Raw genomic sequence first — 70,295 nt, 5'->3', positions numbered from 1 at the left:
GTACAGTCGATTACAACTATAAATACAAGTTCAGAAAGAGGCCTATAGAGGGACTCCAGGCGTCACTGATAGAATCAGACTGACCCTATCAGTAACATCTTTAGTCGATGTATCATTTGCTGTCTGGGCCGGGTATATTCAAATAAGAAATAGAACGATAGATTGTTGAAGAAGTCACCTGGTTCCCATAGAAATGTCTACTGGGAAATGGAGAAGCATTGTAACTATGACTTTAAGAGCTAACCCAAAAAATTAACCTTGGGCCATCCTGGACAAATGAAATAATTCAAATATATACAAGGCACATCCATTATGTCTTCAAGCTGAAGCAAGCCATTTAGATTTTTTTGCAGCCAGTAGGCAATTTAAGCTCACCTTTCGTTTGACTCGGAACGGTAGAGCGCATTTTGGATTTTAAAGCTAGATTTATTATTTTTATGTTTTATATATATATGTTAAAAATTTTATCAACTTTGTACTATTAAAATTTTTTTATCATTAAATAGATAAGTGAAAGTTCACTTACCTTCTAAATAGGGCTGCCCTGAACTGCCTTCCGTTCAACTGACTGCTTTTAGTCTCTTTCGCCAGAGGGCGTCCGTGGAAGTAAAGTTTTAAGGCAATTCATAGTGAATTTCATTTAGATTAAAAGAAACCATCTGCGCGTCGAGGGGGAGAAAAGCGGAATACAGAAAAAGAGCCAAAGATAAGGCCAAACAGAGAAAACAAATTTCAGCTGAGATGAAAAAGTAACTTCACGGATCGAGGGGGAGAAAAGCGGAATACAGAAAAAGAGCCAAAGATAAGGCCAAACAGAGAAAACAAATTTCAGCTGAGATGAAAAAGTAACTTCACGGAAGAAGTAAACCGTCAGACCCTGCCGAAATTCCGATTGTGCTGAGATTATAGATGGAATTAATATTTCTTGCAATTTGCACGACCAAACAGGACTGCATATGTCATCCCCAACAATCCACAAGTCAGCATTTGAAAGAAAAACCTTCCTCATCGACATCAAACGAATAGCTGGATGACATGAAACCATGATATAAAGAGCTCTTTATTTAGATGAGGGCGGGCAGCAGAAAGACGGAAAACTAAAAATTTTTGATTTGTTGGACGCATGCAATTGGCTGGTCATAGAAAAAAAAATGAGCAGTCACCAACAATCTTTCTTAAGCAGTCAATCAGTATTATTAGCCGGTAAACATCCTGTAAAACGTAAACCTCAATCCCATTGAACGCCATGGCAGACATTTGACATGTAATACAGAACATTAATAAATAATGAAAAGCTTATCTTGGTTTACATATTCTAAAAACAAGAATGCAATTTTTTGTACACCCTGCAAGATTTATCAGAAACATGGTGCCGTTACACCATACAACAGGATTCATTAATTGAAAAAAAGGTTTTAGCAAGATTAACTGAGTGCGAATCGTCTGGAATCCACAGAGGTGCATGATTAAGTGGAAAATTATTCGTGTACAACAAATGAAATCATGCCAAAGCATCGATCACGACGCTGAGCGACTCATTTATATAGAGAAAGAAAAATGGAGAAAAATTCTATATAGTCATGGATGCGATATTATATCTTTCAAACAAACTGTCGTTCTTTGCTTGGGTCTGATGAAATCCCAAGTAGCCTGTTCACAAAATGTGTTCGACCGAATGAAGGAAATTTTCTGAATTTTATCTCACCGTTTGACAAACATAATTCAACTCAGTCAAAGCACCTAACAAAGGGAAAGGAATCATATTTACCCCATATGTGTTTCATACACACACACACACACACAAAAAAAAAAAAAAAAAAAAAAAAAAAACAGGTGACTCAATACGTAAAAAAACATGTGGTGATTGTGTGAAATAAAGGAAATTTAATTGATTTCAAAGAAGTTGGTGGAAAGATAGGAGAATGTGTTTCTGAACGCATTGTAGAAAATTAGTGTCTTAATTGACATTTGATGGTTTAGATATTGGACAATGTCGGTGTCAGTCTTACGAAAATGGGCCTAATATGGCTGGCATTTCTAAAACAGTACAAGCTAGAATTACAGAAATGAACAAGCTGGAGGAATTTGTGCCATGTTTGGCTCACTCCTCGTATTTCGTTAGCATGCATTCTGCTTCTTCGTGCCGGGAAGCAGTTAATCTGTTTGGAATTACTCAGAAAATACTTCGCTTTTTGTCGGATGCACTACTCGACAGTATATTATGAAAAAAATGTACAAAATACAACTTAAAAGGAAGCAGCCAGACGAGATGGTCGGAAAAATATGTGGCTGGAAAAGTCCTTCTAATGAATTTACCGGAAAAATTCAAATATTAAAAAGAAATTAAAGATATTTCTTTTGATGCGGAATCAAAGCACGAGGTGGGACATCTGGTACATGCTGTGAAAATTTTGAATTTACCATCAATCTGAAAATTTGAGCTAATATTTTTTCAGAATTCAATCGAGTAAATATAGAAATTCAAAAGGAATTCCTCTTCCGCGTTCTGTGTAGTTAACGAAAGAACTGACCAAAACTGAAGAATTATAAAAAATGAGAGAAAACTCCTGTGGAATATTGGATACAAGAGTCTAAAACAGTAGCCGAAAAAATTGCAGTTGAGTCTATTCTGACAAATAAAGAATTTCAGAGGGTTCAGATCGAAGTTTCAGCAAGTTATACCTTAAAAAATATCTACGATCATCGGTGAGCCAAGAGCATTTATCAAGCCTCGCTATTCTCGCAACCGAAAATCAAACTGCAGATCAAATTATAACGATTCCATGCACTTATTTGCAGAACAAAAGGCTTACAGAGTAAAATTTTAATTTTCGTTACTAATTCCGTGATATTTTAATAGCGTTAAGGCAAATTAGAACTTAAAATTACTTTTTAAATAGGAAGCATGCAAAACAAGACAGGAAGCACGAATACTCTCAGTAATAACCCATATTCTGTATAATCGTTTCAGAATACTTCCTTTTGGCAATAGCCCATATTTTGTATGCAATGGTACCATTAGTGGCTGAGTAATAAAAGCCGCTGAGCACTAGTAGTTCGGTCCGAGGGTCAAGTATAGGTGAATGGGCTGGCTGTATGAGCACTTCCGTGATTTTCCTCGTGTATAACATAGATACAAGCCAATTTTCCTTACAAAGTTTTTTTTTTTCACGGGATATTCCTCCTTTTCCATGCAGAGCCTAATAGCGAAACACATAGTAAATAATCAGACAAATGTCCTCAGCAATGGCCGAGTGATTAAGACCGCTGGTATACTGGTATTTCGACCTTGCCTGTTCAAACCCAGGCGAACGGGCTGGCTACATGGTTTGTTTTCGTGGATTTCCACATATGTAACGTGAATACGAGCCAGTTTTCTTCACAGAGTTCCTCCACGAAAGCACCTCTCCTCTAAGCAGATATGAGTCAGTCTCCTTACAAAATGTTTTCATTTTCATTTACAAACTTTTCATTCCTCCCTTTCCATGCAGTGCCTAATAGCGAAACACGTAGTAAATAATCAAACAAATGCCCTGAGCAGTGGCCGAGTGATTAAGACCGCTGAATACTGGTAGTTCGACCTTGCCTGAGTTCAAACCCAAAAGAACGGGCTGGCTGCATGGTTTCTTTTCGTGGATTTCCTCATGTGTAATGTGAATGCGAGCCAGTTTCCTTTAAAAAGTTCCTCCACGAAAACCCCTCTCCTCTAAGCAGGTAGCCCTCCTGTCTTGCCATATTCATATAATCTAACCCAACCTAATTTAACCAGTAATGCAATAATACGGAATAGTGAGAAGCTTAGGGGATGCTCGTTGTCGCTAGAACGGAAAACGAATGGTGGCGAGGACTTTTGGATCTAATTTTATATATGTATGATTTAATCACATTTGTATTTCCTCTCAGAAAAAATTTGAATACACTATATTTATGATTTGCGTATATATTAAATAACAAGCTACTCTTGACGCTTAGTTCTGGATGATTACTATTTTACAACGTTTTCTGCTCTGAAAATATAAACATGTAAAACATTATGTGTATGTATGCGAAAATGTTATTTCATATTAAATTTTTATATAACTGCAATGGAAATATGCTTCTGTTATCTATTTAAGAATAACACCGGTGGATTCAGACGCAGACGAGGAAGGACGTGTGTGTGATCTCACCGAGATTATTACCAAGTATTTCGAATTGTGTGGACTTTAAGGTTTACTCTCAAGTTGTGTATCTTTCGACATGACGTGAATCTGGATAGTGATTATGAAGACGATATTGATGTCGGATATTTCGAGCTGTGATATTGGACTGCGAATAAGGAACATTAGGATCCGGTGAATTTTATAAATAACTTTTAGAGGAGTCTGCAGGACAATATGGATTATATTCGGAATGTGTGTGATGTCTTCCTAAAGAAAAACTTTCAAGATAATGCGGACCAGCATTGATCAGTCTTGGATTTCAAGTTATTGCCATGCAAAGACTGTATTAAAGTATTGTACTCTAACCCCCTTCATTTACAAACTTTTTAATTTAAGTGTTTTCGCCTAGACCAGTGCGTCACAGCGAAATCGGTATTCTCCAACTACAAAACTCTGCGTTATACTTGCACCTGGGCATCGGATCCTGGTTCCTCTATGACATGGATTACCATACTGATTATGGTTTAAAGCTTGCGCAGAAAGAGCATGTTGACAAGACGAATACCGTGAAGAAGTTTTTTGATAGAAGAATAGCTGGATTGCATCAAAAGGGATATCCGACTTCTAAAATCAAATACAGTGTGTGATTTTAATAAAGTAAATAATGTAAAGTTCCGTCGACGATACTGTTTGAATAAAGAAACGGTATACATTATTTAAAGAAACATTATTTACTTTATTAAAATCACACTTTGTATTTAAGAAGTAATATATATTACTCTTTGCTATTAGATTTTATGGGTGTTGTGGCTTTTAGTTCATTGTAGGAGATTTAACCTCTGATATCCAAAATTCAATTTACCAGGCAATTGATCAGGTAGTACGATGTATTGAGAAACTTCTTTCTCAGCGCATCGTATTCAGTATTACAAAAGATGAAAGATTGAGAGGCAAAATATATTTATAGCAATTGCTATATACTGTTATGACATCCTTTACAAAAATTTTATGTATTAGTACAGTGTAATCAGAATAAAAATCTATATATGCTAAACATTACATGCATCGCATTACACATTGCGAAAATTGGATAATGTCACTTGAATTGTCTATTGAATTTATTTGTGGTGTAAGGTTACAATTCGTGTAACTATGTATTGTATACAACATATCATTTTAGGTTCGTTATACTTGCGTGGTTGCTTAGATTTGATATGTTATTACCGATATATTGGTGAAGCAGTAAGTCTCTAATAATCTCTAGTCCCTAATAACGAACCATAAAGGGTTTATGTGGTTAAGGTAAGTCTTCCCATTTTTTTTTTTTTTGGTTATTTTACAATATGTAACAGCTTACTTATAACTTCATTTTTATTAAATTATTTCTGCACAATAACGAAATAAAATCATAGGATTTTCAATATCAATATTTATTTATATCATTGTCATTCTTACCTACAAAAATTTAAGCTACAAAATCTAGATTCATGTGATAATATTCTTAAGGATAACGTTAATTATGGTAAAAATTATACAGCCTGGTAGTTCTAAGAAAAGTTTTGATGTTGTTTTTGAAATTTCCAGTGTTGCATGTGGTAGTAAAAATGTTCATAAAAGGCGTAAAATTAAAAATGTTGCTACTTTAATAAAAATTCGAATCTAGCTATAAGTACTCAATCTGTTCGGACCTAGCTGCAAGCGCTAGTGATGTTGACTTTTATAAAATGCATCTAAATGTTGTAAAAAAATGTTTGCCTAAATAATTCGGTTAATAATGCTAAGTGCAATCCACTCCCTGGGAAAAAACATGAATCGGATAAGGACATTGGCCATTAACGCCATGGAAATAAGAGTATTTCCTACCTCCATGATTAGAGGCTATTTTTACCCACGAAAACTGCGCGCCTTTGCCAAAATTTTCAAAAATTTCTGTTTAGGAAAATGATAATGTAAAGTAGTCCTGAAATGTTACTGATGAAATTATTGTAAATAATAATGTAGAAATAGTTTCTCTGGATATTTTCAAAGGCACCAGAATTAAACCGATTATGGTGATACCACCGCTATCGAATCTGTTAAGAAACTTAAAGATGAGATTAATGTTATCCAAATGATTTCGTCTTTGTTTGCATAAATATGAATTATTGCAGTTATTAATATCCACCTGATATAATATCAACAATAATGTCAGCAATTATTCAGCGCAACGATGATTATTTCAGTGTTATTAGAATTGTGGAGCTGTTAAGGGGACTTGGTACCCCCAAATCGATGAAATTACCGATTTTTCAATTTTTTGCTGGAAAAATACCTTAATACCCTTACTACACTGAAGAGAAATTTTGAAATGATCTGACGATAATAAAGGCCATAAAAAGGCTTTAAAAAATCTTGGACAGCTTTTTAGATGCCACACCACCTCAGTGTTTACTTTTTTTTTATTTTTTAATTTTTTCAGTAACTTACTAAAAATCAGTATAAATGAAAAAGAGTGTAATTTAATATGACTCCAATTATCAACAAACTCTCAATGTGTATAAACTGATTTAAATACAAAGTGAAGTCACAGCAAATATTTTTATGTGTATTATCAGCCAACTTTGCTATGCTCATTCAAAAATTGAAATTATTTGTGATAAGACACGAACAGAAAGAGGTGGTGCAATGAAAGTGATCAAGTTCCTGGCTGTAGCATTACTGAAATAGTGCTGGAATAAACATTAAACTCTTTAATTAATCAAAATACACCTAAATTAATTTAGGGAACAAACTTTCAATGTATTTTTCCTAAGTAATGTATTCTGATTTATACTTTCAGCATAATTGCTTTGTTGCGGCGGAAAACCAGTTAGGGAACAAACTTTCAATGTATTTTTCCTAAGTAATGTATTCTGATTTATACTTTCAGCATAATTGCTTTGTTGCGGCGGAAAACCAGGTGAATACTAAAGTCATAAATGATGCAAAGTGACGGGACAAATTGCTTCCATAGCGGGTAATGAGGACGATTTAGAATTTTTTCCGAGGAGTCATTATTTCTTTCTTCACAAGAAATGAGAAACATATGTGTAAATGACATCCCTGTTAGACATTTTAACATGTGTGATTTTACTGGTTTCGTTGCTGAGGGGTATTGACTTATTGTTAGCTTAATTGACATTCGGAATGGTTTTATAACTCCATGTTATCTTAGTGCTATCATCGTTTAAGATTTTCAAAATAGGATCAGTGAATGGCTATTCAAGCTCCAGGCCGACTTTGTTATTAGACGTAAGTGGCCATTCACCAATTAGGTGTTAATCCTATTAGCAGGTGCGTGATAGTTACGAAAGGTTTTTACATTTGCTTATCTTGAACAAATTCTAAGTGAAACAAGTTGTAAATATCCTCGAATAAACTGTAAGGGAGAAGATTAGCAGTAAAAGTGGTACTATAACAAAAGAATTATGGCCTTTTTGTAGGAATAATTTTATTTATTTATTTATTTTTATTTCAGTAAGATTAAAACAAAGAATTTTACTTGACGTTGTACATGACGTCTTTTTATCGTACATTGCTTGAATGTATACAATCATTAGTTTATATTTTTCCTGTGATAGGCTTACAAATGGTGGTTGAGTAAAAGACTCTAAATATAGTTTTAATTAGCTTGTTGATATAATTTACAAATGCAGGTATGATAACTAGGTGTTTTGCTTTTAAAACTGATAAAATTCACTCTTTAAGAAGCCAAATGACAGGGACTAACCTTTCTTCCATGAAAATATAAGCGAATTCATTTGAAATAAATGCTACTGACCTGCAGGTACCTGAGCCATCTTTAAAATTTGTAAAATTTAAAGATTTTTTTAAAAAAGTCTGAAAGTTTTCAGATTTTATATTACGCCCGAAGGGGCGTTTTTCTAAGAATTTGTGTGTTACTTTCATTTATCAAATATCATGTTCTTCGTACTTAAGCCATACAATTCAACTCAACGGCAATATCCAAAATAACCGATTCACAGTCTCGTGCGCTGGAGATAATTTTTCCCCCCTTTCCTTACAGTGTTGCCACTGCTCGCTTTGAAATCGTTGAGTTTCTTAATCCAAAAACTCATAAATCCTTTACAAAATATGAAACAGATAATATAACAAATTCCAAATTCCAAATGTGGGCTTCCAGATGCCCGTATTCGAGTGGAGGATTACGTTATTTAAAAGTACAGTTGTTTTATCACAATGAGAGAAATATACGTGAATTTATGTAGATTCTTTATTATTTAATTTCTATAAATAAAATACAGGGCTCTAATATTTCAAAATTTTTAAACAATTTGAAAAGCGAAAGACCACAAAATGCCGAAACGAAATTAATAGCCCTTCTGGGCTAACGCCGTTTGGGCTAAAAAAATTTTAAGTTGCGCACATTTCTTTATTTCCCGAGAAATATAGTAAACATATTTCCGCTTTCAGAAATATAGTTTAGTAGTCTTCAGTTTAAGGGATATTTTTTAATTAGGGATATTTCTACGTCTTCATGCTGCCATCTTGTTTAATTTAACTGACTGATAAAGCTCAGTAAAACAGTACCTTCTCTTCGGCATGAGAATTTTCAATTTAGTTCTTTTTTTTGGCATATATCAGTGTCCTGTATTTATGAAAATATCAACAACAACAAAAAAAGGATATTGAGGTCTTTTATTATATATTAAGAAAATGTGTGAAGTTATTATTTTGATAAGTTTTATTCCAATTTCATTCTGTTCTTTAAATTTCATATTTCAACGGACATTCATTAATCTCTATCGAAAGAAATTAATTTTTCTTCCTTTGTTTATTTATTTATTTTTACTTAATGTAGAATAATAACTAAGATAAAGAAAATTTTAATCGCTCTAAATATGATGAAATTTCTTATGATTATGCTTAATATTTTCCTTAGTCGAACATAGAAAAACTTTAAAGCTTTGTCAGCTTGAGGAGATGAATACCATCGTGAAGAATTTTCTAAGGAAAACAAGCTCTTGTTTCTGTTACTCATAATGAAAACAATGAAAAATATTTATGAAAATCATCATTATGGAAAAGAACGTATTTAAATAAATATCCTGAACATTACTAAAGGTTACATCTTCTAAAGTGGGCACCTCTCAAGAAAACAACACCGTTAGAACTACCAATAACGGTTTTAGAGGGGTTTAACAGTATTCAATTAACATCTTTTTCATCTATTACTGCAGTACTACAATATTTGTAATTTTTCAAGTGAATTTTCAGACACTTCTGCTCAATTTTAATTGAAATTAATTTCTGTAATTATTGCAATATTTTTCCCTGTAATAGTTCGCTAGATATTTTTCTTCCCTTTTTTTTAACTCGACTATAAATGAAAATATAGGATTTGAACTTTTCACCTTGGCCTTACAAGGGAAAAAATAAAAATAAAAACTCAATGTTGTTTACTCTATAAGATTAAAATTTTAAGCTTAGCTCTAATTCAGAACGCATATATGAATTACCCAGTAAATTTAATTCCGTAGAACGTAGCTTAATCGCTTATTTCTTAAAAAATTTCCGTGTTATAGTATAATCAATTATTTTCTTTGCAGCGCATTTCAGAGCTTTATATTTTCTTTTTCATTGGGGGGATTCAGTGTTAAAAATTTCACGTCAATGGACCTCAATTTCACGTCTGGAGGCTCAAATTTGGATACTAGAATTTGTTTTATTATCTATTTCATATTTTGTACAACTTTAACTAATTTTTGATTAACAAAATGATTTAGAAGCGCGCAATGGCAATGGTGAAGAATAACAACAACAACAAAAAACTTTATCTCCAGAGCGCGAGATTGTGCATTGGAAATACTAAAGATATGCTCTTTTTAAATATCTTGTGATATTGCTGTTGAATTTAATTTTCTGGTTTAAACGCGAAAAGCATGATGTTTAATAAATAAATGTAACACAAAACGTTAATTAAAAGCGCATCTTTGAGCGTAATATAAAAGCTTTCAGATCTTTTAAAATTTTTTTAAATTTATTTTTTTACGCTGAAATTTAAATAGGCAATGTGTTATTTTAGGGAATCCAAAAATGAAAAGCCATATGTGCATTAAAATTTAAAGCAATGAATAAAATTAATCAGATTTTTCAGTTTTAATATAAAATTCGAAAATATATGGATTTTTCCTTCACAAATGCTGTACTAAGAATTATGTCTCAAAACTCTGTAAACTTTTAAGTAAGGTACCTTTTTCTTTATGTTCAATGTACCTTTTTTCTTTTTAATCTTCGGCTCTAAAATAAGTCTTTATGTGTAATACTTATAAGTGAAATCTCTAGCGACAGTCTTAAGACAATCCTAAAACGTCTATTTCTCAAAATGATCAATATTTCTGACAACATAATTAGGTATCTATATTCAACATCACTGAGATTTACGTTCTCTTAAGGAGACTGCCTCTGAAGAAGAACAAAACCGTCTAGTTCGAATCGAAATGTTAGTCTTTGGGACTTTCATAGCAATTTAAAGTAGGTAGCTAAAATTTCAATAATACGTAAATATTACAAACATGACTCATGGAATTCTTTTTATTTTTATAGTTTCCACAGTTACGTACATGCACATGCATAAAATTTTGCAATTTATAGTACAGAATGAATATTAAAAATTTTACTTAGCTACAATATTTGTGTCAAATATATTCAACTTGTTTCTTGAACATATTTCTCGTAATAGGCCTGAAAAACATTAAAAGTGTTATTTAAAATTTTTTATCAGTACAAAAATATTAATGAAAGAACCAATTTAATCACTTTCAATTTCATTTATACAAGTTTTCAATAAATAATTTGAAAAAATGTGCAAAATAATTTTTGAAACAACAAACAACAAGATAAAATAGGTCTTTCTTAATCAATACTGCTTAAATTTTGAATAAAGAATGTGATCTACTAAAGAAATATTGCAGATTTTATAGTAAATTAGGTGTTAAAATACTGATGTGGATCACTTTGCAAAAATAAATGGAACAGAAATGAAAAAATAATTAATCAAAATTTTTCATGAAACAAACTGAAAAAAACATATAGTTTTTAAAAGGTAATAAGCGTCCAATTTCAAAGGTTTGCATATGGGTTTTAAAATCTTAAGTAATTTATATAATTTAAGATTTCAAAAATATACTAATCAGGAAATTAGTATATTGTCGTTTAAATGCACGGTCTGTGATTGACTTAAGATATGCTGTAATAAATTAATAACGACGATTGATAGCTTATAATAATACTCATAAAATTTAGAGAAAGGGTTATAACACTTCGATCATTATGAGGAACATCTGCAGATAAAGCATGTTAAAAATTATATATACAGTCTTTAATTTTACAATTAGCAGCATCTGGCTTTAGTTATTAACTAGGACTTTAGTTATTAACTAGCACTGTCCCAATCATTCAGAATTCCCAATAAATCGAAGTTATTTTAAAGTTGTCAGAAAGGTCTTATAATCAACACGTTTGAATATTGTAAACAATGTTATTATAGAAAGAATGTTATAGCAATAAAATCGTAAGTAAAGCAATAATACTTGATCAAATTGTGTTCCATATTTTCTTCTTAAAAATTTTAAATATCTAGCTGCTTGTTCAAAAACGGTAGCTTTGTCAGTCTTGTCACTCAGTCCTGGAACCGTTTTACGCAATGAGGCGCATGCTTCAGAGACTCGGCTCCTGGTGGGTAAGGAAAAAATGTAAATATTGGTATTATTAAAATACTCAATGTAAACAAAAGAGGAGGTATATATACCACATTTTAAAAAAGTGTCTTTAATGCATTTATTTTTCATCATCAATACTTTGCTGGCTTTCCTTCACAAACGTACATAATTTTTTCTTGACTTTAAACTAGCGTTTTTTAAATGCTGTTAGGTTTCTATCATTTGAATGGCTCAGATGACAGTAATTTAAAACTTTTTTTTTTTTTTTTTTTTTTGCTATATTTGATTGTTTTGTGTTTGGCTTGTTAATATTGTATCTCTAGATTGCAGAGTTTTAATAAATAATCTTCATTCTGATGTATAAAATTAAAAAGTGTTTTTAATGTAATGCAAGAAAAAGAGTAAATGCTTCATTTCAAATAATCCTTTTAAATGAATTTAAAAAAATTAAAATCATCATTTAATTTATGATATAAATATTTATCATGCATTCCTTTTTTTTTTTCCTCAAACAACACGACAGAGAAAATCTTGCTATCATTCTAAATTAACCTAGTTCCACAAAAAAAGTGCAGAAGCCAATATACATTCGAGAGTAATGATTACTTTAAAGAATTAAAATAAAGTGAATATATATATATGTGTTTCTTTAAAGAATCCAATTAATCATAATGTCTGAATTGGATAGTGAAAATAATAATTCGTGCTTGTAATCGAAAATATAAAGGAAGCATTTTTCTGTTCTAGATGCTCGGAAGTAAAACTTTTAACTGATTATTCAATTAGTGGTTACATCTGGTAGAAGGCGCAAACTAAGAATCTGATGTGTTTTTGCGAAAACATAGGTCTTTAGTTAGAAACTTTAATTTGTTACATAAACCTTGAGAGCATTCTATTGATCCTATAATCATTTATTTACTGCTCAAAATAGCATTGTTAAATTTTTGATTTTATTTACTTTGCAGTGAATTTGATTATTCTTTTTGTATTTTAATCTTTAAATCGATTTTATTAAATTTATTAAATGATGATTGCATATAAAGAGTGATAATTGGTATCATGATCTTTTTGCGATTAAAATAGCAGCCACAATCTACTTCAGGGGTGGGCAAATAGCGGTTTGTTTGCTACATGTAGCCCGCTAATAGTTTTTTCTGGACCGCTAAGACAGTCAGAAAATTCCGCTTTGAAGAGATTTCGCGACTGAAGATTCGCCCTGTATTTTCCACTATAAATTATAGGACGGCCACGTCAATACGCATGCGCAGTATAGATGCGATGCCCAGTGCTTTTCCAGTTGATGTAGTTACACTTCAATTTTGTATTTGCAACAATAAATATATAAATTTTCAGCATTAGTGAAACCACGAACCCTTCGAAGAAACGTAAAATCGATGATCAGTGTCATGTGTTAATGAAGAAAGGACAAACAAATATCTCTTTAGTAATACAGAGAATAAAGCAGTGCGTTTACTGGGCCATAAAACGATAGCCATATTTAAGGAGTAAATCTTAAACAGCACCACGAAACAAAATACAGTAAGACCCCGCTTAACGCTGTTTCGTTTAGCGCTGTTTCGGTTTAGCGCCCTTTTATTTCAACCCGGGGATTCTCCGAAATTGTGCGCAGCGCTAGGTTTCCAAATAACATATCCGAAACAGTGTAGTTGTGTTTCTTGCTTTTTATCATTTGAAACATTTGTTGACATTATTGTAAGTTTAAATTTGTATAATACTATAACGATTAATACAGTGACAAATATTATAATCTTTAGTTTATATCATGGGTGATAATAAAAAACAAGAAAAGAAAGCAACCAGAAAAAGCATTTCACTGGAAACTCAAATGCAAGTGATTAGAAGATTAGATTCTGGTGAACGTCAATCTCAAATTAGTGCTGCATTGATTTTGGCAACTTCAACAATAAGGATAATTCTTAAGAATAAAGAAAAAATACTGTCATCTGCAACTACGTCAAGCTCTGCAACTAGAATTACCCGTTCTAGAAATAACATTATAGAGGAAATGGAAAAACGACTGTCTATATGGATTGACGACGAAATTGAACGCAATATGCCATTAAGCCAATCTATCATAATACCTTCTTAACAAAAAGGCAGAAAATTGGAAACCCAGAATAGACTGAATGATCTGACTGAGAATTTTATTTGTTTTTAAAAGTATATGCGTTTATATTGTTTTTATTTTTGTAAGAAATAAATGTTTGATTTTATTTTTATTAAAAAAACATTATTAAATTTAATGCCTAACCCATTTTTTATCCGTCTTCCCCTAATCCCATTATTTACATGTTAAGATAGCCTCGCTTAGCGCTGTTTCGCATTACGCTCTACTTCGATGGAACGTATCCCCCGCGTTAAGCGGGGTCTTACTGTATAACGAATTTGGCTGCAAACTTTCCAAGAAAGGTCGCAAAATAAAAGCTGTGGCGCGAGAAATCTGTAGAAGCAAACATAATTTACAAAGCAATCAACATTTCGAAGTAGCTTTACAGAAGCAAGTTTCATAGTAACTTACAACCTTGCTAAACGGATAAGCCTAGGGAACATGTCTCATTAAACTGATTCTAAAATTAAAGTTACATGAAATTAAATGAGCATAATAAATAAATTGAATAAACCTGCTGCTATTTTATTTTATTTAAGTTATATTTATAGATTTATGGTGCGATTTATATCTTTTCTGAAATGCAAAATTGATTAATGCATGCAATAGTTTTAAAAGATCTGCTTCCACAAAGTAGCCTCCGAGCCAAAACAATTGCCCACCATTCAGATTGCTGAAAATCACTGAGATTTAACAGCTGCCAAAGCATCACTCGAAACACAAGAATTAAAATTAAACTTGTCTAGGATTAAAAAAAAAAAAAAAATACTGCAATGTGTGGAATCTGCAAAAGAAAATACTAGAATACTGAGCAACTTTCCAGAGTGTGTTAATAATTGATTTATACAAAAGGCAATGAAATATTTAAAAAACATTTTGATTTATTATGTATCTTCACATACAAATATACTCATTTTATTTCTTTCCTATGCGGGAGGTCCTATGATTACTATAGCAATTAATGTTTCCAAACATTTGAATGTATTCCAGAAATAAACTATTGAAATTTATGAAGATTTTAATTTATTTTCCCATTCTTCTTCCAGCAGTGTCTCATAAGAAGAATAAACTATAAGCAAACTGAATGTATTTGAGTTTACACTTTTAATTAGATTTAATTTGAGTTCAATTAATTAGGACATAAATTATAACTCACGTATGCTTAACTCAAAATACTAGATGTTCACCTATTGAATTATCGAATTATTATCACTCTATTTGAGTTAACTTGTTTGTCTGTAGAATCGAATTGAGTGAGCATAGATTAATCATTATTCTGAACGAACAGACAAATAATACGTAATTACATTGATATTAATTTATGAACTGCAATTACGATGCACGAATTGCAGATTAAGTTACAGTTTAGTAATTTGCAAAATTCAATTTTTGATTTGATTTCAACTGAAAAGAATCAATGCACTTCGAGAAATAAATGGAAGACGTCTTTCTTCAAAAGCATTGTTCATTCAAAATTTCTGCAGTTTAAGACGATTATTGAATTTGGCCAATTACTTATATTAAGTATGAAATAAATGTAAGTCATTAATCGTAAAATAGGTGTTTGCGTGCAAAATATGTACAGAAATTACTGAAGCGCCATTAATATTAAATTCTTTCTGTTTCTTTGCTTGGCATATTCAATTGTGAAAGATAAAAAAGGTTTAACATTAACCAATCAAATTTATTTCGGTTCCTCGGTACAGATTCCAAATTAACAAACTGAATACCTTCTTTTCCTCTCCTTCTCGTTATGGCTTTCTCGTTCACTCAAAGTAGGATAATAGAAATGGAATTCTCCATTAGAATCTTTGTATCCAAATACTACTTGGCCATCAGATGTTACAAAGCGCTGCATAACTTGAGAACTTTCATTCAAGTTTGATGAACTGAAATGAAGGTAGGGAAAATCAGATTTCAAAAAACAGTTACAAAACGAAAGCTAGTGATTTAATTTATGATCATAGTTAAAGCAATTTACACAAAATTATTTAAGCGTCTCATTGCATCATTATCTATAAAATATGGTTAGTTGGATTCATACTTATAAAAAAATCTAATGATAAACTAATTTAACATTAAAATATTAAATTAATTAATTGATTTTATAAAGCTACGGCTTTATAAAAAGAAATCTGTTCTTGCACTTCATTTATTTTTATAATATTTCATGTTTCACATGTATTTTACTACCTACTCTGATATTTATATTATCTGTCCACAACAAAAAACTTGCGGGAAATCTTCAAAAGCAGTGTGACGTTTTCGGAAGAGTGGAAAGGTAAACTGTACCTTATATTGTATCATTTTACAACATGTTTCAAGAATAGTTTTAAGTAATTATTACGTAATTATTAATAATTCTAAAAGATATTACTTAATTCGATAATTATTAAACAATAACTTGTAGTAAAATTCAATAATAATAAACTTACTTGTTACTAATATTATTTCACATTTATTATAGTTTACTTAACAAACTACTCGTAAATAATAAAATGATTTATAGGTAAAACGCATTAAAAGCGGCATAACAATAAAATTTTTATTGCTTAAAATTAAAGAAATTATTCTGTGCACATTTATTAATCTCATTATTAAATATCCTTTTGAGACTCCTATTTTCAGTGCCTTATAAGGTATTTTCTCTCTCCTTCGAGCATTTCTTCGTGATGTAACGGTAGCACACTCGGCACGTATTCGAGAGGTCCAGGTTCGAGTCCCAACAAGGACGTTGCACATTTTTCACGTCTCCTGCTTGAGAATAACCCCATGACTCAATAGCCTTAACAAGTAAATTGAACAGCGCATCCATAAAAATCCTTAAGCCACCTTTATTTCTGCAACCTTAGGTTATACACAAGTACACCCAGGTAAAAAATGCATTAAATGGCAAAAATATGCATGTCATGATAATTTGAAATAAAAAATATTAAATTTTGCAAAATGTATGATGTTTAACATTTTATACGGCCTGTCGGGCCACGTAGCTACGGTAAATAGATTTTGGACTCTTTTTAAAACTTAAAACACAAAGCGTTTGGCTCCGGTAGGACAAAAATTGACCAAGATATTTAATTTCAAAATTTAGAACTTTTGTATATCTACATTTAATTTTTAGATTTCCTCCTTTAATGTCATTCAAGATTCATTCAGTGATACTATTTTGGGACTGAATGGTGCATAACATTCTTTAATTTATAATTTTGTTGTTGCATCTGGCATGCCGTAAGCCATGCGTTAAGCTTTTTCGCTTATGTAATTAAAATACACAAGTCAAATGTCAAAATTTCATTAATAATACTCACATGCTGTTTTATTACTTTATAATCACAAAGGAAAAAAATTCAGTGGACTGAAAATATTTACCATTTTTCCTTTATGCAAATAATGCTATGAGTTGGCATTCTGTCAGTAATGGAACTTGCTACTGCTTTCTAAAACACAAATTCTATAAGATTCTGAAAATATAAGATTTCCTTTTTGAAAAAATTTGTATCAAACAAAATGTTTCATCAGCCTTCACAATATTGCTCGTCTCTTAATCTAATGGCATCAGAAAACTTTTCATAAATTTATATTTCACTTTTAGCTATGTACAAATGCAAGCATGTCGCTCTTCACTTTGTGAACGACCACTGAATATTGCTTCAAACTTGAAAATTAAATACATCAGTCAATTTTTGTTTCCTGGCTATCAACTTTTTTTTGTGTGTGTGTGGGTGTGTGTTTAATTTTATAGAAGCAGTATAAACACTTATTAAATATAACTGTGCATACCGGAAGCGCCCAAAAAAAGGTTACATTTCGTAATTTTTAAAATACTGATTTTCTAAGTATGAAAATGTTGTGATATGAATAGTGTCCTTATTTAAAATATTTTCGTATTTTGAAGTATCTGTTAAAAGTTGACAAAATACCACATCGAAGTGCCTAGTATTTCCCGGTTGCATTACGACGACAAGCGGAAGGTGTCGGATTTCCACATCCACGCATTAGAGTGCTGACTATCAGCTTGGAAAATAAAAATAAATATTGAAAAATCTGATGCTGTATTATTTACCAGGAAGAGAAATATAGATCCTGCTCTATTTGTATACATATATGACATCCCTGTTCCGTGGATCATGCAGGCCCTTTACCTTGGAGTTAATTTAGATCACTGACTGGCTCACATAGTCCCCACACATTACACAGCTCTTAACCAAGTTTCGAGTGCGTAAACGTACACTTGCCCCATTAATTGCTTGGAACAGCCTTCTCTGTATTGATAACAAAATACTCATTAATAAAACCCTTTTGCGTCCGATACTCACCTATGCCTGTCCTGTTTGGGGTTATGCTAGCAAAACCAGTCTGAAATTCAGATTTATATTGCTATGCTTGCTGAAAAATTTTAAATGAAAATTCCAGACGTGCAAAATAGCACCATTCCTATACTAAGCTATGACTATGAAAGTCATGATAATCGTAGAAGGCCGCTTGCGGTTCTTCGCTTCTTAAATCAATAGTGCTATTTTGTATCTCATTGTAATTGTTAAGTATATATTTTTGTTCATGTTCTTGTTGTCTTTTTGCTTTCTCTTGGTAGTATTTTTGTTATGTATCACACATTGTACTCATACTTACACATACACGATCCTTCAGAAACTGTTTTTGGTAAATACTGTCATTTCTTGTAATCCTGTCAATAACTGCCATAAAATTGCGCATTTCTTTCTTGGATTTCAAGGGTTGACAGTTCCAGGTGTTATTCTCGTTCGTACTCTCTACGTGCTTCAATGTAAATCTACTATACTACTCCTGCTACATATTTTGGTTAAAAAAATACTGTGACTATGTGCTCATTCATCTATTAGGAACTCACATGTGATCGAAAATCGAAACTGCATTAATCCGAGTTAGCGATTACAGGCGGGTACCCATTACAGGGAACCATTCATCTTTTCTTGAGCCGACTTTTGAGTCCGATGCTAAGTTTAAGAGTATCACCGTAGAGGACGTCGACCGGCTCGCTAGGGATAAATAGAAGGGCTAACTCATTTCTTTGTTCGACTCCTCGCCGACGCAAGCCTAATGGGGGACGTAACAGGCAATAATCTGACGTCACTGTGATGCCACCTGTCCTGATTTCCCGCGTATAAAACAGTAGTTTCATTGAGCTGCGAGACGATTTTCTAGAGGTTACATATCCCAAATTAATTTTAATAATATATATATATGTTTTCTAATAATGTATATATTTAAAATAATTTATATATATGTAATTTTAGTCAGTTTTTATTTTAAATTCTATTTTGTAAAGTATCGTTTACGTAATATGGCTTTTTGCGCTGCAGTAACGTGCCGTAGCACTTACAGAAGTGTGAAAGGATGAGATATTTTATTTCATGGGACCAAAGGATCCAAATGAAAGTTTGCTTTTGACGAAAGAATGGATACACAAATGTCAAAGAGAAGATTCTATTAATGTGAAGAGCGGAAAAATCTGCAGCGAACATTTTCTATGCACTGTTTATGAAGATGATATGAAAGATCGCTTGTTTGGATAGCCACAAAAAGAAACTGTTGAAATGGAATGCTGTGCCGAAAGTAAATTATGATGACAATAATAAATCAAAATTGATGATGACAATAATAAATCAAATTTTAATGATTTTGAAATAAAACTCACAAATGAAAATGTAGATCATCCTGAATGTTTAAGGATTGATAATTTGAAGAACAAAATAATATCCTTAGAAAATTGTATTAAATTGTATTAAATGTATTGAAAAATAGAGAAAAGAAAAATTTTAGAATGTTTGTTCAGCGACAAAGAAGGTGGACGACATCTAGACAGAAATTGGTATCAGAAATTAAAATCTCAAATAGCGAAATTTGGGGGGGAGGGGGGGGGAACACGAATCAGAGAATTTGGAAAAATGTCTAAAGCCTATTTTTATAAAGACGCAGATTAATGCATTACTGAAAAAGAAGAAAAAAATCAGGTGGACTAGTGAAAATATTTCACGTTGCATCGTCATAAGAGCTCTGTCATCTTAAAGCTATGATTTTTGGAAAGAAAAAAAATTAAGAAAAAAATTGAAATATCTTTACCTAGTATTATCAAATTAAAGAAATGGTGTTTATATTATTTTTTATTGTTTTCTAAATTTTAGTGTAGTCCAAGAATTCAAAGTAATGTTCTTACTCTAAAGAAGGAAAGAGGCGAATGTTTGTATTCTGTATGAAAAATATGCGTTCTCAATTTCGACGAAATGCATATAGATTGAAAACTCTGCTATGACTCTAAACTGGACTAAGTTGGTTCTTTTCAAAATGTGCAGTTTGTTTTAATCAGAGGTCTCATTTCGCGCTCTGCCTCAAATTACTGAGAAACCGCGTTTTAGATAGAGAATTTGTTTTAGAAGATGTAACTGTTTTAAATTTTGATATTATTAAAGAGGTTTTAAATAGAGATTGAGAAGAAATCAAATTGTGTCACAAACTAAAACCAAATTATTTAATGGTCAAGGGAAACGAGAGACAAAAAGTCGCTCCAGAGAAAACATTATTTTCAAAAAGTACCGCAAAAGGTATACTCTACCGCACAGGAAATCAGAAAGCATCTGACTTCTGTGAGTTAATCGATAATATCTTCGGTATTATGAATAGTACCAACAAGAATAACAAGTATTTAACAAACTAATTTTGTTAAGTACTTGTTAAAGTTATTCTTATTGTATCCTTTGTAACTAATTATTGATTAGATTTTGTGCTAGATTAGCATTCTAGATAAAATACAATAGTATAAAACATCAAAGTAATTGGCATAAAATGACCTGCTTCCTTTACTCACACTTTTGAAAAATTAAATAACTGTTTTAGGTACTCTGAATAAAGCTATTTTGTCAAAATTAAGGTAACAATCTTATATACATTTATTTAATTGTAATATAGATATAAGTATAAATTACAAAATTATTTTAAAAATATCTATTATATTGAATCGGAAGAGAATTATAACAATGTAAAATTTACAATTAGGCAAAAAATCAAACGTAGGTTAGCAGAAATGTTGCCATATATGTCATATATGTTTAAACCTATGTCAATGTAAAGTTGTTTTCTTAGTAAATTTAAATAGCTGCTATTATAGTTATCTTAGAAGCAGTATAAGAATCCTCTCAGTTAGCATGCAAATAAAGAAATGATTAGTAATAAACGTGCATTAAATAAAAAAAACCTGCAAATAAAAAAATAAAAAAACCACGGAACTTTATGTTAAAAGAGGAGCACATTTTATCTATTATTTTAAAGTTGAGTAAGCATTATTAAATTTTTTAATGGTTCAGTCTAAAATGCATAAAGCAGTAACATTGCCTCTTCCAAATTATAGCTATCTTTCACACACAGCTCATTTTAAACGCTGGTTCAAAAACGCTAATTTCCAAGCTGTGAATTATATTGGCGCGCTCAGTGTCATCATGGCTACGTCATCACTTCTCACTTTCTGCTTTAGGGGGAAAAGCTCTATGAGCTAGTCCTTCTCTTCTAAGTCCTGCCGGCTCGCAGGTGCATTATCCCGGTGGAACCCTCTGAAGGAAAAGCTACGGGGAGCTCGCCACTTCGGTCGACTTCTAGGGGTCTTTCCGTGAATCGAATTGATCCCCGGGCTTTCCCGAAAAGGGAGGTAAAAACAAGACGGTATAGTCAAAGAATGCGTATTGAACAATAGACGTTCTTTGGTATACTCTTAACGGAGCCTAGTGCAGTAAAGACTCTTTTCAAAATGAAGAAAAAGGTTATGTTTGAATATTTCCATACCAAGGACTCTTAGATAAAAGTTAATTGATGATATAATGAGAAACAACAGGATTTAAAATAGGTTGAACTGGATCCCTTAGTATAGAGATCTACAAAAATTCGAAATGGTGTCTTTTATTCTTGTCCTGATTTTGCAATCTGCTTCCCTCTGTTTATTTCACTGATCATTCTTCCAGTAGCTAAAGAATTTATATTAAAAAAACTGTTAATATCTGGAATTCCTAATAGATATTTATAGTTTGTGGAATTCTTAGAAACATATTGCCCAAATATATGACGTATTTCATTTTGTGTGAAAAATACTGAGCTTTCCGTTTTATAGCATATATTATTTTCTGCATATTCTTCATCATTTTTGTACCAAATGTTTAGTGTTATAAAAGTGTTTATCGGTTTGCATTCTTTTTATGCTCTGTGAATTCGAATAATATGCTTCAAAACATATGACATAAAAACTAACATTTTCAACGCTTTTAAAGAAGACATTTTAGCTTTTCTTAGTGAGTTCGTTTAAGATGCAGCTTTAATGTATATATATAGTTTTTATATAAAATGATAGATATAGCGCATATTGCTTAATATATAAAATGATGATTATATATCTTAATGTATGAAATATATATATTGTGATTAAATGGCTTAATATATATATTACATTAATCTTCAATTTTAATGTTTATGTACTAAGACTAAACAAAAGACTTGATCAAACAACATTAATACATAAAGGAAATGCAAACCAAAAATGAGATATAAAATATCTTAGTGAAATAATAAGAATATGTGTAACGCGAGTTTCACTTCAATTAATTAAAATAATAACTATATTATAATTAAGAAGTTTTATAATATAGGACATAGTTATTGTTTATTTATAGTATCCATTCATAGTGTACACGCTGAGCTTATCTCTAGTTAATTGGACATCGAATTTAAAATATTCTCGGCGCACTCTAGTGAAAAATTAAGGCAACACGGTAACGATGTAAGAGAGAAGAAAATAGTCAGTGGAAAACTGTACAGTGTCATGTAATCACTATGAATCGATATCCAGTAATTTAGTAAAACGCAATAATTAAAAATTATAAATAATGACCCATTCTTTCCATGAAATATGTGGACAAGACAACAACAATAACACAGTCACCTAATTTTTAAAAATATACTCGAAATGGACCGGAAAGAATGCTAATTTCACTTATCTTGGCATTATCAGAAACATCCCCCTTTTTTCAGGAGGAGGGAAGTAGTTTTTTGCGTGTTAATCTTAGAGAATTTTCTTAATGACTTTCCTTTTGGGGGGGGGCATGTGACAGCAGGTCAGTGAAGAAAACTTCACCTACACAGACCTGCATTTAACATCAGGTCAATGTATATGAAGATGGTGTTAACACTGAAGCAGAATTTTTGTTGCTGAAGCGTACGCAAAGTATCCTCTTTTACAATTTATTAGGATGAAGTTCAAGCTAAATTTCACGTTAAATCCCCAAAAAAAGGCTGCTATTAACACACGTTTGTTGTTAAAATTGGTGTAAATTGTTAACAGGTGTTGGAGGACTAGATTAAAAAAGAACTGAAAGAACTGGTCTATGCTTACAGGAGGTAAGAAGTTTGTTCCAGCAATCTCCTATAGTGAAACTGCATTTATTGCCTCAATGTTACATGTACGTCCATGTTACATACATATAAATAAGAACAGTATTGTGATAAAATTTGATCTCGGTATAATTTATTTGAGATTTCTATCATCGAATGCAAATCGTTCACATAAGATGTCGCTTTAGCACAAACACATAGGTATGTCCAAACCATTGTCCTTCCAACCCTGAATATGGAGATGAAAAGTCGCTGGTTAAGTTCAACACGCCCAGAAAATTTTGAGCAAACTGTATTCAACGCGTATACGGAGATGTTATGAAATATGGCAGAAATTCATTTGCAAATACGTTTGTATTAAAAACAATGCATTCTGTGATTGATTTAACATTCGATGACAAGAGTATTAGTGCAGAGATACCCTGTATGCATCCAAATGTCGATTCATAGCATTTAGATCACCTTATTCAGTTTGTAAACGACCACTTTTTTCTATTGATCTTCACTGAGAATTAAATTTGAAAATTCTTTAGTTTCTAGCTAGGGGAATCGGAAATCTCTTTCATTCGATCAAGCGTGTCCTGCTTATTAGAGACAAATTTAATGGCAATGGAATTCTTCATTTCCAAAAAAGAATTGTTTTGGGACCTTTCCTCTGTTTTATGCACATTCAGTGAATTTCTTATTATGACCATTTCCCTTAGAAGATCATCTCTCAAAGTTACTAACATTTCTTAGCATATAATTGAATAAAGATATGAAACAATATTTTAGTTATGTTTTTTTCAACAGGGAGATAGATATCTTTTGAAATCAAAATTGCCTGGACTCATGGTTAGACGAATCAAAGAGATTTCAATGTATGTATATCATTATTGATAATATTATTTTCTATTCATTTGCGCTATAATTTAAATTGTGATTTTTGGCTTGATTGTGAGAATTTTGAAGCCGTAAAAATTAAGATATTCGTGTAAGTGTATGCATGCAATCTAAAAATTCAAAGTTAAAATTACCGTGATTGTAAAACACTTTTTTTGAATTCTAAATCATTATTCTTTTAGCTCCAGAACCTGCCTTTTTTTAACCTGTTTTAAAATTTTTATTGAATGATTTATCGCTTCCTCAATTACTTCGATCATTTTATTTTCTAATTATCTTCTTCATATTTATGTTGTATATATATTTATTATATATATTTATTATTTATCTTCTTCATATTTATGTTGCATTCAACTATTACAAAAAGAGAGAATTTTTATTGAACAGCTGTTAATGTAAAAGATCTCTGTATGTTTCTATTTTCTGCATTCTGTAAATTATCTTACAAAGTTCTTAATATGGATGTCTGACCTTACCTTCAATAGGTACAATAAAAACATAATATTTGAATTTGTCTCTTTCAACCGAAAAGGATTTAATTTTACATTTTATTACAATATTACATATATATATTTTGAAGGACTATGAGACGATCTCATGAGAATACAAAAATTTGGGCATCAAATTATTTTTCAGTTTGAAATGTAAGTGCATTGATCTGTATAAATTAATTTAATTCTGATCTAAAAAGATGCAATATATATAAAAGCTTAGAAATAATCATTATTATTACGCTTAAGAACAAACCTTTCGAAGTTAGCTGAGGTGTCTTGAATTTCTTCGGCAGATGATGGGTAAGATGAATTATTAGAAGTCGGCATAGAGTTACTATTATTACTATTGCTTGGATTGACCACCCAAAGTGGGGTTCTTGCTACAACAGACTGATGAGACGACACCTGAAATCATGAAATGCAAAATCACTACATCAATATGATTACAAATTTATGAAAAAGAGTCCCACATTCATTCAAATACAAATTAACATGTAAGAGAAAGGAAACAAATATTAAACTTAATGTTTAAGAGAAGGGGAACAAACAACTAAATTATATTATGTGACACGCTAGTCTTACAATTTTATCTTCCGTATGAACGAATTTAACTTGTTATATATAACTCAAAGCAAGTCTTAGAATCCTGCAATCCTGCAAGGAAACAAATTTTCAGTCGTTTCCCATGTTCTCTCTTTTGCATTTCAGCACGATCTAATTCAATAAACGAGATTTAAGCTATTTAGCTCAATACATATCTTAAAATCCATCTGCTAACTATTCAAAATCGGTTAAGGCTAAAGTAATGATAAAGATTTATTTACTTTTTAAGCAATCTTATAGAATACAATATTTTTCTTCAGTTAGAGTCATAAACAAGTCTCTAACATTTGTATTTACGAATGAAAATATTCTAAGTTTTTACTTATTTTTTAATGCATTAACTTTTTTTATTCATTTAATTTTACATTTACTTTTGCACTTTTGCTAATTTTTTCTGTCTATTTTATAAATGTATAAGTGACTTACGATTAAATGACTTAGATGAAAGTAGATCGATTTAATGATTTAGCAATAAACTTAATCATGACTTTCACGTTTAAGTAAAACGAATATTAGAATGAATGATCGATTTCAGTTGGTATTAGTTTCCTTGCAGAATTCTAGAACTTGCTAGCTGTAAGAATCTGGATTTTATAGCTAAAGGAAAGAATTTTTTTTAAGGACAAGGTTCCTTAGAGATAATCCATGTTAAATCAAATTAGTGAGTGAACAGCATTAAAATATAAGCTGTGTCTCCCTTCAAGTTCAATTAAATTTTGAATTCAGATTGTAAATAACTACCTGAAGCTGTCAGTGATATTTTGAGACTAAAACACGTAATAGTATATTGATGTCTATAGGACTCAGAAAACACAAGCCAACTGACATAATCATTCCGCTAAGGTTTCAAAGCAGCCGAAATTGGGGAACAGCCTTCTAATGTAACTGTTCGCGGAGCACTGACCGGAGCATTTCTACGAAGTTGACAGCAGAGAAACAAATATTTGTAGCTGCGGGGAAAATTGTTATCTACAGCACTATTCGAACGATTGTGATTTAATTCAATATCTGAATGCGTCAGGATCATAAGCAAAAAATGCATAGACCTGGTGTAAAATCTCTCGAGACTCTGAAATATATGGTCATGGGATGCACAAGTGAAATTTCGTCACATTCAAGGTTGGAGCACATGAAATTTTCTAACAGCACTAATACTCTTCTTGATTAGTTATGATTCTTGTTACGTTACAGTTTCTTGACAAGTTTCACTTCTTGATTAGTATAGCCGTGGACGGTCCTCTGTAGTTTTAGGTTTTTTGGGGTTCTTCGTAGGAATGTTATCTAAAATGAATTTCACCTTTATTGCAGCATCTGAAAAGAAACTACATGCAGTCCACAACCAGTTTCGATATCGGCAATTCCGTATTACTACACAATTTTAAAGTACTACTTTGCCGATGTTATATAAATGAAACTGAAAGATGGAAAAAACTGATGAGGATGTAAAATAAAGCCATTTTGGAAGCGATAGAGCATATTTATAAGTGTAACCAAAGCCGGAACCGAAGTTCAGTTGTCGAAGGACATAATGAGTTAGAAATGAAGATACCTCGACCCCACAGTTCTTTTAATAATCATATCAATAGATTATTTTACACGATTTCGACTTTGTAATCAATATACCATCATTTTCTCAAACTTTTCAGTCATGTCTTTATAGAAGAGAAAAAATAAGCTTTAACGTCTGGTAAGAGTAAAAAACTCTTAAGATTAAAATAAATTTGTAAAAAGTCTGGTTAGAATTCGAAATTCCTTATAATGGATTTATTACAAGGAGCAATTAGTGCCATATAGCATGCTTATTTCTCAACATAGCCCTCAAAGTGTGTCACTGTTAATTCATACAAGCACTTGAGCCACACAAGCAAGATATTAGCATAGCAAATTCGCATCGGAAAAACAAACAAATCATATTAATCGTCAGAATTTGCAAATCGTCAGAATACGCAATTAGCTCATATTCCTTATCAACTCGTTCCCACAGCGGCCGAATTCTAAAATCGCTGAACACTGGTAGTTTGACCCGGGTGCAAATTCTGGATATCTGACTGGCTGCATAGACTTCTGCGTGGTTTATCCCGTATGTAACAATAGAACATATCAGTCTTGCTTAAAGTGTTCTCCAAGAAAGCAATCTCCTCCTTTAGATAACCCTCGCATGCTTTGCCCTAGTCACCCACCCCTTAAAATCCTCCTCAACAACTCCTAGATGGAGGCTCGTTAATAATGAAAGGACGCCCAGAGAAACATAAATTCAGAGTATTCATTGATATTTTGTTCAGTCAATAGTTGGATAATGAAATTTGTTCCTGTGAAAACGTAAAATTGTTATAGGAGAAGCATGGAGCAAACAGTATTGTATAAAAGCGGAATTACAAGCTGAGCAAAGACCTAATCTGAAGTCCGAAAGTATCTTAAAGCAAAAGATATAGAAAAGAGAATGCTCTAGCATACGTCTCTAAAATTGGAACATAGCTAAGAATATGCAGTCAAAAATTGAAAATGATGAAGGATAGTTCGTGATTTGAACACCAGAAACTAATCGGTAATATTTTTGAAAAATAATATTTCAACGAAGAAGACAGAAAGCCACGCATAATTTTTTAAATCCACCAACATTTTGCTGCCAGTCCGAACCGAACCCTGGAAAACTGATAAAGAAAAATTAAAAATATTTGCAAAACAGGTTTAATGTACTTATCATTAAATCTGTTTTGCAAATGTATAATATGAAGATATTTTAAAATTAGTATTTATGCATTCCATCCTAAAATTTTGCTAAAGTAAATAATCAGGTATAACCAATCTCAAATTTCTTGAAAAATAATAAAGAAGAGCGGTTATGCGCGGAACTGCTTTCATCAAAAACTTGTTATTATTAAAGTACAGTTTGGTTAATTTTCCCCGCTAATAAAGTACTCAGAATGTAACTTGTTGACGGAAGTACAAGTACATTTGTGCGAGTGTTTTTCCCAGTATTGTTTATGTAATACTAATAATTCTATATCAGCATCATATGACTGTTTTCAAACTATTACATTACAGAACAAGCAACTATTCAGTAAATACAGGAGCATGGTTACATGGGTATCTAAAATTGAAGTTATATCAAACATATTTTTGCAATAATTCAAAATACCTATAACTAACATTTAAAAAATTAATGTTACATATTATTTGGAAACGCCGAATGTAGTATAAGCATCTGGTGGTTTTTAAAAGGTTACACGTTTTGACCGGTTTCTGAATCTGTTAAATACAACTATAAAAATATAATTCTGGGAAGAAAAATCATGACCGACTGATTTCAGTTAAAACGAATTCTCTCAATCGCCTATAAAATGGAATGAGAAGAAAAAATCAGCAGCTTATACGTAATAGTTTAATATTTTATTTTGTATATATGTATTTCCTGTAAATTGGTATGACATAAGCTCGTTTCCAAATCATTATTCAGTAAGTAAATATAGATATACTATGGTGTAATTAAATCTAAAGTATGTTAAATTTCGAGCGACTAAAATTTGAAATCTCTTCCTAGAAGTGTAAAATCAGTGCAGGAATGGTGTGAAAATTCAACCAGATTGAATCTGCTGAGTCAGAGATGTCTCCGCCAGTTGAACAAACAAATTGTAAGCTCCCATTGGCAGGTAAGTGTCTTTCTGTAAACGCAAAAGGAAAACAGAGGATGGAAGCAACACTGTTAATCTCTCTAAAATCCACATTGAGTTTATGACAGATTTGAAGTACACTTTGTAGATTGTTTTGGTTTAGAACTGGCTGCACCTATAGTGATTATGCTCAAAGAGATGGTAAATGTTTCTTATGTTGTAAATAAAAAGATGAATCATTATCGTGTAAGCACAAGTATTTGAACTAAAAGATACTAAAGAAATTACTCATTTCGAGTACTTAAGTATTCATATTTTTAAAGTTTTTTTTAATTTAGAGTTAATTCGATTTTTGTGTGTATTTTTGATAATATGTGATTTTAGTGCGGCTCCTATAATTATACAACTAATTTAGAATTTCTCAAAGATTCTCAAGAAAAATTAAACTGTGTTGTTATTTCTTATCCTTACATTCTTGGAACAGTCTCCAGATAGCCTACGAATTTTACTATGGAGAAATGGAAGAGACCTACTGCTGGTCAAGGCCTTGTGCTCCTTATGGTAACAGGAAGAATCTGCCCAGTTCCGTCCTTCCTAATTATGCTGTAGAACACTCATGTGGACGGATCTAAGGGTCTCCAACTCCTCTTCATAATCCTTCTTAATGGTAACCATTAAACCTCCCAAGAGGATTTTCGACTCGAGGTGTTTTATATGCTCCCATGACGCAACGATAATCTTTATTAAGAAATATTCATGCTTTCTTCAAAATTTGAGCACGGGTCTGTCAATATTTCTGCGGACATCACTAACCATCATGCTGATCAGGAAGACAAACCAAAATGTTTTAAACAGAGAATGAAAAAGATAAATTATTAAGTTTATGGATTTTCGATAAGCAATCTCTCTCGCTATGTCAGTTAATGGACTCGCGGTGACTTAATCATAATTTCGATAAAACTTAGGCTATTGAGTTTTTACTTTTTTGTGTTTTTTAGTAATAGTCGTTAGAATTAATTGTGTAGGAATAGCAGTTTACTAATTCGTCTGTTAGTTCAAAGATAAATCCTTCGTAAAATAATTCGTGAATTTCGTTGGGTTAATGCATAAGGCATATGCATAAGGCTAACGCAGTTTTTTTTTTAAAGAAAAACTGTGAATTTTGAAAAAGTAAGACACAGGATCTCTCTTATTGAGGTCGTAAAAATATTCTTCATTTTGAACTAGGAATATATTATTCAAGTAGGTAACGTAAACAGTACAAATAATAATAAAAAAAGAAACAACCACAGGGTCCCCTGTGGTCTAAAACAGAAACAAAAGGAAAACTTGGGCTAAACGAGGATTCGAGCCAGGGGGTGCAAATGATTTAAAATTCATAAATTAAGTTAGACTAGAATACACTCACCAGCGGTTGAGCGGAAAGAGAGGTTAACACCAGTAATTTTGCCCAAGAGTTCGAATCACAACAAACTGAGTAGCTACATGAGCATTTTCATGATTTTTCACAGGTATCTGTGTGAGATGGATACGTGAGAGTTTCTTTTAAAAAATCTTCCACGAAAACATCCCTTTCCTTAAGCAGAGAGTTGGAATCGAATAATCGCGTGTTTTGTCCTAATCGAATAAGCAAGTTCTAACTTAAGTAAGTAGAATGCAATGCTCACTTGAATGGTGGGAAGGGATCAGTCGTAGATGAAAATCTTCCCCGCTTCCAAGCTTGGATTTCCTAGCTGCATAGTATTTATGCATTGTTTGCTCTTAGTTCTCATTTCAGTTTTTAAGACTAAGAATAAAGCCGCGTAGCTTTACAGGAAAACCTTGCTAATCGGTCGAAGTTTTGCAAAAAATGAAATATTTTCTTTTAGTTTAGGGCAAAGTTTTAAAACTGTTTTCAATTTTTAAAAAAATGAATTTTATATGTCAGAATTTTTTAAGTTGCTATATTTTTTTATTTAAATCGGCAACGACGGGGGGCATCCCCTCCTAACTACGCGACTGTTAACTGAACAAACGATGAGATGGAATGCATTTATATTTAAATTTTAATCTGTATCTCTTTGCTAGTAGAGCTTAGTTAAGCTCGTGGTGAAAATTCACTCGAGAACTTTAAGTAACACCTAGGTAAACTGTACTTGTCCTAGTTAAAATTAGATTAAGTACCAGATAAGTGTTACAGTTTGAAATCAGCAAGAATGGAGCTGAGGTATGTATTCATAACTAATATTTCGCACTGATAACAATTATTGTCATTCATAATTGTTTTGTGAAATCAGGAGAGTCTGATTTAAACAAAATTTAGAAGGAAGATTAATTCTAGAAGTTCAGTGTGATAGAAAGTTGAAATATTTTATACTTCTTCACACAGCAGTAAAAAGCCATTATTGTTATTTTAATAAAGTGGTTTAACATTATGTAGCAGTATAAATATAAAGAATCATGAATTCAACAGTCTCCAGAGTTTGACGTATTCTGAAATTTTGGTGACGCTTACTTAAGTGGTTCTGTTAATATGCAAATACTGATTTATTTGAAAGCAAAATTGAATATAAGCCAACTTATTTACCTTATCAAATCTTGGTATTTTGGTCACAGGTGGCGAATGGCATGGTTCATCCGCTATGTTGTGCGAACTACAAGAATTTTCTTTTTCAAATGAAGGAGAAATAGTTGAATTTATAAATATCTGGCTATATCCTTGATGGTTTGCATCCAGATGCTCTTGACAACTTGAAGAAATAAATCCCTGTGAAGCTTTGTTGGGTATACTGAATGTCAAAACTTGATATTTAGCCTAGAGGAACAAAAATTAAGCGATTTTAATATATTCATCTGATACCAATGCGTTCAAAAAATTAGAATTTCAATACGATTATCTAATTATAAATTAAAAGAAAATAGAGTATAATTTTAAGATCGTGTGCTGCTCTCTGAACTGCTGTTCCAAATTTAAAACATCTTAAATTTATAAAAACCGATTTATTTTTGAGTTAAATTATTGTTTCTAGAAAAATTTATCGTCAAGTCCTTTTTACTTCTTTGTACGAAGTAAAGTAAAAGAAGTTTTGTAATTGTAAAAAATTTCGAGTTTTACATTTCAAGTCATTATGATCGTCCCGAATCCATTTAGAGACTTTTTTTTGCATGACATCTGTAAATACGGACAGAATAAAGGACTCCTTATTCTAAAATGGATAGATTTTCGTGATATCTGTACGTACGTATGTACGCGCATATATCTCACATAACTCAAATACGATCAACCATAGACTATTGAAATTCTCTATATGAAACTGCTATAACATCTAGTTGTGCACCTCCCATTTTTATGGCAATCGGCGGTACTAAAAGTATACCCTGGTTTTCATTAAGGAAAAATCTTCAAAATGACGATTATTCAAAAAGCTACATTTAGACTTTAATGAAACTGAGCCACAGTATGCAACACATAGTAAGTTATAAAATAACACGCAAAGAAATTACCAGACTATTATGGTGTGCGATTCTGTCAATTATGTAGTAGTAATAGTAGAGAGCCATTGTTCTTGCAAAGCAGTTGCAACCATGGCAAAGTCTGAAGAGGATGACTAAGAGTAACTATACGTGTTTCTAAATCATCCCAAGCATGCTCGATAGGCTCGATAGGTGATCGAGCTCGTCTCTCCTTGAGCTGGATTGTTTGCTAGTGGATATAATCATCCACGATTCGAGCTGTGTGTTCTAGGGTTGTCGTCTTGTATCAAGAAATTATCACCTATTGCCCCGGCATAAGGGGCATATGAGCATCAAGGATGCCATCTCTAAACAAGCCTGAGCATTCATAGTTCAACGTGGAAAGACATAGCGGTTTGTGCATCCACCCAAAGCAATACCTCTCCAAACACAGACACTGTCTCCTCTGTAAGCATCTCTCTCACGGATGTTTGATGCATGATAACGGGTTCCAGATTCTCTTCAAATCAAATAACGCCGGCTGTCGCTATGAAGGCTAAGCCTGGACTCATCCATACAGAGAATAGCCCTCCATTGATCAGCTGTTCAGTGGACCTCAAACGTTCCCTTCTATGACGTGATGTGAGCGGCATGTCCTTCGTGCGCATAATATCGGTCATCAGCTCTCGTCGTAGGGGTTGGCCATTCTTGGCTGAGACTCCTGGATGCCGAATCTGTGGTTAGAAATTATTGCCAAAGTCTATGAACCATAGGACTCACATTTAACCATTTGACCACTTCTACTTGACTTTATTCTGCCTCTAGTCTCCCAATTGGTCTCCATAGCAGTTCTTGGGGCAAATGATACCTGGAGGTCATTGTTGCAAAACAGCTATCCCATGTTACAAATTGGCTGTTCCAAATTTCTTATCTCAGTGTCACAGCGAAATTTACAGGCTTGCTCTGAAACAGAAATTTTATGGACCTCGCAGATGACGTATTTCGATTGCAGCTCCACTAATTTGCACACTGCATTTTTACTAAGCAATTTTTATTTGACAACATATTGAAATTTTACCCAGATTGGCTTACTTTGTGATTTTTCCTTAATTTTTGGAAACCAGTGTTGGTGTGTATATATATATATATATATATAATTACCCCCTTTAATCGTCTTTAAAAGTCCTTACTCGGCTTTATTTTTGAAGTTATTGGTCATAAACATGTACATCGAGTTACAGAAGTGTTTCAAATGCCAAAAATATTCATATTTTAGCAATTTCAGATTTAAAAAAAAATTTGAACAAATAATAAAATCTAAATTTCAAATTATCACCTATTGTCCCGGCATTAGGGGCATATGAGCATCCCTGTTCGTATACTTATGTTTGGGAAAATTTCATGCTCTTTGTTAAAAAAGAAGCTACTTACGTATTATTCCACCGACCGTAAAAGCTGGCTATCATCGAATTATGGAGTTTGGCTGAGATCATGCCCAAGTTTTGTTAATCGTTCCTGCAGGATTCTGAGCTGCACTTTTAACAATAAAACATTAGTCTAATAATAAAACATTCGTCAATCTCTCTACACTATTCACCAAATAGCCACTGCTGGAGAAAGTTTTCGACTCGCTTAGCTTTTGCGTTTCGTTAAAAGGTTTTTGTCGATTTATATCTATTTTTTCGATCTATTATTTTTACGTCGACTATATCCAGCTGTTCTTTCCTTAGTCAACAGATGTTAACTATATCGATCAGCAATAAATGGACCGGAGTGTACTCACAAATACGATTATACAGACCTCAGATTCCTTTTTTAATGTGAGGGGGGACATTAAGCAATAACATTTAATTTATATCCTTGTTCTCAGTTGATTTTCAGTAAGCCAAAAGCAGCTTATTGAGAATCAGACGAACGTAGTTGTTATGAGTGTGCTGTGACACCACGCTTATTCATATTTACCACTAAATCGCATTGCTTGGCTACAGTTTAACGGTCAATGGGATAATACGTAGGTACCAAAAATAAAATACTGGATATTGGCTCCTGTACGACAAAAATTGAGCTGGATGTTTAATTTCAAAATTTGCAAGTTATGTCATTTTCAACTTGAGGAATCGGTTAATTAAGTTAGAATATTTCGAGAAAATAATTTTAAATGAAGTACAACAAACAAGGTGTAAAATTTAATAGGCGTACAAGGAAGTGATGTAATGTCCACACCAGACACTTTTTTGTGAAATGTCTAAAACTAACCAGGCATTCAAAGTATGTCGTTAACTTTGATTGCATTTTTACGCGTTTTATAATGTACCTAAAAGTTCTTAAATTATGTTTACTGATATCGCAGCCAAACGAACCTTATTCTTGGTTAAGTTTCTGAAATTTTCTCAACAGAGAAACTTGCCATTTTTGTCTATACTTTGGAACTATTAAGGTACGTTTCTGATTGGTTCTACCTGGGCAAATTTTTGGAAACATGTGTTTTTTAAATCTAGCTATTGAAATGAAGAGTTGAACTGCTTAAAGGAAGTTTCATACTGAGATTTTTATTAGTGGTACAACATTTAAAACTATGAAAATGTTGCCCAGGAAAAAAATAACGATGAACGTAATAATACTGTTTTGGAATCTTCTGTAATATTCTTCAATCGCTGTTACCTACATTGATTACTGGACATTATCTTTTACGGCTACTTGCTTGCAGTTAAAATTCCTCTATTTCTTTACAAATTAAGCAAATTTTAAGAAATCGTTTTTCATTTTAAATTCTAATAATAATTATTTATTATTAGATTCTAATAATAAATAATTTCTAAATAATTAATATAATCAAGAATTTTCTGAATTGGGAAATTTAGAAGAAAACTTTAAAATTAATTAAAATTATTAATAATCTAGCATTAATATCGCTAGTAACTCTTTCCGAATTAAGAGTAGTGAATTTTATAAGAGAACACCCATTCAAATCTTAAGCCATCTAACCACTATCTCTGATATTTGCTGATCACAGAAAGTGGGAAAATGTGCATATAACCAACCAATGCATCATAAATTTGTTTACCAGTTCAAGATAATATTACAGTCTCTCAAGACTTACAGAAGTGATTTCTAACCTTTCTTGTGCCTCGCAGCTCTAGGGAATGTTTGATTAATGACAGCGGTCTCTACAAAAGAAATATCGTTCCTGCAAATTACGAGGTTAAAGCTTTAATGCTGATAATGCGTTTATTGATCAAGAGTTGAACTGTTTAATACAAATACTGCAGTAAAATTGTCTTTCGATGCAGCCGCTAGCATTTTGCAGAATCCATTTCCAGTGATGTGCAAGTCATTTGTAGCAACTGCCTGTCATCGTACATTTGTAGCAATTGCCTGTTCTATTGATGTTTCAAATACAGCTGTCTACTGCACAAAAAATATCTGTGGAGGACTTTGGAAACCAATGCCTCAAAGTGGCTCCTTCAGCTTAGAAATCTAATAACTCTACTATCAGGTTCATATTAACACGTTACCTCTTTGTTTTTTTATTTCCTGTATCTTCTCTTTCTTTGATCAGCACTGACTAGAGTAACACTAGGAAAGTTTAAAATAACCTTCGAATTTGGATTTTAGAAGAAGTAACCCTTCGGTATCACGTGTTAGACTGAGATGACGAGTTACTCTCTACTGGCTACCATACAATCTAACTTAAGAGAGCTGACTTTACAAAAAGGAATAATAAGAGCAAGTCGGGAAAGTGTGGATTTCTCAGTCTTAACGAATCAACAAACCAGCCAGCAATTACTGTAAATAACCGAGCATTGTTTGGCAAAGTGATGGAAAGATTCTACAGAAAGTGCCACAGAATATTTTTCACCGCTGGTGACGTCAAAATTTTCAGTAATGAACGGAAATGCATTGGAAATCTATCCTTCAGATATGTTAGACATTAGGATAATGTCTTCACAGTCTTAGATGAGAATCACTATTAAATTCATACTATTGAAATTCTGTTGAACTTTAGATTTTTGTAGTTACCCATAAGGATGTTACTTTTCCGATTGGCTTTTCAGTTTTAGCTCGTACGATCTGGTCCATGTCTCATTAAGTATCTCATGTGTACATTAGAATAGCCATTATTAAATCTCCAAGACATGTATGTTCAGACTTACAAGACATGTATGTTCAGATGTTATTATCCGTTCAATGATGAATCACTATGACATGAGTACACCCTATGACTAGTGATTCATCATTGAACGGATTCTGGATGAAAAATTGCATTGAAGTTCAAACTGTGGAAAGACAGTTAGTTGGGAAAAAATTTCAACTTGCAATATCAAGATGGTAAACAAATGCCAGGTTTGATCTGATAATCTAAACACTTTCAATATTGGAAATTAAATGGCTGATCAAATCTTAAATGAAAAATTTCTGTTCTTATTTATCTATATTGAGAAGAATTCATGTAGTATTTATAATTATGATAGAGATATATAGAAAAATTTGTATTTTAAATAAGAGGTGTAAATAAAAAAATAGGCTGTATCACAAAATATTTTAATACTGGATTTAAAATTACGTAAAAAGAAAAAGTTGTTTCGATTTTTTTATAGGAATCATGATCACTGTTTTCTCTAATTTTTCTTACAGCTTCAGGGAACAAAATTACATTTGTGTGGGAAGTGCAGCTGTGCAGGGCATAATAATTCATTACGAAGCACACACATTATGGAAATATTTGAATTATCCTGAATATTTTGTATGTTCAATCAACGAGTGCGAGAGACATAAAATTAGCCGACTAACAAGAAATCATTACGCGAGTGCACATCCGTGCAGTTAAGATAAAACGCTAGTCGTGACAATAGTAAACAAAAACGAGAGAAAAGATACATTTCTCTGAGTACAGAAAAAAAAAAAAGTGTAGCGAAAAGGAAAGAAATATCGTTCAGTAAAATAATAAAAAGCATAGTTTCCGAACGAAGAAATCTGAAGGCGCAACATCTGCGCTGTATCTGTACTTGAAAGACTCAGAAAATGAGTCGCCGCTGGATCATGCAGTCGCTGGATCATGGAGTCGCTGGATCATCACGAGAATGCGCCAAGCTACATCGCATTTGCTATCATGGATTTTCTGACCAAACATGACATCACACAGTTTCTCCATCCAACCTACAACCCAGATGTCGCTCCTTCAGACTTCTCCCCTTCCCCGACTGAAAAGGGTCATGAAAGGACGGCACGAGGCTTGGTTTAGGCAATTTAAGAGGCCGTAACGAGTGAGCTGAAGAGCATTCCAGTTTCTGCTTTCCAGCGAGCCTTCCGTGATTGGCAGAGTCGCTGGAATCGCTGTATTGATGCAGAAGGGGCATGTTTTGAAAATTATTAAGTTGTATTAAAATTCTGAATAAATTTTTTTAATTCAGTACTACTAATTTCCGGACAAATCCTATAAAATTCATCTCGCTGTACAGAAACAAAATGATAACTATTAAAGACTTTTCAAAGCATTTATGATAATGAATCTCGGTAAACGTGAGCAGATTCCTGTCACGGCAGGAAAGGAGCTACTTGGTTTAAGAACCTGTGATTTGGGAGCTCTGGATAGCACTATAAGTACTATGGAAGCAACTTCACTGAAAGTATACCTCTAGATATCTGGTTATGATTCTAGAATTTTAAGCTAATACTATGTAACTTCTGTTTTTTTCTTCTCCCTCCCCCAACTGAAAAAGAAAAGAATGTACATACGGATTTAACCGACATGCATGAAGAATCTATTGACATGATTCTTGTAAAGATGCGTGACTGTAATATTTGTATAGTAAAGTGATTGTTTAAATCCGGGATTCCCAAAGTGGTCGATATCGGTTTCCTAGGGGTCGACATAAACGAAAACTGATTTTGGGGGTCGACGAGGTCTAAAAATCGACCCCTATTAAATTAACACAAGTTCTTATTTAAAACTTTCAAGATAGGTAGGTACTGTATTGTTTATGTTGTGTTACGTGTACTAAGAATAATTAATATTTTTGTAGGAAACAGCATTGTTGTAGTGATGTAAAGTCTCAAGTTCGTACAAGATGAAGAACTCGGCAAGTCTGTGTGGACAAGTTTGTGCAAGATAATGAGTTCGAGTGTACGTCATTCAGGCGCGTTTTGACTTGCTCTCTATTTGACGCTTACGCGATTTAACACGAGCGAATTCATGATCAAGTCCAAACATGTTCCTGATATTTTACTATTTAACGAGCTTGCACTTAGGTTGAAAGTTCATTTGCGTTTTGAAATTCGTTGGAGCTTGAACGATAATAACTCATATAAGTACTCATTTATTTCAAGAGATTACAAAGTTATTACATAGCTAATTAAGTGAAGTAAAGTGACTGATTACTGAATACCTGTAATATATCTTTACTAATAGCGAAGTCGTGGAAACCCCACACAATTGGAGAGCAGCTTATCTTACCAGCCATTGCGGAGGTCCTTAACAATGTATTGCACAAACCCGCACATGATATTTTAAAGAGAATTCCTTTGAGCAATAACACCGTTCAGAGACGCATAGACGAGATGGGACGCGATGTGGAAAACATTTTATGCAAGTTCTTACAGACCAACAGATTCTCTCTCCAGTTGGACGAGTCTACATTACCCGGCAATGAAGCTCTGTTGTTAGGATATGTTCGATTTATCAAAGATGAAAATATGTGCCAAGAACTGCTTTTTGCTACATATTTAGAGACTGATACCAGAGGAGAATCGATTTTTCAGGCCGTGGAACATTTTTTTACTGAAAAAGCTATTCCATGGAAGAACATTGTTTCTGTTGCGACTGATGGTGCACCGTCTATGGTTGGTCGTCATCGTGGTTTTATAGCTCAATTAAAGCGACAACTGCCTGATGCACTGGTCATTCACTGCGTGATTCACAGGCAGCATTTAGTAGCAAAAAAGATGAGTCCTAGATTGCATAAGTCTTTACAATATGTAATAAATGCTATCAACAAGATTTTTTGAACTCTCGGTTATTTGCTCAGCATGTGAGGAAAACGACGAAGTCTTTACTCGATTACTTCTGCACACTGAAGTTCGCTGGCTATCAAGAGGCTCTTGCTTAGAAAGATTTTCAGCCATTTTTGAATCTGAGTTGGAGTTTTTACAAGAAAAAGATCCGCATTTGAAAGAAAATCTGAACAATTGTAAAACAGATATTTATTACTTGACTGATATCTTTGGAATGTTCAACAAAGTTAATTTGCAACTGCAGGGTGACGATCTTAACTTGATTAAAACAAAATCAATAATATCGGCCTTCGTGGGTAAACTAATCCTTTATAAACAAAATTTAGGCAGAAAAGAATATTCGCACTTTCTGCATTTGTCAAAATTACCAGAAATGCTTCAAGATGATGACATTTTATTATATGTCACTCACTTAGACGCATTACATAAGGATTTTACGGAGAGGTTTGAGGATCTTTTAAATTTACAAATTCCTCAATGGATAATAAATCCGTACAATACCACACATAGAAGAAGCCAATGTGATAATGCAAGAAGAGTTGATTACCATCAGCACAGACGAAGAGCTTAAGCAGAAGTTCAACCAAGGCTATCAGAAGTTCTGGTTGCAACGCAACATTGAAACACAGTATCCTACATTGTGGAACATTGCTCAAAAACGCCTTATCGCTTTTCCATCATCATACCTAGTTGAAAAAAGCTTCAGTGTAGTAACAAACATTTTGACGAAACAAAGAAACCGTTTGAAAATCAACCAAAGTGGAGATTTAAGGCCGCAACTCACCAATAATGAACCGGATGTAGCTAGATTGGTAGAAAGTCACCAGGTTCATCCATCACACTGAATGTTTTATTTTCTCTTTGCGAATTAATACTTTTTTAAATATAATTTCCTACCTACTTAAGATTCTTTAAGTACTTAATTTGTAATAATCATTATAAATTAAGCTTGATATTTACTGAATTGTATGTCTTTTTATTTTGTTAAATTTTGATGAGAAAATGAAGCCAACTTTACTCACTTAACCAAGTGCAAAGTTTTCCAATTGGTACCTTAGTACCTAGGTATTTTGTATCAATAGGAAAAAACTAAAGATAGGCCCCCTTATTCATAATAGTCTGTTAACTTAAAGCATTGCTAATTCTCACTCTGTCTTCTTCTATTGACCTAAGTCAGAATGAAAAATAACACTCTGTAGCAGCTGTTTTAAGTTAGCGGACCATTATGAATAAGGGGGTTGATCTTAAAAGTAGGTAATTTGGCCATGGGGGTCTGAGGTAACAGTTCATTTTGGAAAAGGGGTCACTTGTCCAAAATAGTTTGGGGATCCCTGGTTTAAATGTTCCTTTAAACTATGCTTAAGCAAGCAAATTTTTCAATCGTGTTCTTATTCAACCGCTACTTGCCAGAGTGCTTCTCACTATCACTCAAATTCGTAATTATTTTACTTTTTTATTCTAATCCCAGTAGGTCTTCTCAGTCGTCACTTTAAGAAATATTTACGTAAAATAGGAAGCATTAATGTTTCATACAGTAGTTTGAAAACATACTTCAGGATTTGTAACGGTTATATTTTCAGTCTCCTGCTTCATTTGATTTACATATAATCTGCTACAGTCATCTTTGGACAGAGAGCCAGTTGGTGGGGAAACTATGTTACAGCTCATAGCATTTACATCTTGTGCGGTGCTATTTGATACAGCTTTCAATCGAACAATTCTTACGCTTCCTTTAAAGGGTTCTACAGGTCTGTCGCTTAATGCGCATGGACTTACGTTCTGAAAAATGAAATTTATGAACATTATTCATTGCAAACATGTTTATCTTTAATAACTTTCAAAATTTGCGATTTATAAAAAATGTTACTATTTATATCTAAGAATTTATTTGGTATTTCACTTATGCATAATTCACTATCATGTAGCTCACAAAAAGTAAAAATTGAGTAAATTTAACTTAATTATTGTTAAAAATTTTGATACTATTCCGTTAGAGCGGCGTCAGATAAAAATGCTCCACATTTTTTTTTCTTTCTTTTTTTTTTTTTTTGGGGGGGGGGCTACCAATTGTTACCAAGTATAAAATTGTGAAATAAAAATAGAGTTCAAGAGACTAAAAAAATTATTTCTGCAAAAAGTAATTTTTTTTTTTAATTTCGAAATTCTTAAAGAAAGTAAATTTTTCTTTTCAACTTTACAATCTAGAGTATTCTACACATAAATAAAAACTAACAAAAAATTTAATTTAATCTAAACAGGAGGCACAAAGAATATTCTACATATAAATAAAAAATAATAAAACAAAAGGTGGCATAAAATTACAAATATCATTCAATATTACAGAAAAAAATTCAGTTTTTTTTAATATAGCCGACACCACATAAATCATAAATTCTATCAAATATGACTCTAAATGGTGGCGGGCGCACCAGCGGCCGAAGTCGCTGAACAGTGGTAGTTCGGTCCGAGGTTCGAATCCCGCGAACGGACTAGCTTGCATGGGCGTTTTCGTGGTTTTTCCATGTGTAACGTGTATACGAGCCAGTTTCCCTTAGAAAGTCCTCCACGTAGACATCCGTCCCTTTAGGCAGATAGCCCTAGTGTGCTTTGCCATAATTAAATAAACCAAACCATACCAAACCAAACCTAAATGGTGGCGAGCAGTGCCCTCCTCCAATTTATTTCTCCATTTAGCACTGCCCCACAATCGTTCCACAGTTTGGATACAGCATCTAGGTTCAGGGTCTACAAAATTATAATTGTGATTCACAGTGAAATGTTCAACATTTCTTAATTCCTCTTTCTTATATCCTTCTCAGCAGTCTGAAAATATTATGCTGCCATCCGTGATGCTTTCCTGAATGGCAGTCATCAATGTTATAGTAGAACGATCGGGAACAGCGACCAGAAAACATTCTTTGCTTTCTCGGCATAAACCCTCGAATACCTATTGTTCCAGAAGAATATATCCAATGTTGTTTTTTTCTTTTTGGGAAAAGACTTCCGTCTATTTCTACGATTTTGTTGGCTTTACCGATTTTATTTCTTTTACGAGACATCAAGCTATTTGCACATACCTCCCTCAAGTAGTTATTCTAATCTACTGTCCTATTATGGCTGATTTAACTGAAGTTGGCAAAATTCAATCGACGTCAATTTCTGACATTACAGACATATATGAGAAACGGCACAGAGGAAAGGAAGACGCGAGCCTTCAAATCATGTTCTGGTTCTCAATCCTTTATTTTCACAGCAAGAACGTATGTAACAACGCAATACAGGAATTTTGTTTGAGTCAAAAGTTAACTTCATCGAATGATTTTAAGAACAAAGTCAATTGCTCAGAATTATTCCTTTATCCTGAAAGAATCTTATGGCAGCCTCTTCGTCATGAGGTAATTTCCAAATTATGTAGTCCATCGTACTAGAAAAAATAGCTAAATATGGCAAAAAAAAAAAATTAGCTTGTTAAAATTTTCCAAACGAAAACTGGAAATCTCGAGTCACGATATTTGACATGCTGTTGTAACATTGTTTTTTTCTCATTTTTTCTTAATTTTTAACTGAACCGCTCTAACGGAATAGTGCCGATTTTTTTTTAATTTAAAAATTTTACAAATTAGAGAAACGCCTTCAATGGCAAAATAAAATTCCTTGCTTTATCATGTTATCACATTTCTTTATAAAGTTATCACATTTTACCTGTTAACAACTCCAGTAGGCAAATGGATACGACTGTAAAATACTGATAGTTTGACCAAAGAGATAGCTGCGGGGATATTTTTGCAGTTTTCCTTATAATTAATGAGAATACGAGAAAGTTTCCCTGAGGAATCTTCTAGGAAGAAATTCTTCTCTTCGGCAGATAGCCCAGATTTTGAAAGATGTAATGGTTAAAAAATACTTTTCTGTATTCAGAGACAGCAGCGCTTCATGTTTAGTCCAAAAGGTCTATTATTCTTGAAAAGCGATTATACGTAATCCTTTGCATATGTGTCGATTCACTTTTCTTTCGAGTCTATTGTCATTTGGCAGACTGTAAGACATTTATCTTTCAAATTTAATCTATCTGTTATTGATTGGATTGCAATAGAAAATAATATTTTGTTTACTTTTTTAATTTAATTCATTTAAAAAAAATGCATTTTATTTCATGATATATCTAATTAGACAGTATATATTTTTTCTCTTTTCAAATTTTCAGAAGATACGTAATGTCTCCACCTTAGTCTAAATGTATGTCTTCATCTGGTATCCTATAAGTGTTTCGATATTCTGTCTGGGCCATTTCTATTGATAATATTTACTGATAAATTATATTAAAATTTAAGAGATATTTTGGGCTACAGATAATATCTAAACAATTTCAGATTTAAAATTTTTTTTACTTATTTATTTACTATTTTTCTGTTTTCTGAACAGTGTAAAGTAAAATGTATATTAAAAGAGTTTTCTAAGTTGCCTGTTTTTAATTAAAAGCATGAAAGTAATTTTAAAATTATAACAGTTTTGACCATACAACTCCCGTAAAAGCACTGTTTTGGGATGTTAACATAATTTTAAGTAGTTAAAGTGACAGCTATGTCATATAAAAGAAAATCTATATTCAATTAATTAAATTTTTTCTTTTAGAATTTTGATTTAGATTCGTCATTGTATGTAGTTCGGCTATTTTTTTCTAATCGGTCACACATAACAAAAAATACATTGTGGTAAATAAAAAAAATACTTTTGCTCCCCTATGCTTTACTAAGCAATGTATATAAATTAATTACTAAGCAAAGTACATAAATCAAGAACGTTATAACTTAGAAAGATTTTTCACGTGTGTTATTTCGCTGAATTAAAGGCAAATTTTTAATGAGTCCTCAAATCTCTCGTATATATTCTAAAGTTATTTTGATAGGAAAGCTTTTGGAGTTCTACGGCCTTCGTATTAATTACGTTTCCATATGATTAAATTATTCTGTTGCCAAACTGTTTTACATAACTTCTATGCATTTTTCCCTTGAGTAATGTATAGTTTTTGAATTCCAGCCACAGTCAAATTTTTCTCATTTCATAATTTTCATTTCGAATACTTTTTAATATACTTTTCGTTGTTTTCGAAATGAAAATATAAAATAAGAGAATTTTTGCGAAAATATTAGGTTCGTAAGCAAAAGCCAAGTATGAAACCTACCGTCCGTTACTTAAACTGCAGGAATTTTAGAGAAAGATTTACTTTCTATTGAGAAAAATTCAGTTTAATCATCTGGCAACACTGATTTAATTTTTTGCCGAATGCCTTATGTAGACAGGGATGTGGAGTTATTTAAATCTTGCAATGTTTCAGTTAGAGTGTGTAGTTTATTTTTTTTTAAACCGCTATTGATATATGTTTCCGCTTTACTAGCTCGCATCCTTTTAGATAATGTTTTCAGATAATTTTTTTAATTGCCTGTCTCATCAAGACTTATTTCAAACTATGTGTGTCAAATTGGAACAATTTACTTACTTGAAGAATTGTATATAAATTATTTAGAGGTAATGAAGAGGCTATTTTTAAGATTAACTTTTGGTTACTCATTTTATTGTTAGCAAATAATATGAAATAATACAACTGATTTCACCTTAAAAAGACCATTTGCTGCATCTGACTTCTGGTCTTCAGTTTTAATCCCATATGAAGGATCGCAAGGCATGACATTTACTCTTGCTTCCACATCGTTGCTTTTTGATGTGCTATAAATTCGAAGATAGAGAAAATAAAATGCAGCTAGAAAAATCTTCATGAAAAAATAAGTTTAAACATTTCTGCAATAAAGTTTAATCCATAAATTTAAAAACAAATGTCGGAAAATCATTTTCATCTGTATCAAAAATAAAATTACAGATCTGCGGATTTTTCTAATGTATCCTGAATTTAAACATGACAGAAATTTAAAGACTAAATATTATTTTCTCAGAAGCATTATTAATAATTTAAGTAGATTATTGATTGTTACTGAAATTTATTTTCAGTTAATTCGAAGGAGAAAAATTAAGGATTTTTTTCAAAATTCTCTCAAGTTATCGTTATTTGTATTATGATTATAGAAAAATTATTTTATCAGAATCGTCACAAAAGATAAATAATTCATCAACAAAAATTAATGTAAAAATAAAATAATAAATATTGCATAAATTTTGACTCAAAAATTAATGTAAAAATAAAATAATAAATATTGCATAAATTTTGACTCCGTTGCTTTTTTAAAGTTTTAATAACTTTTATGATAAAAATACTGATATGGAAAAGGAGAAAGATTTAATGTTAAATGCACCATATAATCAAAATAAACGAGAAAAAAATTGGGCAATAATAATTAAGGAAATTTAAAAACATTTGTAGGAACAGTCACACAGATTTCAAACTTATATAGGTATGAATATTTCTCAAATACGCGAAATGGATTCACTAGAGACATTGATCTGATTATGTGGTTCAGCTATAATCACAGTAAAGTTAAACATATATTTATTTTCTCTACTTTTATAAACATTTTCGATAAAAAATTTTATACTTCACGCTTAGTTCTTCATACACACTATTATTCAAAGATCCTTGATTAACGTTTCCAAAACCATTTTCAGATTGTGTATCCTTGATGATGGAATCAGGATATGTTTGAAAAGATGAACTTTCTCCTTGGTTCATTATATCGTTATTCAAACTTTCTTTTTGAAAGTATGTTTCTTCGTCCATTTTAAAAATTTCTTACCTCTGGTGAAAGACAGAAAAATTTTACTTGACATAACCTGCGAGGTAGAATAGTAACGTGTTTTAAATCATATTTCGAAAGAAATATTTTGCTGCCATTCTGTTCCAAACATAAAAATTTAGCGCACAATGTTGCCACTTTTCCCCTAATGTTAAAAGTTTTCTTTCATTAAAAATAAAAAAAAGTGTTCTGTGGCAAATGTAACTTTTAATGTATAAATACCTCCTAAAATTTCAACCTTAATTTTTTTACTATCTAGCTGTTTTAAAATTAAGATTTCATCAATCAAGCTGCTTCATAAAATTTATCTATGATAAGCACGTCATTAGTATAAATTCCGAATGAATTTAAAAACAAACGATTTACTCATTTATTTACCTAAAAAGTATCTAAATTAATTTTAATAATATTACTTGGACTTTAAAATTTCACTGCAAGAAATTGGCAACAGTGCAATTGTTATTAGTTATGTAAACAAAAAGCGTAAAATGAGATATTTTGTATTCTTTTATTTAGTTCATTCATGCTGCTACACTGTGGTTGGAACTTTGTTTTCGATTTTTAATTTACTTCCCGATAAGCTATCGAGTTTATATTTTGTATACACCCCTTATGGTAAATGACAATGCAATGTGATAGAAGGATTTTTCGCACATGTCTTCGTTTAACGGACAAACTAAAGGTATCATAATTTTTATTTTACGCATCGAATAGAGCAGGAATAATCTTTTCCACGAAACTTGTATGAAAAATTTTACTTAATTTCTGAATTTTTGACAAATTTTTAAAAATCACTAAATTTTTAGGTAAGTTGATGTTTATGTTTTAAAATTTTCATTTCTAAAAATGTATATAAAGTCAATTTTTGATTTCCTGGTGGATAAAAGGGCTGTATTTTTCGTCCCTGCCCCTTTTTTAATATTTACTTTAATTTTTATTTATTTATTTGTGATTTTTCCTCACAGAAATGAATGCAAATAAGAGCCATCATCTTTATTAATTCTTTTTTTTATTTATATTTTTTCATTTCTCTTTTTGATCAGTAAAAATTAGATGGAAAAAAATTGCCGAATAATTGCAAAAGTAAACTTTAAAATTAATTATATACTAATTAACTTTAAAGTTTGCTTTAAAATTAATTAGTGCATAATTAATTTGTCCTTTACATAATATTCAAGTGGATTTATAATGGTGTAATTGAACATATATAATGTTCAATTTTATAATATTTTAATGGAACATATCTTCCGTGATGTTTATAGTATTTAAACTGAACATAAATTCCATAATGACGTAAACAGACTGTTTCAAATTAATATGATCTCTGTTTGAGTAATGTGTAAAAACATGATTAATTAAAATAAAATGCAACATATTTATTTTATTGTTCGTTTACTGTTTCAAACTAATAGGATCTCTATTTGAATTTAAATGAAACGTCTAAAACATGTTAAAAGATAAAATAAAATATAAAGTAAAATAAAACACGCTTATTTTATTTTAATTAACCTGCTGCATCAGTGGCAGAGTGGTTAACACTGATGAATACGGAAAGTTGACCGCATCCATCCCAAGTGAACGAGCTGGCTGCATGTTTGGTGGTTTTCGTTAATTTGCTCGGTGCTACTTTGTTAGACAGGTTTCACGGATTTTTGGCGATTTATATTGGCGATTTATATTGGCGATTTGTTTTTGGCGAGCAATACGACTTATGGTAAACCTATTGCTAGACAAGTTGTTTATGGTAACCGATACTTTGTTGTCATTTTATTCAAAAAATAATCCGTTTTATTATGCATAAATTCCGTGTTTTAAATTTTATTTATGATTTCAAAATAATAAAAATGAATTTAATTTTGCATTTTTATTTGAAATAAAAATTTTATTGTTTATGATATTTTATGGAATTTTATGTTGTGAATGATGTAATGAATGACGTCACATTATTTTAAAAGTAATTGGTTTTAATATCTATAAATTTAATCTAAAGTTTTAAACATTATTTATGGGTGTTAAATATTAAAATACAATTTAATTTTGAATTTTTTTAAAATATGATTTTATTATGAATGATTATTTAAATAATTTTAATTCTATGCGTGATGTAATCAGATCCCTGATTGGTTACTGAATATTTGTGCATTACCGCGCCATTTTAAAATTTTATTATTCATCTCTTCGAATTCCTCAGATTTCAAATGGAATGGATGTGTTCGTTTCGAATATGAATGTTGTTATTGGTAATTACCAAGATTATTGGTACCGGAATTAAAAAAAATGACGTTTGAGACCTTATTTTAGCCAACCTTGCTTTTCTAATCAAAGATTTATTTATAAATTGTTAATAGCGTCAGAGGAAATTTATTTTAAATTTTTGGAGAAAACCCGGCTAATTGCTTCTTCAATGAAGTGTGAGAGATGTGGATCACACAGATAAAGATAGTTAGCGGACCGTTTTTTTTTTTTTTTTTTTTTTTTTTTTTTTTTTTTTTTTTTGGTATCAATATACGACAGGTTAAAAAATGTGAGTACATAATTTTCTTTTACTTCATAATAGTATATTCAATTTTTATTAAAAAATTAACACAATGTTTTAAAAAATTCCTGAGATTTTTATTGCCGCATATGTTTTAATGTTAAATAATTAAATCCTATAGAACTTATTTTAAAGTATTTAAGTAATTCAGAAGTCAAACAACAAAAACCAGCGTTATATTTACAAAATTTTCACAGGACTAGTTTCGATGGTTTTACCGAACCATCATCTTCAGCTGCAAAACCGCAAATGAACAAGATAGGAAATAATGATTAGATAAGATAAGAAAGCCTGGACAAGAATAAGCAAGTGGCGCCATCTGTTGGCGAAACCAGAACTAAAACATAATTTCTCTCAAAGCCGAAGGCAAATTTGGATTGGAATTAGGATCGTTAACTAGAACAGAAAGATTTTTATGAATGTGAAATGCCTCTAGAAAATCCAGTTCTCCAATGGAAGATGTTTTTTGAATAATTTTGGTAGCAGAAAAATTGAAAGTGTGATTTTCGGACCAACAATGTTGAGCAACAGAAGACTTCTGTGTTTCCTTTTTTCTAACATATGCCTCATGTTCTTTGACGCGAAATTTTAAGGCTCTCTTAGTTTGGCCAATATAAATTAAACCACACTCGCAAGAAATCCTATAAATACCCCAGGAATTCATATCCGGAATGGGGTCCTTGAGTATAGAAGTTGGCATTTTATTGATGGGAGAATAAACAACCCGAAAGTTAAATTTCTGCAAAATATGTGCAACTTTATAGCTAATTGATGGAAAGAAGGGAATGACAACAGAATTTTTATAATCTCCTAAAATAAGAGTGTGGCTTTTAGTGTGTTGAGATGAAAATTTTTTAACTGCTTGATTAATAATGTTGGGTGAAAAGCCCCTGTCAATAGCTATTGCTTTTAAATAATTTAGTTCTTCATCAAGGGCTAGTTTGGAGGAGCAAACTTGAAGAGCACGGAAAACATAGGAATAAAATGAAGCTAACATTTGTTTAGTCGGATGACATGATTTAAAGCGTGGTGGAAGGCAAACCGATGAAGGTTTACGGTAAACTGTAGTACTGAAGTTGGATGTGTTACGTGTGACCAGAATGTCGAGAAACGGAAGAGAATTGCAAGTCTCGAGTTCAAAAGTGAACTGAATAGCAGGATCAATAGAATTCATTGTTGAAAGAACTTTATTTAAATCATCTTTATTACCTTCAAACAGGATAAAAGTATCGTCTACGTAGCGGAACCATGCCGGGAAGTTTAAAGTTTCAAACAATTTTGATTCATAATAATGCATGTAGATATCAGCCAGGATGGGACTGAGGGGGCTTCCCATGGCTAATCCCTCAGTTTGCTTGTAATTTTTATTTTGGAAAACAAAATGTGTTTGTTTCAAACAGAGTTGAGTGAGAGAAATTAGCTCATCAATTTCGATGCAAGAGAAATGAAATTCGCGAAGTCTGGTTTCTAGACATCTTAATGCACCCTCCACTGGGACATTGGTGAATAATGATTTTACATCAAAAGAAACCATGAGTAAATTAGTAGGAGAAATGTTTTTAACCTTTTTTACAAACTCTATTGAATTTTTTATGGTGTAAATGTTATTGTCTAATAGAGTGGAAAATCTAGAAACTAAATATTTAGCTAATGGATACGAGGCAGTACCTAAATTTGATACAATAGGGCGGAAAGGAATACCACTTTTATGAATTTTGGGAAGAGCATATAATCTGGCACAATTCGCAACATATGGGATAAGCGAATGTTTTAAGTTGCTTGAAATGATTTGCGAAGATTTGATCGCAGTTTTTATTTTGGATAAGTCCGAAGGTGAAGGATCTTTAGGGATCAGATTATATGGTTCTTCGTTTAAGAGTTTAGTGACACCATCGATGTAAGTGTTCTTATCCATGACGACTATCTGGCCACCTTTGTCGGCCTTTGAAATGATAATAGTATTTATTCGGCGTGTTATTGTGTCTTAATTATAGAAGCCCCAAACAGGCTTACATTTTGCTTTCTTTTTCGCACGTGGTGTGGCCGCCATTTTGTGATTGTAGGAGTTTCGGTGAGTACATTTTTGCAATTTTCAAGTTATTTTTATGTTTTGTACATTTGGATATTGTGCTTTGCTTGTCTGATTTTATGCATTTTGCTTACAAACGTTTTGTTTTCTATTCATTTCAGTGAGGTATTTTTCTGCTGTTTTGTGTGTACTATATTATTGCTCAGTTAATTTAATTTGATTTTCTGCATTGTTTATCATGTCTTCATCCGTTAATCGTTTCACTAAATTACGCCTGAAACGGCAAAAATTCCTGAATAATCTTGACTTTTTACTTAAATGTAAATGGAAAAAATTGATCCCCAATTTTATTCAAATCAAATCTAATCAAAAACCTTCGAGTCGCGTTTCAAGAATTCTGTTAAATTGCAAGCTTGCCTTACTTCGGTCCGTGATAAGGGATACACGTCAACAATTGTTCAAAATTGAACATGAACTCTATAAGCTTCATCTGGAACTCGCTAAATCATATCCAAAATTCACTGCCCTTGAACAAAAGTCTTGGTCTAGAACGGAGAATACAGTTAACCGTCATAAAAACACCCTTGCAGTTAAATTCGAAAAACTTCTTTTACAGTCTTCCAGTTCAAGTAGTTCAAAAAATCTTCCCATTGTAAACATCAAGCCAATAGTTAATATTTCTCATGTTAGTCTTTCAGAAGAACAAGAGAGAATTCTAAAATATAATTTTAACTTCTCACAAACCTGTAAACCCTCGATTCCAAAGATTTTGGCTCCTATCGAAAAAGCTTTCAAGTTCAGTAAAGTTTCGGATTCACAGAAAGAAATGATTAGGCATCTTATCGCTCATAATGTGAAATTCAATAATAAACCTTTGAAACCAAATCTAACTGCGAGAGAAAGAGCTACAATGCGTGAAATTCATTCTAACCCGGATATTATCATTTCAAAGGCCGACAAAGGTGGCCAGATAGTCGTCATGGATAAGAACACTTACATCCATGGTGTCACTAAACTCTTAAACGAAGAACCATATAATCCGATCCCTAAAGATCCTTCACCTTCGGACTTATCCAAAATAAAAACTGCGATCAAATCTTCGCAAATCATTTCAAGCAACTTAAAACATTCGCTTATCCCATCTGTTGCGAATTGTGCCAGATTATATGCTCTTCCCAAAATTCATAAAAGTGTTATTCCTTTCCGCCCTATTGTATCAAATTTGGGTACTGCCTCGTATTCATTAGCTAAATATTTAGTTTCTAGATTTTCCACTCTATTAGACAATAACATTTACACCATAAAAAATTCAATAGAGTTTGTAAAAACGGTTAAAAACATTTCTCCTAGTAATTTACTCATGGTTTCTTTTGATATAAAATCATTATTCACCAATGTCCCGGGTTGTTTATTCTCCCATCAATAAAATGCCAATTTCTATACTCAAGGACCCCATTCCGGATATGAATTCCTGGGGTATTTATAGGATTCCTTGCCAGTGTGGTTTAATTTATATTGGCCAAACTAAGAGAGACTTAAAATTTCCCGTCAAAGAACATGAGGCATATGTTAGAAAAAAGGAAACACAGAAATCTTCTGTTGCTCAACATTGTTGGTCCGAAAATCACACTTTCAAATTTTCCTGCTACCAAAATTATTCAAAAAACATCTTCCATTGGAGAACTGGATTTTCTAGTGGCATTTCACATTCATAAAAATCTTTCTGTTCTAGTTAACGATCCTAATTCCAATCCAAATTTGCCTTCGGCTTTTAGAGAAATTATGTTTTAGTTCTGGTTTCGCCAACAGATGGCGCCACTTGCTTATTCTTGTCCAGGCTTTCTTATCTTATCTAATCATTATTTCCTATCTTGTTCATTTGCGGTTTTGCAGCTGAAGATGATGGTTCGGTAAAACCATCGAAACTAGTCCTGTGAAAATTTTGTAAATATAACACTGATTTTTGTTGTTTGACTTCTGAATTAGTATTTATTCGGCGTGTTATTGTGTCTTAATTATAGAAGCCCCAAACAGGCTTACATTTTGCTTTCTTTTTTGCACGTGGTGTGGCCGCCATTTTGTGATTGTAGGAGTTTCGGTGAGTACATTTTTGCAATTTTCAAGTTATTTTTATGTTTTGTACATTTGGATATTGTGCTTTGCTTGTCTGATTTTATGCATTTTGCTTACAAACGTTTTGTTTTCTATTCATTCAGTGAGGTATTTTTCTGCTGTTTTGTGTGTACTATATTATTGCTCAGTTAATTTAATTTGATTTTCTGCATTGTTTATCATGTCTTCATCCGTTAATCGTTTCACTAAATTACGCCTGAAACGGCAAAAATTCCTGAATAATCTTGACTTTTTACTTAAATGTAAATGGAAAAAATTGATCCCCAATTTTATTCAAATCAAATCTAATCAAAAACCTTCGAGTCGCGTTTCAAGAATTCTGTTAAATTGCAAGCTTGCCTTACTTCGGTCCGTGATAAGGGATACACGTCAACAATTGTCCAAAATTGAACATGAACTCTATAAGCTTCATCTGGAACTCGCTAAATCATATCCAAAATTCACTGCCCTTGAACAAAAGTCTTGGTCTAGAACGGAGAATACAGTTAACCGTCATAAAAACACCCTTGCAGTTAAATTCGAAAAACTTCTTTTACAGTCTTCCAGTTCAAGTAGTTCAAAAAATCTTCCCATTGTAAACATCAAGCCAATAGTTAATATTTCTAATGTTAGTCTTTCAGAAGAACAAGAGAGAATTCTAAAATATAATTTTAACTTCTCACAAACCTGTAAACCCTCGATTCCAAAGATTTTGGCTCCTATCGAAAAAGCTTTCAAGTTCAGTAAAGTTTCAGATTCACAGAAAGAAATGATTAGGCATCTTATCGCTCATAATGTGAAATTCAATAATAAACCTTTGAAACCAAATCTAACTGCGAGAGAAAGAGCTACAATGCGTGAAATTCATTCTAACCCGGATATTATCATTTCAAAGGCCGACAAAGGTGGCCAGATAGTCGTCATGGATAAGAACACTTACATCGATGGTGTCACTAAACTCTTAAACGAAGAACCATATAATCCGATCCCTAAAGATCCTTCACCTTCGGACTTATCCAAAATAAAAACTGCGATCAAATCTTCGCAAATCATTTCAAGCAACTTAAAACATTCGCTTATCCCATCTGTTGCGAATTGTGCCAGATTATATGCTCTTCCCAAAATTCATAAAAGTGTTATTCCTTTCCGCCCTATTGTATCAAATTTGGGTACTGCCTCGTATTCATTAGCTAAATATTTAGTTTCTAGATTTTCCACTCTATTAGACAATAACATTTACACCATAAAAAATCCAATAGAGTTTGTAAAAAAGGTTAAAAACATTTCTCCTAGTAATTTACTCATGGTTTCTTTTTATGTAAAATCATTATTCACCAATGTCCCAGTGGAGGGTGCATTAAGATGTCTAGAAACCAGACTTCGCGAATTTCATTTCTCTTGCATCGAAATTGATGAGCTAATTTCTCTCACTCAACTCTGTTTCAAACAAACACATTTTGTTTTCCAAAATAAATATTACAAGCAAACTCAGGGATTAGCCATGGGAAGCCCCCTCAGTCCCATCCTGGCTGATATCTACATGCATTATTATGAATCAAAATTGTTTGAAACTTTAAACTTCCCGGAATGGTTCCGCTACGTAGACGATACTTTTATCCTGTTTGAAGGTAATAAAGATGATTTAAACTAAGTTCTTTCAACAATGAATTCTATTGATCCTGCTATTCAGTTCACTTTTGAACTCGAGACTTGCAATTCTCTTCCGTTTCTCGACATTCTGGTCACACGTAACACATCCAACTTCAGTACTACAGTTTACCGTAAACCTTCATCGGTTTGCCTTCCACCACACTTTAAATCATGTCATCCGACTAAACAAAAGTTAGCTTCATTTTATTCCTATGTTTTCCGTGCTCTTCAAGTTTGCTCCTCCAAACTAGCCCTTGATGAAGAACTAAATTATTTAAAAGCAATAGCTATTGACAGGGGCTTTTCACCCAACATTATTAATCAAGCAGTTAAAAAATTTTCATCTCAACACACTAAAAGCCACACTCTTATTTTAGGAGATTATAAAAATTCTAATGTCATTTCCTTCTTTCCATCAATTAGCTATAAAGTTGCACATATTTTGCAGAAATTTAACTTTCGGGTTGTTTATTCTCCCATCAATAAAATGCCAACTTCTATACTCAAGGACCCCATTCCGGATATGAATTCCTGGGGTATTTATAGGATTCCTTGCCAGTGTGGTTTAATTTATATTGGCCAAACTAAGAGAGACTTAAAATTTCCCGTCAAAGAACATGAGGCATATGTTAGAAAAAAGGAAACACAGAAGTCTTCTGTTGCTCAACATTGTTGGTCCGAAAATCACACTTTCAAATTTTCCTGCTACCAAAATTATTCAGAAAACATCTTCCATTGGAGAAGTGGATTTTCTAGTGGCATTTCACATTCATAAAAATCTTTCTGTTCTAGTTAACGATCCTAATTCCAATCCAAATTTGCCTTCGGCTTTTAGAGAAATTATGTTTTAGTTCTGGTTTCGCCAACAGATGGCGCCACTTGCTTATTCTTGTCCAGGCTTTCTTATCTTATCTAATCATTATTTCCTATCTTGTTCATTTGCGGTTTTGCAGCTGAAGATGATGGTTCGGTAAAACCATCGAAACTAGTCCTGTGAAAATTTTGTAAATATAACACTGATTTTTGTTGTTTGACTTCTGAATTAGTATTTATTCGGCGTGTTATTGTGTCTTAATTATAGAAGCCCCAAACAGGCTTACATTTTGCTTTCTTTTTTGCACGTGGTGTGGCCGCCATTTTGTGATTGTAGGAGTTTCGGTGAGTACATTTTTGCAATTTTCAAGTTATTTTTATGTTTTGTACATTTGGATATTGTGCTTTGCTTGTCTCATTTCATGCATTTTGCTTACAAACGTTTTGTTTTCTATTCATTTCAGTGAGGTATTTTTCTGCTGTTTTGTGTGTACTATATTATTGCTCAGTTAATTTAATTTGATTTTCTGCATTGTTTATCATGTCTTCATCCGTTAATCGTTTCACTAAATTACGCCTGAAACGGCAAAAATTCCTGAATAATCTTGACTTTTTACTTAAATGTAAATGGAAAAAATTGATCCCCAATTTTATTCAAATCAAATCTAATCAAAAACCTTCGAGTCGCGTTTCAAGAATTCTGTTAAATTGCAAGCTTGCCTTACTTCGGTCCGTGATAAGGGATACACGTCAACAATTGTCCAAAATTGAACATGAACTCTATAAGCTTCATCTGGAACTCGCTAAATCATATCCAAAATTCACTGCCCTTGAACAAAAGTCTTGGTCTAGAACGGAGAATACAGTTAACCGTCATAAAAACACCCTTGCAGTTAAATTCGAAAAACTTCTTTTACAGTCTTGCAGTTCAAGTAGTTCAAAAAATCTTCCCATTGTAAACATCAAGCCAATAGTTAATATTTCTAATGTTAGTCTTTCAGAAGAACAAGAGAGAATTCTAAAATATAATTTTAACTTCTCACAAACCTGTAAACCCTCGATTCCAAAGATTTTGACTCCTATCGAAAAAGCTTTCAAGTTCAGTAAAGTTTCAGATTCACAGAAAGAAATGATTAGGCATCTTATCGCTCATAATGTGAAATTCAATAATAAACCTTTGAAACCAAATCTAACTGCGAGAGAAAGAGCTACAATGCGTGAAATTCATTCTAAGCCGGATATTATCATTTCAAAGGCCGACAAAGGTGGCCAGATAGTCGTCATGGATAAGAACACTTACATGGATGGTGTCACTAAACTCTTAAACGAAGAACCATATAATCCGATCCCTAAATATCCTTCACCTTCGGACTTATCCAAAATAAAAACTGCGATCAAATCTTCGCAAATCATTTCAAGCAACTTAAAACATTCGCTTATCCCATCTGTTGCGAATTGTGCCAGATTATATGTTCTTCCCAAAATTCATAAAAGTGGTATTCCTTTCCGCCCTATTGTATCAAATTTAGGTACTGCCTCGTATCCATTAGCTAAATATTTAGTTTCTAGATTTTCCACTCTATTAGACAATAACATTTACACCATAAAAAATTCAATAGAGTTTGTAAAAAAGGTTAAAAACATTTCTCCTAGTAATTTACTCATGGTTTCTTTTGATGTAAAATCATTATTCACCAATGTCCCAGTGGAGGGTGCATTAAGATGTCTAGAAACCAGACTTCGCGAATTTCATTTCTCTTGCATCGAAATTGATGAGCTAATTTCTCTCACTCAACACTGTTTGAAACAAACACATTTTGTTTTCCAAAATAAATATTACAAGCAAACTGAGGGATTAGCCATGGGAAGCCCCCTCAGTCCCATCCCGGCTGATATCTACATGCATTATTATGAATCAAAATTGTTTGAAACTTTAAACTTCCCGGCATCGTTCCGCTACGTAGACGAAACTTTTACCCTGTTTGAAGGTAATAAAGATGATTTAAATAAAGTTCTTTCAACAATGAATTCTATTGATCCTGCTATTCAGTTCACTTTTGAACTCGAGACTTGCAATTCTCTTCCGTTTCTCGACATTCTGGTCACACGTAACACATCCAACTTCAGTACTACAGTTTACCGTAAACCTTCATCGGTTTGCCTTCCACCACGCTTTAAATCATGTCATCCGACTAAACAAATGTTAGCTTCATTTTATTCCTATGTTTTCCGTGCTCTTCAAGTTTGCTCCTCCAAACTAGCCCTTGATGAAGAACTAAATTATTTAAAAGCAATAGCTATTGACAGGGGTTTTCACCCAACATTATTAATCAAGCAGTTAAAAAATTTTCATCTCAACACACTAAAAGCCACACTCTTATTTTAGGAGATTATAAAAATTCTGTTGTCATTCCCTTCTTTCCATCAATTAGCTATAAAGTTGCACATATTTTGCAGAAATTTAACTTTCGGGTTGTTTATTCTCCCATCAATAAAATGCCAACTTCTATACTCAAGGACCCCATTCCGGATATGAATTCCTGGGGTATTTATAGGATTCCTTGCCAGTGTGGTTTAATTTATATTGGCCAAACTAAGAGAGACTTAAAATTTCCCGTCAAAGAACATGAGGCATATGTTAGAAAAAAGGAAACACAGAAGTCTTCTGTTGCTCAACATTGTTGGTCCGAAAATCACACTTTCAAATTTTCCTGCTACCAAAATTATTCAAAAAACATCTTTCATTGGAGAACTGGATTTTCTAGTGGCATTTCACATTCATAAAAATCTTTCTGTTCTAGTTAACGATCCTAATTCCAATCCAAATTTGCCTTCGGCTTTTAGAGAAATTATGTTTTATTTCTGGTTTCGCCAACAGATGGCGCCACTTGCTTATTCTTGTCCAGGCTTTCTTATCTTATCTAATCATTATTTCCTATCTTGTTCATTTGCGGTTTTGCAGCTGAAGATGATGGTTCGGTAAAACCATCGAAACTAGTCCTGTGAAAATTTTTTAAATATAACACTGATTTCTGTTGTTTGACTTCTGAATTAGTATTTATTCGGCGTGTTATTGTGTCTTAATTATAGAAGCCCCAAACAGGCTTACATTTTGCTTTCTTTTTTGCACGTGGTGTGGCCGCCATTTTGTGATTGTAGGAGTTTCGGTGAGTTCATTTTTGCAATTTTCAAGTTATTTTTATGTTTTGTACATTTGGATATTGTGCTTTGCTTGTCTGATTTCATGCATTTTGCTTACAAACGTTTTGTTTTCTATTCATTTCAGTGAGGTATTTTTCTGCTGTTTTGTGTGTACTATATTATTGCTCAGTTAATTTAATTTGATTTTCTGCATTGTTTATCATGTCTTCATCCGTTAATCGTTTCACTAAATTACGCCTGAAACGGCAAAAATTCCTGAATAATCTTGACTTTTTACTTAAATGTAAATGGAAAAAATTGATCCCCAATTTTATTCAAATCAAATCTAATCAAAAACCTTCGAGTCGCGTTTCAAGAATTCTGTTAAATTGCAAGCTTGCCTTACTTCGGTCCGTGATAAGGGATACACGTTAACAATTGTCCAAAATTGAACATCAACTCTATAAGCTTCATCTGGAACTCGCTAAATCATATCCAAAATTCACTGCCCTTGAACAAAAGTCTTGGTCTAGAACGGAGAATACAGTTAACCGTCATAAAAACCCCCTTGCAGTTAAATTCGAAAAACTTCTTTTACAGTCTTCCAGTTCAAGTAGTTCAAAAAATCTTCCCATTGTAAACATCAAGCCAATAGTTAATATTTCTAATGTTAGTCTTTCAGAAGAACAAGAGAGAATTCTAAAATATAATTTTAACTTCTCACAAACCTGTAAACCCTCGATTCCAAAGATTTTGGCTCCTATCGAAAAAAGCTTTCAAGTTCAGTAAAGTTTCAGATTCACAGAAAGAAATGATTAGGCATCTTATCGCTCATAATGTGAAATTCAATAATAAACCTTTGAAACCAAATCTAACTGCGAGAGAAAGAGCTACAATGCGTGAAATTCATTCTAACCCGGATATTATCATTTCAAAGGCCGACAAAGGTGGCCAGATAGTCGTCATGGATAAGAACACTTACATCGATGGTGTCACTAAACTCTTAAACGAAGAACCATATAATCCGATCCCTAAAGATCCTTCACCTTCGGACTTATCCAAAATAAAAACTGCGATCAAATCTTCGCAAATCATTTCAAGCAACTTAAAACATTCGCTTATCCCATCTGTTGCGAATTGTGCCAGATTATATGCTCTTCCCAAAATTCATAAAAGTGGTATTCCTTTCCGCCCTATTGTATCAAATTTAGGTACTGCCTCGTATCCATTAGCTAAATATTTAGTTTCTAGATTTTCCACTCTATTAGACAATAACATTTACACCATAAAAAATTCAATAGAGTTTGTAAAAAAGGTTAAAAACATTTCTCCTAGTAATTTACTCATGGTTTCTTTTGATGTAAAATCATTATTCACCAATGTCCCAGTGGAGGGTGCATTAAGATGTCTAGAAACCAGACTTCGCGAATTTCATTTCTCTTGCATCGAAATTGATGAGCTAATTTCTCTCACTCAACACTGTTTGAAACAAACACATTTTGTTTTCCAAAATAAATATTACAAGCAAACTGAGGGATTAGCCATGGGAAGCCCCCTCAGTCCCATCCCGGCTGATATCTACATGCATTATTATGAATCAAAATTGTTTGAAACTTTAAACTTCCCGGCATCGTTCCGCTACGTAGACGAAACTTTTACCCTGTTTGAAGGTAATAAAGATGATTTAAATAAAGTTCTTTCAACAATGAATTCTATTGATCCTGCTATTCAGTTCACTTTTGAACTCGAGACTTGCAATTCTCTTCCGTTTCTCGACATTCTGGTCACACGTAACACATCCAACTTCAGTACTACAGTTTACCGTAAACCTTCATCGGTTTGCCTTCCACCACGCTTTAAATCATGTCATCCGACTAAACAAATGTTAGCTTCATTTTATTCCTATGTTTTCCGTGCTCTTCAAGTTTGCTCCTCCAAACTAGCCCTTGATGAAGAACTAAATTATTTAAAAGCAATAGCTATTGACAGGGGTTTTCACCCAACATTATTAATCAAGCAGTTAAAAAATTTTCATCTCAACACACTAAAAGCCACACTCTTATTTTAGGAGATTATAAAAATTCTGTTGTCATTCCCTTCTTTCCATCAATTAGCTATAAAGTTGCACATATTTTGCAGAAATTTAACTTTCGGGTTGTTTATTCTCCCATCAATAAAATGCCAACTTCTATACTCAAGGACCCCATTCCGGATATGAATTCCTGGGGTATTTATAGGATTCCTTGCCAGTGTGGTTTAATTTATATTGGCCAAACTAAGAGAGACTTAAAATTTCCCGTCAAAGAACATGAGGCATATGTTAGAAAAAAGGAAACACAGAAGTCTTCTGTTGCTCAACATTGTTGGTCCGAAAATCACACTTTCAAATTTTCCTGCTACCAAAATTATTCAAAAAACATCTTTCATTGGAGAACTGGATTTTCTAGTGGCATTTCACATTCATAAAAATCTTTCTGTTCTAGTTAACGATCCTAATTCCAATCCAAATTTGCCTTCGGCTTTTAGAGAAATTATGTTTTATTTCTGGTTTCGCCAACAGATGGCGCCACTTGCTTATTCTTGTCCAGGCTTTCTTATCTTATCTAATCATTATTTCCTATCTTGTTCATTTGCGGTTTTGCAGCTGAAGATGATGGTTCGGTAAAACCATCGAAACTAGTCCTGTGAAAATTTTTTAAATATAACACTGATTTCTGTTGTTTGACTTCTGAATTAGTATTTATTCGGCGTGTTATTGTGTCTTAATTATAGAAGCCCCAAACAGGCTTACATTTTGCTTTCTTTTTTGCACGTGGTGTGGCCGCCATTTTGTGATTGTAGGAGTTTCGGTGAGTACATTTTTGCAATTTTCAAGTTATTTTTATGTTTTGTACATTTGGATATTGTGCTTTGCTTGTCTGATTTCATGCATTTTGCTTACAAACGTTTTGTTTTCTATTCATTTCAGTGAGGTATTTTTCTGCTGTTTTGTGTGTACTATATTATTGCTCAGTTAATTTAATTTGATTTTCTGCATTGTTTATCATGTCTTCATCCGTTAATCGTTTCACTAAATTACGCCTGAAACGGCAAAAATTCCTGAATAATCTTGACTTTTTACTTAAATGTAAATGGAAAAAATTGATCCCCAATTTTATTCAAATCAAATCTAATCAAAAACCTTCGAGTCGCGTTTCAAGAATTCTGTTAAATTGCAAGCTTGCCTTACTTCGGTCCGTGATAAGGGATACACGTTAACAATTGTCCAAAATTGAACATCAACTCTATAAGCTTCATCTGGAACTCGCTAAATCATATCCAAAATTCACTGCCCTTGAACAAAAGTCTTGGTCTAGAACGGAGAATACAGTTAACCGTCATAAAAACCCCCTTGCAGTTAAATTCGAAAAACTTCTTTTACAGTCTTCCAGTTCAAGTAGTTCAAAAAATCTTCCCATTGTAAACATCAAGCCAATAGTTAATATTTCTAATGTTAGTCTTTCAGAAGAACAAGAGAGAATTCTAAAATATAATTTTAACTTCTCACAAACCTGTAAACCCTCGATTCCAAAGATTTTGGCTCCTATCGAAAAAAGCTTTCAAGTTCAGTAAAGTTTCAGATTCACAGAAAGAAATGATTAGGCATCTTATCGCTCATAATGTGAAATTCAATAATAAACCTTTGAAACCAAATCTAACTGCGAGAGAAAGAGCTACAATGCGTGAAATTCATTCTAACCCGGATATTATCATTTCAAAGGCCGACAAAGGTGGCCAGATAGTCGTCATGGATAAGAACACTTACATCGATGGTGTCACTAAACTCTTAAACGAAGAACCATATAATCCGATCCCTAAAGATCCTTCACCTTCGGACTTATCCAAAATAAAAACTGCGATCAAATCTTCGCAAATCATTTCAAGCAACTTAAAACATTCGCTTATCCCATCTGTTGCGAATTGTGCCAGATTATATGCTCTTCCCAAAATTCATAAAAGTGGTATTCCTTTCCGCCCTATTGTATCAAATTTAGGTACTGCCTCGTATCCATTAGCTAAATATTTAGTTTCTAGATTTTCCACTCTATTAGACAATAACATTTACACCATAAAAAATTCAATAGAGTTTGTAAAAAAGGTTAAAAACATTTCTCCTAGTAATTTACTCATGGTTTCTTTTGATGTAAAATCATTATTCACCAATGTCCCAGTGGAGGGTGCATTAAGATGTCTAGAAACCAGACTTCGCGAATTTCATTTCTCTTGCATCGAAATTGATGAGCTAATTTCTCTCACTCAACTCTGTTTGAAACAAACACATTTTGTTTTCCAAAATAAATATTACAAGCAAACTGAGGGATTAGCCATGGGAAGCCCCCTCAGTCCCATCCTGGCTGATATCTACATGCATTATTATGAATCAAAATTGTTTGAAACTTTAAACTTCCCGGCATGGTTCCGCTACGTAGACGATACTTTTATCCTGTTTGAAGGTAATAAAGATGATTTAAACTAAGTTCTTTCAACAATGAATTCTATTGATCCTGCTATTCAGTTCACTTTTGAACTCGAGACTTGCAATTCTCTTCCGTTTCTCGACATTCTGGTCACACGTAACACATCCAACTTCAGTACTACAGTTTACCGTAAACCTTCATCGGTTTGCCTTCCACCACACTTTAAATCATGTCATCCGACTAAACAAAAGTTAGCTTCATTTTATTCCTATGTTTTCCGTGCTCTTCAAGTTTGCTCCTCCAAACTAGCCCTTGATGAAGAACTAAATTATTTAAAAGCAATAGCTATTGACAGGGGCTTTTCACCCAACATTATTAATCAAGCAGTTAAAAAATTTTCATCTCAACACACTAAAAGCCACACTCTTATTTTAGGAGATTATAAAAATTCTGTTGTCATTTCCTTCTTTCCAACAATTAGCTATAAAGTTGCACATATTTTGCAGAAATTTAACTTTCGGGTTGTTTATTCTCCCATCAATAAAATGCCAACTTCTATACTCAAGGACCCCATTCCGGATATGAATTCCTGGGGTATTTATAGGATTCCTTGCCAGTGTGGTTTAATTTATATTGGCCAAACTAAGAGAGACTTAAAATTTCCCGTCAAAGAACATGAGGCATATGTTAGAAAAAAGGAAACACAGAAGTCTTCTGTTGTTCAACATTGTTGGTCCGAAAATCACACTTTCAAATTTTCCTGCTACCAAAATTATTCAAAAAACGTCTTTCATTGGAGAACTGGATATTCTAGTGGCATTTCAGATTCATAAAAATCTTTCTGTTCTAGTTAACGATCCTAATTCCAATCCAAATTTGCCTTCGGCTTTTAGAGAAATTATGTTTTAGTTCTGGTTTCGCCAACAGATGGCGCCACTTGCTTATTCTTGTCCAGGCTTTCTTATCTTATCTAATCATTATTTCCTATCTTGTTCATTTGCGGTTTTGCAGCTGAAGATGATGGTTCGGTAAAACCATCGAAACTAGTCCTGTGAAAATTTTGTAAATATAACACTGATTTTTGTTGTTTGACTTCTGAATTAGTATTTATTCGGCGTGTTATTGTGTCTTAATTATAGAAGCCCCAAACAGGCTTACATTTTGCTTTCTTTTTTGCACGTGGTGTGGCCGCCATTTTGTGATTGTAGGAGTTTCGGTGAGTACATTTTTGCAATTTTCAAGTTATTTTTATGTTTTGTACATTTGGATATTGTGCTTTGCTTGTCTCATTTCATGCATTTTGCTTACAAACGTTTTGTTTTCTATTCATTTCAGTGAGGTATTTTTCTGCTGTTTTGTGTGTACTATATTATTGCTCAGTTAATTTAATTTGATTTTCTGCATTGTTTATCATGTCTTCATCCGTTAATCGTTTCACTAAATTACGCCTGAAACGGCAAAAATTCCTGAATAATCTTGACTTTTTACTTAAACGTAAATGGAAAAAATTGATCCCCAATTTTATTCAAATCAAATCTAATCAAAAACCTTCGAGTCGCGTTTCAAGAATTCTGTTAAATTGCAAGCTTGCCTTACTTCGGTCCGTGATAAGGGATACACGTTAACAATTGTCCAAAATTGAACATGAACTCTATAAGCTTCATCTGGAACTCGCTAAATCATATCCAAAATTCACTGCCCTTAAACAAAAGTCTTGGTCTAGAACGGAGAATACAGTTAACCGTCATAAAAACACCCTTGCAGTTAAATTCGAAAAACTTCTTTTACAGTCTTCCAGTTCAAGTACTTCAAAAAATCTTCCCATTGTAAACATCAAGCCAATAGTTAATATTTCTAATGTTAGTCTTTCAGAAGAACAAGAGAGAATTCTAAAATATAATTTTAACTTCTCACAAACCTGTAAACCCTCGATTCCAAAGATTTTGGCTCCTATCGAAAAAAGCTTTCAAGTTCAGTAAAGTTTCAGATTCACAGAAAGAAATGATTAGGCATCTTATCGCTCATAATGTGAAATTCAATAATAAACCTTTGAAACCAAATCTAACTGCGAGAGAAAGAGCTACAATGCGTGAAATTCATTCTAACCCGGATATTATCATTTCAAAGGCCGACAAAGGTGGCCAGATAGTCGTCATGGATAAGAACACTTACATCGATGGTGTCACTAAACTCTTAAACGAAGAACCATATAATCCGATCCCTAAATATCCTTCACCTTCGGACTTATCCAAAATAAAAACTGCGATCAAATCTTCGCAAATCATTTCAAGCAACTTAAAACATTCGCTTATCCCATCTGTTGCGAATTGTGCCAGATTATATGCTCTTCCCAAAATTCATAAAAGTGGTATTCCTTTCCGCCCTATTGTATCAAATTTAGGTACTGCCTCGTATCCATTAGCTAAATATTTAGTTTCTAGATTTTCCACTCTATTAGACAATAACATTTACACCATAAAAAATTCAATAGAGTTTGTAATAAAGGTTAAAAACATTTCTCCTAGTAATTTACTCATGGTTTCTTTTGATGTAAAATCATTATTCACCAATGTCCCAGTGGAGGGTGCATTAAGATGTCTAGAAACCAGACTTCGCGAATTTCATTTCTCTTGCATCGAAATTGATGAGCTAATTTCTCTCACTCAACTCTGTTTGAAACAAACACATTTTGTTTTCCAAAATAAATATTACAAGCAAACTGAGGGATTAGCCATGGGAAGCCCCCTCAGTCCCATCCTGGCTGATATCTACATGCATTATTATGAATCAAAATTGTTTGAAACTTTAAACTTCCCGGCATGGTTCCGCTACGTAGACGATACTTTTATCCTGTTTGAAGGTAATAAAGATGATTTAAACTAAGTTCTTTCAACAATGAATTCTATTGATCCTGCTATTCAGTTCACTTTTGAACTCGAGACTTGCAATTCTCTTCCGTTTCTCGACATTCTGGTCACACGTAACACATCCAACTTCAGTACTACAGTTTACCGTAAACCTTCATCGGTTTGCCTTCAACCACACTTTAAATCATGTCATCCGACTAAACAAAAGTTAGCTTCATTTTATTCCTATGTTTTCCGTGCTCTTCAAGTTTGCTCCTCCAAACTAGCCCTTGATGAAGAACTAAATTATTTAAAAGCAATAGCTATTGACAGGGGCTTTTCACCCAACATTATTAATCAAGCAGTTAAAAAATTTTCATCTCAACACACTAAAAGCCACACTCTTATTTTAGGAGATTATAAAAATTCTGTTGTCATTTCCTTCTTTCCATCAATTAGCTATAAAGTTGCACATATTTTGCAGAAATTTAACTTTCGGGTTGTTTATTCTCCCATCAATAAAATGCCAACTTCTATACTCAAGGACCCCATTCCGGATATGAATTCCTGGGGTATTTATAGGATTCCTTGCCAGTGTGGTTTAATTTATATTGGCCAAACTAAGAGAGACTTAAAATTTCCCGTCAAAGAACATGAGGCATATGTTAGAAAAAAGGAAACACAGAAGTCTTCTGTTGCTCAACATTGTTGGTCCGAAAATCACACTTTCAAATTTTCCTGCTACCAAAATTATTCAAAAAACGTCTTTCATTGGAGAACTGGATATTCTAGTGGCATTTCACATTCATAAAAATCTTTCTGTTCTAGTTAACGATCCTAATTCCAATCCAAATTTGCCTTCGGCTTTTAGAGAAATTATGTTTTAGTTCTGGTTTCGCCAACAGATGGCGCCACTTGCTTATTCTTGTCCAGGCTTTCTTATCTTATCTAATCATTATTTCCTATCTTGTTCATTTGCGGTTTTGCAGCTGAAGATGATGGTTCGGTAAAACCATCGAAACTAGTCCTGTGAAAATTTTGTAAATATAACACTGATTTTTGTTGTTTGACTTCTGAATTAGTATTTATTCGGCGTGTTATTGTGTCTTAATTATAGAAGCCCCAAACAGGCTTACATTTTGCTTTCTTTTTTGCACGTGGTGTGGCCGCCATTTTGTGATTGTAGGAGTTTCGGTGAGTACATTTTTGCAATTTTCATGTTATTTTTATGTTTTGTACATTTGGATATTGTGCTTTGCTTGTCTCATTTCATGCATTTTGCTTAGAAACGTTTTGTTTTCTATTCATTTCAGTGAGGTATTTTTCTGCTGTTTTGTGTGTACTATATTATTGCTCAGTTAATTTAATTTGATTTTCTGCATTGTTTATCATGTCTTCATCCGTTAATCGTTTCACTAAATTACGCCTGAAACGGCAAAAATTCCTGAATAATCTTGACTTTTTACTTAAACGTAAATGGAAAAAATTGATCCCCAATTTTATTCAAATCAAATCTAATCAAAAACCTTCGAGTCGCGTTTCAAGAATTCTGTTAAATTGCAAGCTTGCCTTACTTCGGTCCGTGATAAGGGATACACGTCAACAATTGTCCAAAATTGAACATGAACTCTATAAGCTTCATCTGGAACTCGCTAAATCATATCCAAAATTCACTGCCCTTGAACAAAAGTCTTGGTCTAGAACGGAGAATACAGTTAACCGTCATAAAAACACCCTTGCAGTTAAATTCGAAAAACTTCTTTTACAGTCTTCCAGTTCAAGTACTTCAAAAAATCTTCCCATTGTAAACATCAAGCCAATAGTTAATATTTCTAATGTTAGTCTTTCAGAAGAACAAGAGAGAATTCTAAAATATAATTTTAACTTCTCACAAACCTGTAAACCCTCGATTCCAAAGATTTTGGCTCCTATCGAAAAAGCTTTCAAGTTCAGTAAAGTTTCAGATTCACAGAAAGAAATGATTAGGCATCTTATCGCTCATAATGTGAAATTCAATAATAAACCTTTGAAACCAAATCTAACTGCGAGAGAAAGAGCTACAATGCGTGAAATTCATTCTAACCCGGATATTATCATTTCAAAGGCCGACAAAGGTGGCCAGATAGTCGTCATGGATAAGAACACTTACATCGATGGTGTCACTAAACTCTTAAACGAAGAACCATATAATCCGATCCCTAAATATCCTTCACCTTCGGACTTATCCAAAATAAAAACTGCGATCAAATCTTCGCAAATCATTTCAAGCAACTTAAAACATTCGCTTATCCCATCTGTTGCGAATTGTGCCAGATTATATGCTCTTCCCAAAATTCATAAAAGTGGTATTCCTTTCCGCCCTATTGTATCAAATTTAGGTACTGCCTCGTATCCATTAGCTAAATATTTAGTTTCTAGATTTTCCACTCTATTAGACAATAACATTTACACCATAAAAAATTCAATAGAGTTTGTAATAAAGGTTAAAAACATTTCTCCTAGTAATTTACTCATGGTTTCTTTTGATGTAAAATCATTATTCACCAATGTCCCAGTGGAGGGTGCATTAAGATGTCTAGAAACCAGACTTCGCGAATTTCATTTCTCTTGCATCGAAATTGATGAGCTAATTTCTCTCACTCAACTCTGTTTGAAACAAACACATTTTGTTTTCCAAAATAAATATTACAAGCAAACTGAGGGATTAGCCATGGGAAGCCCCCTCAGTCCCATCCTGGCTGATATCTACATGCATTATTATGAATCAAAATTGTTTGAAACTTTAAACTTCCCGGCATGGTTCCGCTACGTAGACTATACTTTTATCCTGTTTGAAGGTAATAAAGATAATTTAAATAAAGTTCTTTCAACAATGAATTCTATTGATCCTGCTATTCAGTTCACTTTTGAACTCGAGACTTGCAATTCTCTTCCGTTTCTCGACATTCTGGTCACACGTAACACATCCAACTTCAGTACTACAGTTTACCGTAAACCTTCATCGGTTTGCCTTCCACCACACTTTAAATCATGTCATCCGACTAAACAAAAGTTAGCTTCATTTTATTCCTATGTTTTCCGTGCTCTTCAAGTTTGCTCCTCCAAACTAGCCCTTGATGAAGAACTAAATTATTTAAAAGCAATAGCTATTGACAGGGGCTTTTCACCCAACATTATTAATCAAGCAGTTAAAAAATTTTCATCTCAACACACTAAAAGCCACACTCTTATTTTAGGAGATTATAAAAATTCTGTTGTCATTCCCTTCTTTCCATCAATTAGCTATAAAGTTGCACATATTTTGCAGAAATTTAACTTTCGGGTTGTTTATTCTCCCATCAATAAAATGCCAACTTCTATACTCAAGGACCCCATTCCGGATATGAATTCCTGGGGTATTTATAGGATTCCTTGCCAGTGTGGTTTAATTTATATTGGCCAAACTAAGAGAGACTTAAAATTTCCCGTCAAAGAACATGAGGCATATGTTAGAAAAAAGGAAACACAGAAGTCTTCTGTTGCTCAACATTGTTGGTCCGAAAATCACACTTTCAAATTTTCCTGCTACCAAAATTATTCAAAAAACATCTTTCATTGGAGAACTGGATTTTCTAGTGGCATTTCACATTCATAAAAATCTTTCTGTTCTAGTTAACGATCCTAATTCCAATCCAAATTTGCCTTCGGCTTTTAGAGAAATTATGTTTTAGTTCTGGTTTCGCCAACAGATGGCGCCACTTGCTTATTCTTGTCCAGGCTTTCTTATCTTATCTAATCATTATTTCCTATCTTGTTCATTTGCGGTTTTGCAGCTGAAGATGATGGTTCGGTAAAACCATCGAAACTACTCCTGTGAAAATTTTGTAAATATAACACTGATTTTTGTTGTTTGACTTCTGAATTAGTATTTATTCGGCGTGTTATTGTGTCTTAATTATAGAAGCCCCAAACAGGCTTACATTTTGCTTTCTTTTTTGCACGTGGTGTGGCCGCCATTTTGTGATTGTAGGAGTTTCGGTGAGTACATTTTTGCAATTTTCAAGTTATTTTTATGTTTTGTACATTTGGATATTGTGCTTTGCTTGTCTGATTTCATGCATTTTGCTTACAAACGTTTTGTTTTCTATTCATTTCAGTGAGGTATTTTTCTGCTGTTTTGTGTGTACTATATTATTGCTCAGTTAATTTAATTTGATTTTCTGCATTGTTTATCATGTCTTCATCCGTTAATCGTTTCACTAAATTACGCCTGAAACGGCAAAAATTCCTGAATAATCTTGACTTTTTACTTAAATGTAAATGGAAAAAATTGATCCCCAATTTTATTCAAATCAAATCTAATCAAAAACCTTCGAGTCGCGTTTCAAGAATTCTGTTAAATTGCAAGCTTGCCTTACTTCGGTCCGTGATAAGGGATACACGTTAACAATTGTCCAAAATTGAACATCAACTCTATAAGCTTCATCTGGAACTCGCTAAATCATATCCAAAATTCACTGCCCTTGAACAAAAGTCTTGGTCTAGAACGGAGAATACAGTTAACCATCATAAAAACACCCT

General features: G+C 32.7%; 1 protein-coding gene across 1 annotated transcript; it reads right to left on the bottom strand.

The window, feature by feature from the left end:
- Positions 1–10,697: 10,697 nt before the first annotated feature.
- Positions 10,698–46,217, bottom strand: LOC118198428 (uncharacterized). The gene is made up of 8 exons (XM_035370098.2): positions 45,954–46,217; positions 45,021–45,132; positions 40,960–41,187; positions 31,532–31,759; positions 25,005–25,156; positions 15,701–15,859; positions 11,714–11,855; positions 10,698–10,865 (listed from the first exon to the last, which is right to left on the bottom strand). The coding sequence occupies exons 1-8, from the start codon at positions 46,133–46,135 to the stop codon at positions 10,830–10,832; spliced, it is 1,239 nt and encodes a 412-aa protein (XP_035225989.1). The 5' UTR covers positions 46,136–46,217; the 3' UTR covers positions 10,698–10,829.
- Positions 46,218–70,295: the final 24,078 nt, after the last annotated feature.

The sequence above is a fragment of the Stegodyphus dumicola genome, chromosome 12, assembly GCF_044657685.1.
Source record: "Stegodyphus dumicola isolate Sdum_Otavi_A_Nest chromosome 12, ASM4465768v1".
In the NCBI taxonomy this organism is placed as follows: Eukaryota; Metazoa; Arthropoda; class Arachnida; order Araneae; family Eresidae; genus Stegodyphus; species Stegodyphus dumicola.
Note: the sequence above shows the minus strand (reverse complement) of the source record. Positions and strands in the feature narration are given on the sequence as shown.

What these genes read in the sequence shown, in the direction of transcription:
- LOC118198428 (XM_035370098.2), bottom strand. Translation starts at nt 46,135, where the DNA reads ATGGACGAAGAAACATACTTTCAAAAAGAAAGTTTGAATAACGATATA. An exon ending in AAATACCAAGATTTGATAAG is followed by an intron (nt 25,157 to 31,531) that starts GTAAATAAGTTG and finishes TCATGATTTCAG; the next exon opens with GTGTCGTCTCATCAGTCTGT. An exon ending in GAGAAGGAGAGGAAAAGAAG is followed by an intron (nt 11,856 to 15,700) that starts GTATTCAGTTTG and finishes CTTACCCACCAG; the next exon opens with GAGCCGAGTCTCTGAAGCAT.